Raw genomic sequence first — 72,089 nt, forward strand, 5'->3', positions numbered from 1 at the left:
GTGAACATTATTTTTATGAAACGTATATATTTCATCAGATTCTCATACATTCACAACTACTGGTCTAGAAGACAAAGTTCAGGCTTCTTATTACAGAAAAGAAGCTCTTACCACATTCCTCATAAATCCCTTTCTTGCTGATTCCAATTACACTGAATTTCTTTTAGTCTGACTCCGCCACACATCACATTTTCTGTCTTCTGTGATTCTGATCATACAATTTCCTCTATATGTGGTACTTTCCCTTTCAGTTATCTCCTTCAGAACTTTTCCCACCAATTAGGATTTATATAAAGAGTCACATTCTCCAGAAGCCTCCTTCAACCACCCACCCCCATTTTTTTTTTTTTAATTAGGAATCTTTACTGAGCTACCATATTGAAGATACAAGCAGGCCCAACCTAATGATATTCCTAAATGCACATCCTAAACACATTGCTTTACCAAATCTCATTCTCATTGCCTCCTTATGTATCTATTAATAGCACCTAATTCAACATCTTTAGATAAATGCTAGGTAATTTTATTGTCATAGCTCCATTACATAGTATAATACAAGTATACAGAAATCCCTCTATAAAGATTTGTTAAATGAATGAATGGCAATATATCATTGTGATTAAGAGCACTCAGTTTGAGTACACAAATATGTGATTACCCCTCCCAGTTGCACTACTTGACATATGGCTTTGCCAAAGTCTTTGAATTTCAATTTCTTCTTCAATAATAGTAATTATATATTGTTAGCAAGATTATAGGTGAAAATGTATGCAAAGTTTTTAAAGTCTTTAGCACATTTAGAAACAATAGAAGGAAGGTAGAAATGTAAGCATGTATGTACATACATTATAGATGTAATTTCATGTTTATCAAGAGATAAAAGAATAAAAATGCTGGAATTGGGAATTGACACTCTTTCTTGTTGTATCAGAGAATGGATTGCCATTTCCTAGGAGATAAATTTAAGAAGAAGTTCATATGGTCATATATCACATTCTGGAACCAGTATAGAAGAACAAGAAAAAACTGACATCAAATAGGCTTCAGTCCCAAATCTACTACTTTCTAGTCAAGAATCTGAACAAATCACTACACTTTTCTGAATGTTAGTTTCCTCACTTATTTAATAATAGCTCAAGTCTGTGGGTTAAGTGAGATACATACAGAGTGCCCACTATGGGGTTTTTACCCAGTAGGCAACAAGTGAGTTTGATCTATTCTACTTCCGCCTCTCCTTGAGCTCAGTTAAGGGCCAGATGGTAATCACACTGAGTTCACTCTTCATGGACACTACTTCCCTATTGGGGCAGGGAAAAGAGGAGGGTAGCCTAGGATTAAGTCCAAGGCTCTAAATACTGATTGCAGGAAAAATGCCCATCCATTCTGTCACCCTTGTTCTATTCAGGATTTTAGGTGGCACTAAGAGAGGGTTTAAAGGAAGCACAATGGAGCAGGACTTGACAAACTAGTGTAAAGAAACAAAGAATAGGGAAGTCTGTGATTCGTTTCCCATAATCTCATGATTTACTCTTATGCACCAGCTATAGTGAACAGAAAAGCCTTCAAATCCATCAGCCCCTCCAGGGCATAGGCCCAATGCTTTTTCCATGTTTCATGAGCCCTTGGTTTCTCAGTTCAAAACAGTTTGGCTTCAAAAGTTCTATGAAACATTTTTCCACCTCTGGTTTTAAAAGTGAATTTTAACCCTCAGCTTGTAAAATATCAGGAATACTCCCTTACCTGTTCATCATAATTTCTCTCTGCTTTTTTACTTAGTGTGACCAGGTAAAAAAAAAATGTCCCAGAAAAATATGTTTAGGAACCCTCTTGCCCTCTTCACTATCATATTGTCTGCTTGATGTTGCCAGTGAAACATAGGGACCCTACGCCAAATGCTTGTTCTTTGTGTCTTCCTCCGGTCTCTGCCCCTGTGTCTGTCTTCTAGCCTGGTAGAGTGAGCTAGACATGAGCAACTACTCCTTCTTTTATTCTTGAGGAATTTTAAGTTTTAGGCACTGGAAATGCAATAGCAAGCAAAAGCAGACACAAGATCTATTCTTACCTAGCTCATAGGCTAGTGGGGGAAGGTAGACATTAACCAAAGCATCATATTAAACGTGCAATAAATAGAAGTCACTTGAAGTAATTTGAAGTAAGTTGAAGTTTGACATTCTACAGCCAGTCATTGTTGAGAAGCATAAGAAAAAAGAGGAGTCAGTACTGCTACTATGTGACCTATGTTGTCAGTCTAGCTGGGATATTCCCAGTGCTCACTTAATCAAACACTAATCTAAGTGTTACTGTAAAGGTTCTATATTTTAAGCTACAAGCATTTACAATTGGTCACTTTAAGCAAACCAGATACGGCTCCATAATATAAGTAAGGCTTATCCAATCAGTTGAAGGACTTAAGAGAAAAGATTGAGCATGGAAGCACATCCACCACTTGCAGTGAGATTCTGTCTGAAATTTGTAAAATATAAGGAAGGAAGGGAAGAAGGGAGGGAGGGAGGAAGGATATTGAAGTAACCCAAAGAACAAGGAAATCTGTTTTCACACTGAAACAGAAATCCCGAGTTTCCAGCCTGCTGGAATGGCCTGTAAATTTTAGTCTCAAGACTTCAACATCAACTCACCTGACTTTTAGCCATCTGGCTTGCATGAAATATTTTGGAGCTATCAGTTCTAGCAATAACAAGAGCCAATTTCAGAACAGAAAACACTCCTGTTTCTCTGGAGATCCCTGACTAATATACTATACTTCCCGTAATGCACGCATATGCACATGTACACACCCACACACGTGCACCCAGGAAGCAATTAGTAAGTTTGATCTGCCCTCCTCACACCCCTCCTTGAGCTCAATTATGAGTTGGATGATAACCACAGTGAATTCACTCTCCATAGACACTGGTGGAGCAGGGAAGACATTAGAGTAGCCTGGCGTCAAGTTCAAGGCCCAGGGCTATAAATCAAAAGTCCAAAACCTAAACATCAAAGTGATTCTACCCTGATCCCAGAAATAAATTTTGACTTATTTCAATAGTGTTAGGTACTGAACAATCTGGGAAAGCCTCTTTGGCACACATAACAGTGTACTAAATGGAAGATTTCCTGTTGTCTCACAGATTTAGCTGAAGCCCTGGAGCTAAGGACAAAAGTTGTAAAAAACTCCAAAGATATGCCAAAACACATACATGCAACTTGATAAAAACTGGCCAAAAGCTAGTTACACAACCTTTTACTTATCCCCCATCTCCACCATGAGATGAATCAGCAAAGACAGTTAAGTCAAGAATACTTAATGGAGCTGGGCATGGTCACAGGTGCCTGCAATCTCGGTGGCTTGGGTGGCTGAGGCAGGCGGATCACAAGTTCAAGGCCAGCCTCAGCAATTTAGCGAAGCCCCAAACAACTCAATGAGACCATGTATCAAAATAAAAATAAATAAAAAGGGTTGGGGATATGGTTCAATGGTTAAGAACCCTTAGGTTTAATCTCTAGTAATCCCCCCCCAAAAAAAAGAACCTAAAAGGAGAGTTGTGGAAATGATGTATGCTGGGGACTTTCTCTCACCACCCACCCCCATGAGGTATCAAGCCAAATGAAAGGGCCTCCAAGAAAAACATTGACAGAATCTGTCTAGTAAGCTTGATATCTGAAAGATACAAAGGACTGAAAAGCCCAAAGGTGAGTGGGTAACCAGAGAAGAGGATAGAGAGGGGATTCTGTGGAGGTGCCCTGTATGTCCAGAATTTTGTGGGTCAGGGGCCAGATTTACCCCAGGGGTTAAATGAGTGCTGCAAAGAGAGATCAGTTATGAGCCATCTTACATGATTTTGACAACAAAATTTACAAGTTTACAATTTTATAACAGCAAAAGGCTTCCTATAGGGCTGGGGATATAGCTCAGTTGGTAGAGTGCTTACCTCACATGCACAAGGCCCTGGTCAAGCCCCCCAGCACCAAAACAAAAGAAGAAGAAGAAAAAAAAAGACTTCCTACTTTACAGCAAGCAGCATGTGATGAAAGTGAATCAGAGAATAATGTGGTATTACAAATTCCCCTAAGATATCAACTTAGAACTCAGAGAAGTGAACCAGAATAGAAAGAATTACCTTTAGAACATCATCTCACAGAGGGTACCAGATCACAGAGGGTACCAGTCAGATAAGCGATTGTCCTTTTCCTCTAATTTCTGTGCCCCCTTCTCTCTGATCTCAGAGGACCCAGAAATAGCAGAGTGAGTAGGGAGGGATTAGGACAAAGATGCTTGCCTCATCCTCATCCCCCTCTCTGCTGCAGGCTTCTGAGCCTGATAAGGAATTTTAAATTAGACAAATGGGAGTAGACTGATTCACACATTAAATTCACTGAAAAGATACAGATCTGCTACTACTCAAAAAAAAAAAAATTAGTTTAACAGGAACCTTACTCAAGAGTCTACCCCAAAAGAGCAGTTTGCCCTCTTAGTGTGAAACTTGACTCCACAAAGTGTAGCTTCCTCTGCTATTTCATTTTCTTTACTTAATAAATGCCCCAAATTTCCATTTTATTCAGACTTTCTATACTAACCAATTTCCAGTTAGAATTCTGTCTGACCCTAACATAATTTTTAAAGCACATTTAAATAAAATATACTACAATTTTGAAGTAGAGATACAAAATTATTTTTCTGCATGCTAATAATTATGTCTGAATACCTAAAACTGGTAAAAAAAAAGAAGATATTTTTCATATTTTTAAATGAGGAAACAGAAAACTATACAGAAATGACTATCTTAAAACACATTATTGTATATAGTACATAAAAATGTCTATTTACTAATAGAATCAGACTTAAGGAATCAGAAAAAGGAACATAGCTACACACTCACACTAATTAATAACTGGTTATTATTCTTACATAATTCATGTAACAACAGAATAGAGAAACAACCAGAGAGACAGGCAGACAGACAGGGCCTGCTCTCAGGACATTGTTTTACACTACGAGAGATTTAAAGTTCTGAAAACATGAAGACATTTAAAATAAGGGTAAAATGAGTACAATGGTGAATTTAGGGGTGAGCAGCAATTATTTTAATTAAAATATAATAATAATACTTTTTATAACCCTTTAAATGTTTGAAAAGCACTGCACAATGAATCAAATAATCTGATAATCCTGGCTCTTCCATTACTGGTTAGGAAATTTGGACAAACTACTTATAATCTCTCTGGGTCTCTATTCCACTCATGTAGAGTGAATTATACAGTGTTTAAAATTATGTCTAAATATATATTTCATAAGTCAATTTTATACTTTTTCCCTTCTTAAAGTTACATGCCATTTCTCTTTATCCTTACTCCTTCTTCCTATGGCAAAGAATGTTGTGCAATGGCAGACAGGAAGTGAGGAGGCTTGCAAAGAGTGCAAATAGAATCTCAGACACCACCTTTCTCCTCTCTCCCAGTGGTACTGGTTTGTGCCGATTTGTTCTTTTTCCCAGTCTTCTTTTTATCTCCTATGGAGTGGCCCTCAGAGAATAAACTTACTTGGTCTTTCTCCTTTGGGCTAGAAAGGAAGTGCTATAAAGTTCCCATTGGCCATTATTATTAAGCAGATCTCTCTTAATGCACTAAAGCCTTCTCTCTAGTGGGTCAATGTAGGGCTCTTAGGAGGCAAGGTATAAGTTGTTTCTAGAAGTGTGGGTAAAAAATGAAGTGCTATCAGATCCATTTTTTTCTTGCACTTGAAAAGGGAAATCTATGAACTCAATATAATTTTATACATAACCCCATGAGTTTTTCTTATTTGGAATCTTGATAGCAAATTCAAAATATTTTATAAAAGAGCAAAAAAAATTTTTTTGAAGTATAATATGGGAGTCATTCTACCATATGGCAAGTCTTCTTATAAGCCATATTATTTAAGACAGAAAGATATTGAAGCAGAGAATAGAGATAAATCAAAGAACTATCATTGCAGATAAGCCAGAAAAATGTGAACAATTCATAAATAGGGCTTGGACAATTGGTTAGAAAAATGGAATAAAACTAGATCCCTGCTTCACCCCATGAACAAAAATTCCAGATTGTTTAAAGACCTAAACATGAACACCAAAATATTAAAAATAGTTAGATGGAGAAAAAAGAAGATATTGTTTCTAAAAAGACCAAAACTACATCACAAAGGAAAAAACTAATAAGTTAGAACACACTGAATTTCTGCATATTAACTGGCAATATTAAAAGGGGGAAAAAAGATGGGCTGGGGTTGTGGCTCAGTGGTAGAGTGCTCCCTTAGCACGTGTGAGGCCCTGGGTTCGATCCACAGCACCACGTAATAAAATAAATTGATAAAATAAAGGTATTTTGTCCAACTACAACTAAAACATAAATATTTTTTAAAAGGGAAAAAGAAGAAGAGAATCCCTAAAAGATTAACCAATTTAACCTAGAAGACATCAATATCCAAGACAAACAAAGGAATAGAAAAACATGGGCATGCTATTTAAAAGATAATTCATGGAAGCAAAAACACAAATAATCAATAAAAATATGAAAAGATGTTCTCATTCACTAGAAATCAAGGCATTTAAAAATAGTAAGTCGGGGGAGGAGCCGGGCCGCCGCCAGCGCCCGGAGCAGGCCCAGCGGCTCGCCAGCATGGTGACCGAGTGACCCCAATTGGAGAGGGGGCGGAGCGGAACCACCACCCGTGCCCGCAGGGTGAGCAGACCTGTGACCAACCTGCAGATCAGGCCCAGGGGTCCGCAGGCGTGGTAGGAGGGGCAGGGCAGATCCACCGCCTACGCCTGCAAGGTAGGCAGACCTGCGACAGACCGGCGGATCAGGCCCAGGAGCCTGCCGGCGTAGTACACACACCACCCTAATTGGAGTAGGGGCAGAGCAGAGTCGCCGCCCGTGCCAGGAACAGGCCCAGCGACCTGCAGGCGGGGTAGTCACGACACCCCAATTGGAGTAGGGGCAGAGCAGAGACACCACCCGTGCCCGAAAGGTGGGCAGATCTGCGACCGACCAGCGGGAAAGGCCCAGTGGCCTGCCGGTACGACAGACACGTCATCCCATTTGGAGTAGGGGCAGAGTAGAGCCGCCGCCCGCACCTGCAGGGTAGGCAAACTTGCAACCGACCAGCGGATCAGGCCCGGTGGCCTGCCGGTGTGGTACACTCGTCACCCCAATTGGAGTAGGGGCAGAACAGAGCCGCCGCCAGTGCCCAGAACAGGCCCAGTGACCTGCCGGCATGGTAGTCACGACACCCCAATTGGAATAAGGAGAGAGCAGAGCCGCCGCCCGCGCCTGCAGGAAAGATAAGCAAGCAGTATGAAAAGACAAGGAAAGAAAGGACCACAAGCAATGCAGGTCAACGCAACTTTAGAAGAGGTAACAGCTGCAGCAGATGGAATGTCAGATAAAGAATTCAGGATATACATGCTTCAGATGATCTGGAGTATCAAGAAAGACATTAGACAGCAAAATCAGACAATGAAAGATCACTTCGACAATGAATTACGCAAACAAATCCAGGAAGCAAAGGATCAACTATACAGGGAGATAGAGGTTATAAAAAACAAACAAACAGAAATCCTAGAAATGCAGGAAGCAATAAACCAACTTAAAAACTCAATGGAGAATACTACCAGCAGAGTAGAACACTTAGAAGATAGAACATCAGACAATGAAGACAAAGTATTTCAACTGGAAAAGAACATAGACAGCTCAGCAAGACTGTTAAGAAACCATGAGCAGAACATCCAAGAAATATGGGATAACATTAAGAGACCAAACTTAAGAGTCACTGGGATATAGGAAGGTACAGAGCTCCAAACCAAAGGAATGAGCAGTCTATTCAATGAAATAATACGAGAAAACTTCCCAGACTTGAAGAATGAGACAGAATCCCAAATCCTAGAAGCCTAAAGGACGCCGAATGTGCAAAATCATAAGAGATCCACACCTAGACACATTATACTGAAGATGCCCAACATACAGAATAAGGAGAGAATTTTAAAAGCTACAAGAGAAAGGAAGCAGATTACATTTAGGGGTAAGCCAATCAGGATAACAGCTGATCTTTCAACACAGACTCTGAAAGCTAGAAGATCCTGGAATAACATATTTCAAACACTGAAAGAAAATGGGTTCCAACCAAGAATTGTGTATCCAGCGAAATTAAGCTTCAGGATGGAAGATGAAATTAAAACCTTCCACGATAAACAAAAGTTTAAAGAATTCGCAGCTAGAAAACCATCTGTTCAAAACATCCTCGCCAAAGCATTACAGGAAGAGGAAATGGAAAATAACAATGAAAACCAACAGTGGGAGGTAGGACAGTAAAGAGGGGGAAATAATCAAAGAGGAAAACAAACCATGTTTAGTAACATAAATAAACAAATATGGCTGGAAGAACAACCCATATCTCAATAATAACCCTAAATGTTAATGGCTTAAACTCACCAATTAAGAGACACAGGCTAGTAGAATGGATCACAAAACAAGACCCAACAATATGCTGCCTACAGGAGATGCATTTGATAGGAAAAGACATACATAGGCTGAAGGTGAAAGGTTGGGAAAAATCATATCACTCATATGGACTTCGGAAACAAGCAGGAGTGTCCATACTCATATCAAATAAAATAGATTTCAAGCCAAAGTTAATCAAAAGGGATAAAGAGGGACACTACATACTGCTTAATGGAACCATACACCAACAAGACATAACAATCATAAATATTTATGCCCCAAACAATGGTGCAGCTATGTTCGTCAAACAAACTCTTCTCAAGTTCAAGAGTCTAATAGACCACCATACAATAATCATGGGAGACTTCAACACACCTCTCTCGCCACTGGACAGATCTTCCAAACAAAAGTTGAATAAGGAAACTATAGAACTCAATAACACAATTAATAGCCTAGACTAAATTGACATATATAGAATATACCACCCAACATCAAGCAGTTACACTTTTTTCTCACCAGCACATGGATCCTTCTCAAAAATAGATCACATATTATGTCACAGGGCAACTCTTAGACAATATAAAGGAGTAGAGATAATACCATGCATCTTATCTGATCATAATGGAATGAAACTGAAAATCAACGATAAAAGAAGGAAGGAAAAAGCATACATCACTTGGAGAATGAACAATAGGTTACTGAATGATCAGCGGGTTAAAGAAGACATCAAGGAGGAAATTAAAAATTTCTTAGAGATAAATGAAAACACAGACACAACATATCGGAATCTATGGGACACATTGAAAGCAGTTCTAAGAGGAAAATTCATTGCTTGGAGTTCATTCCTTAAAAAAAGAAGAAACCAACAAATAAATGATCTCATACTTCATCTCAAAATCCTAGAAAAAGAAGAGCAAAACAACAGCAAAAGAAGTAGAAGGCAAGAAATAATTAAAATCAGAGCTGAAATTAATGAAATCGAAACAAAAGAAACAATTGAAAAAATTGACAAAACTAAAAGTTGGTTCTTTGAAAAAATAAACAAAATCGACAGACCTTAGCCATGCTAGCGAAGAGAAGAAGAGAGAGAACTCAAATTACTAGCATACGGGATGAAAAAGGCAATATCACAACAGACACTTCAGAAATACAGAAGATAATCAAAAACTATTTTGAATCCTTATACTCCAATAAATTAGAAGATAGTGAAGGCATAGATAAATTTCTTAAGTCATATGATCTGCCCAGATTGAGTCAGGAGGATATAGACAACCTAAACAGACCAATATCAATTGAGGAAATAGAAGAAACCATCAAAAGACTACCAACTAAGAAAAGCCCAGGACCGGATGTGTATACAGCAGAGTTTTACAAAACCTTTAAAGAAGAACTAATACCAATACTTTTCAAGCTACTTCAGGAAACAGAAAAAGAGGGAGAACTTCCAGATTCATTCTATGAGGCCAACATCACCCTGATACCTAAACCAGACAAAGACACTTCAAAGAAAGAAAACTACAGCCCAATATCTCTAATGAACCTAGATGCAAAAATCCTCAATAAAATTCTGGCGAATCGGATACAAAAACATATCAAAAAAATTGTGCACCATGATCAAGTAGGATTCATCCCTGGGATGCAAGGCTGGTTCAATATACGGAAATCAATAAATGTTATTCACCACATCAATAGACTTAAAAATAAGAACCACATGATCATCTGGATAGATGCGGAAAAAGCATTCGACAAAGTACAGCATCCCTTTATGTTCAAAACTCTAGAAAAACTAGGGATAACAGGAACATACCTCAATATTGTAAAAGCAATCTATGCTAAGCCTCAGGCTAGCATCATTTTGAATGGAGAAAAACTGAAGGCATTCCCTCTAAAATCTGGAACAAGACAGGGATGCCCTCTCTCTCCACTTCTGTTCAACATAGTTCTCGAAACACTGGCCAGAGCAATTAGACAGACGAAAGAAATTAAAGGCATAAAAATAGGAAAAGAAGAACTTAAATTATCACTATTTGCAGATGATATGATTCTATACCTAGCAGACCCAAAAGGCTCTACAAAGAAACTATTAGAGCTAATAAATGAATTCATCAAAGTGGCAGGATATAAAATCAACACGCATAAATCAAAGGCATTCCTGTATATCAGCGACAAATCCTCTGAAATGGAAATGAGGACAACCACTCCATTCACAATATCTTCAAAAAAAAATAAAATACTTGGGAATCAACCTAACAAAAGAGGTGAAAGACTTATACAATGAAAACTACAGAACCCTAAAGAGAGAAATAGAAGAAGATCTTAGAAGATGGAAAAATATACCCTGTTCATGGATAGGCAGAACTAACATCATCAAAATGGCGATATTACCAAAAGTTCTCTATAGGTTTAATGCAATGCCAATCAAAATCCCAATGGCATTTCTTGTAGAAATAGAGAAAGCAATCATGAAATTCATATGGAAAAATAAAAGACCCAGAATAGCAAAAACAATGCTAAGCAGGAAGTGTGAATCAGGCGGTATAGCGATACCAGACTTCAAACTATACTACAGAGCAATAGTAACAAAAACAGCATGGTACTGGTACCAAAACAGGCGGGTGGACCAATGGTACAGAATAGAGGACACAGAAACCAATCCACAAAACTACAACTATCTTATATTTGATAAAGGGGCTAAAAGCATGCAATGGAGGAAGGATAGCATCTTCAACAAATGGTGCTGGGAAAACTGGAAATCCATATGCAACAAAATGAAACTGAATCCCTTTCTCTCGCCATGCACAAAAGTGAATTCAAAATGGATCAAGGAGCTTGATATCAAATCAGAGACACGCCGTCTGATAGAAGAAAAAGTTGGCTAAGATCTCCAAATTCCTCAATAGGACACCCATAGCACAAAAGTTAATAACTAGAATCAACAAATGGGACTTACTCAAACTAAAAAGTTTTTTCTCAGCAAAAGAAACAGTAAGAGAGGTAAATAGGGAGCCTACACCCTGGGAACAAATCTTTACTCCTCACACTTCAGATAGAGCCCTAATATCCAGAGTATACAAAGAACTCAAAAAATTAGACAATAAGAGAACAAACAACCCAATCAACAAATGGGCCAAGGACCTGAACAGACACTTCTCAGAGGAGGACATACAGTCAATCAACAAGTACATGAAAAAATGCTCACCATCTCTAGCTGTCAGAGAAATGCAAATCAAAACCACCCTAAGATACCATCTCACTCCAGTAAGATTGGCAGCCATTATGAAGTCAAACAACAAGTGCTGGCGAGGATGTGGGGAAACGGGTACACTTGTACATTGCTGGTGCGACTGCAAATTGGTGCAGCCAATTTGGAAAGCAGTATGGAGATTTCTTGGAAAGCTGCGAATGGAGCCACCATTTGACCCAGCTATTCCCCTTCTTGGTCTATTCCCTAAAGACCTAAAAAGAGCATGCTACAGGGACACTGCTACATCGATGTTCATAGCAGCACAGTTCACAATAGCAAGACTGTGGAACCAACCTAGATGCCCTTCAATAGACGAATGGATAAAAAAAATGTGGCATTTATACACAATGGAGTATTACTCTGCATTAAAAAATGACAAAATCATAGAATTTGCAGGTGCAGGGAAATGGATGGCATTAGAGCAGATTATGCTAAGTGAAGCTAGCCAATCCCTAAAAAACAAATGCCAAATGTCTTCTTTGATATAAGGAGAGTAACTAAGATCAGAGTAGGGACGAAGAGCAGGAGAAGAAGATTAACATTTAACAGGGATGAGAGGTGGGAGGGAAAGGGAGAGAGAAGGGAAATTGCATGGAAATGGAAGGAGACCCTCAGGGTTATACAGTGGAGGGGGTAAAGAGAGAGGAGGGGAGGGGAGGGGAGGAGAGGGGAGAGGTGGGGAGGGGGGATGGTGGAGGATGGGAAAGGCAGCGGAGCACAACAGACACTAGTATGGCAATATGTAAATCAATGGATGTGTAACTGATGTGATTCGCAATCTGTGTATGGGGTGAAGGTGGGAGTTCATAACCCACTTGAATCAAAGTGTGGAATATGATATGTCAAGAAATTTGTAATGTTTTGAACAACCAACAATAAAAAATTAAAAAAAATAGTAAGTCAATGTCATTTTATATCCATCTAATATTACCAGTATTGAGAAAGATATAGAGTAATAGAAATTAACATACTATTACAGGGAATAAAAAACTGGCGATTCTGAACAACAATTTAATAATATCTAATGAATGTGAACATGCAGAGATCTTTTTGCAACCAGGTAATCCACTGGGACAGACTACCAGAAGCAACACCATGAAAGCAGGAAAGGTCTGAAATTTAAAGTAAACAAAAAGGAATTCACTTTGGGTGCTCACATGAAGACCTGCTGAATGAAATAAAATCTTTGGCTTGGCACTAGGAACTCTTTAATCTGGCCGAAAGATATATTTCCTACTCAAATGCTAATCCACAGCCAATAAGGATCACTTGAAGCTAATAAGCAAAAAGAGCAAAAGAGCAGAGCCTCAGGACTTCAAATTCAGGACAAAAAAAAAAAAACAACCCAGGATTGATCATGAACTGAAGAGTGACAATCTAACACATGTTTGGAAGGATCATGAGGACAGGAAATTATCATTCTGTCTCAATGTATTTGCTGCCAGAATTGATGCTTAATAATAGGCTGGAGAATGGGCAAACCACCAACAGAAAACAGTAGGTGAAAAGATCACACCAAAAAAGGGAAATGATGAGATTACTAATATGAAAAGTTTGCTCTACACAGTTCCTATCACCAGAGAAAAACTCACTGGTAAATCTTAAGAAAAGGAGGTACTATGGAATTTTAAGATGCTATTATAATTTGCCTGTTGCTGATGTTTATTTTGTTTCAATAAAGCTTTTTTCTTATGCTAAAACATCTCCTTTTTACCAACAGGCATTTTTGATACAAGAATTATGTAAGTAAAATGTTTACCTTCTTATTACTTATTTTTCACTGTCTAGATGTCTACACAGTTTCTAATAGAATAATGTACAGAAAAACAATACATCAATACTAGAGAAATGTAAAGGCAATAAAAAAAGTCATACACCACTCCCAGTCCCACTTTGTAAATAAATTAAATGCCTTTGCTATGATTTTTAACTTTCTTTATAGAGATCTGTAACTAAAAAATTCCATCATCTAATCCCCCAATGCTTATTGTAGATTGTTGCACATAACTTGATGTAGAAAAGAACACTATCACATTTTTATTTTCTCTTAGAAAACAAAAGGATTCCATTTATATAAATTACATGTTAAAAATCAATCCAAATATTTTAAAAATTTTTCTTAGAATAGTCCTATAATGAATATCAGGTAGAATGACCTAAGTTATTCAAACACACTGTACCTATTTCTTTTGCTTTTTTCTCACAATATTTGAAAATGAAAGAATTTCTGAAACTTCTTCTCAAAGTTTATCATGAAGAAGTATTTATCTCACTTGCTAAAATTCTGTTTGTTAATTTCTACATAATATTAAAAAATACAACTGGTGTTCTCAAGTGTACCATTGAGGAGTATATAAAAGCCACCAGACTTTAAAAGTTACATCCACTCTAATAGAAATAAAACCAGTTTCACTAAAATAGTGTTTTCGTCTAAAAGTCTGTTTTAGTATTTTGATGATATGTTATTTGGCATTTTTTTTTGTTTGTTTTATTTCCCTACAATAAGAACACCTGAACTTAGAAAATATCATCCAACTTAGAACCATGAATCAGAAGTTCTGACTCAAATGTGCTGTCTGTGTCCTTAATTCCCAATCATCCCCAAATGCACTGGTTAGCCTTCTTGGTAAACAAATACAGCTGCTAGGTTTCTGAACGGGCTCTCTTTTCAGATGATGTTCTTTTTCAATGACAAATAAAAGCTCTAGAACTAAAATAAAATCACTCCCTGCAAACACAGCAGGGGCTAGGATTTGATATTGCCAATATTTTGTCCAAATGCACCTCTCAAAATGAACAAGGTAGAAAAATGGAGCACACATGGGGAATCACTGGTTCAATTCCAGGTATAATTGCTGACATGACTACTGTTACCATCATAAAACACAAAGAATTCTAGCATCTCCAAGGAACACAAATAAAAGACTGGATTTTGGGTTCAATTTTGTACCATTTTTTGTCTGTTATTCTTCTTGACTTATCACCAACTTGCTTCTGCTATTATTATAAAAGGAAAAAAAAATCATGCCCCCACCTAAATGTAGTAGTACCTATTCTTCCTTTTTCCTCTGCATCTCCTGAATAGCCACTTAAGAAAAATCACAGAATGACTGTGCATACAAATATTTCCTATAAAACCAACCTCTAAGACCCCTAGTAAAAGGAGAATGTCAGCATTAAATGCACTTTAAGAGTTCATCAAAAAAACAAATTAGCAAGATCACAATTACCTTTGAAAATTGCTAAAGCAATTCTATGAAAGAATGAGCCTTTGTTTAAGCTATCTCATTTCTGACCATGAAATCTGACCCATCAGTATCACTTTGATTAGAAAATATTGTTACATAATAAGGAATCACATCTCTGAGAGTGAAAGTAACTATGTAAGTAAATTTTTACTATTCCTACAACTCTTTCTTTAGGGACAACCCAAACAAAACCACTGGCTTTTGTAGCCGACTCCAGCTGCTCATGGTTACCATCCACTTGAGATAACCACTAACCATTAATTCATTAATCACATGAATCCATTCAGGAGGGCAGAATCCTTCTCAACCTTGAAAGGTCTCACCTGGTACCACTTCTTTGTTTTGTCTTGTTTTTAAAACAGGGTCTTGTTATCACCCTGACTCAATCATCTGCTTCAGCCTCCGGAGTAGCTAAGACTATATGCATGAACCACCATGTATCACCTCTTAATCTTTCATTATAGGGATTAAATTTAAACATGCGTTTTGGAGGCAATTAACCATAATCATACCATACCAAGTACCTCTGGTGAGGACTTTTGCTTTTTGTAGAAAAATAATATTTAATTACTAGTGTAAAAGAAATGTGCCTTGACTGTGCCTTGCTTAACCTGGGAACCATGTCTCCATGAGCCCATCATGAACAGGATTCCATTAGCAACCTCCATTTCCTACAGTTGTGTTTTAACTCCTTTCCACTTGCAAGTCTGAAATCTCCTTTAGGATAGAAAAGCTATAATTTCTGCCTTTTTAAAAGTAATTCATGACCCTGATTTAATATATTTAAAATGAGGGCAAAACATTCAGATGATGCATCAGGTTTATAGAAGCCAGTCCTTCCTCTCAAGAGGATGTTTAAAGCAGCTTCATAATGCTATGAATTAATTCTAGCACACTGTCAAGAAGAAACAAATAATTAAGTACCCATTGAAGCAAAACAAATACTCCAATTTCAATACAGCACATAAAACACCACAACTTGTCAGGTAATTTAGCATGTTGGAATTCTTTCAATATAACTGACAGTAGCAGCCCCAATTCTCAGGGTAATCTGGAAATTTTATCATGTATTGAAATGCAATTCCTTCTAAATGTTGAATCCTGCACATTTTAACAGCAGTTATTTCACAGCCTCATACATATTCTCATTTATTCTGCTGTCAGAAGCAAGCCAGAGCTCGGCAAAAGGATCAGAGAAATCCCAGAACTGTATTCCCTTCCCCTTCAGAAAACACCCTAACTAAAATCACTTAACATTTATAAAGATCTAAAATCATCAGAGCAAACACTGGGATTTTACTGACTTATATGTGACAACAATTGCAACTAAAGATGTTATGAATAATTTTTCTCATTAACAAAAATTAAGAAAAAATTAATGAGTGGAACATGTAAGGGTGAGAAATAGCTTGAAATTTTTTTGTCTCTATTTTAGTGAGTTATACAAGTCCCTAGGACAATGTTTACACATAGTAGGCATTTGTTAAATGAAAGAGAATTAATAAATTCATAAATTTGAATTCTACATTGACCTCAACTCTACAACTACTTTGCAATAGCTTTTCTTAGCTTAGAAATTAAGTGAACCAAATGTACCCTCCCCCTTTCAATCATATGGCAGCAACTTAGGACCCAAAATAATCTCTTGCTCCCTCTCTGCCAATCTTCCCCCACCATTAATTCAGTTATTAGGTTTGGCCTATATATTCTTGGGTGAGTTTATGTGCCTCATTAGTTCAAGGAGCCCTAGCAACTGTAACTAATAAATCTAAAAATTCCCAAGACCCAACATAATTAAAATTTCTTTCTTACTCACCTAATAATACTCAGCAGGAGAACAGGAGGAATAGCCCTTCAAGGAAGCCACAGGAACGCAAGATTACATAAGTTTCACACCTTTACCACAAAACTTATAAACTCATCCTGACAGTCATCTCTATACAAATGAACTGGAGGAAAGAAAGCCTGATAGTAGGCTTTTATGGGTCCAACCTGAGAGTGATGAGCATCACTTCTAATCACAGGCCACTTGCTGAAACCCAGTCAGCACCTGCATTTAATTACAAGGAGGTCCTTCAACATGCAATCCACAGCTGAGTAACCACTTCCTACCAACGTTAAGGAGATGGGCACAAGGGAAAGCCAAATATTTTGCTTGACATGTCATGTCTCTGCTACATTTTCTCATCAGAGACATGAAATCCTGGACCACGATGGCTGCGCTTGATGCTGCCAACCTCAGACCACCTAAAAGTTAGCTTTGAGACATATGTTTAACAAAAAAACATGCAAAATATTATTGACTCTTTTTTTACTTTGCTAAGTAATTTCAAAAATACATATTATTTGTGACATCATCCAGTAGCCATCCAAGTGTCACAATTCACTTGACAATACGAGCTGCTTATTTTGTGTGACCACTTGTTCAGATACCTAGGAAATAGTAATAGGAATCAGCTTTTTTAATCTTCTGGAGTGGAATATGTAATTTTGATATCATGTCCAGTTTAGATTAGTGAGGAAGTAGGTCAAGAATGATCTTTAATGCAGTCATAAATCTTGGAGGTGTTGCACACCATCAACATGATCTTTTTCCTGTTTTCCCTCCAAACTCTGACCATAACCCTGGCTGAAATTCATAGTTTCAGAAGTAAAATTTAAAGAGTTCCACAAAGATATTTTTTAAATGTTTTAATGACATCAATCTCTGACTCTGGCCCTGGTCTTTTAACTGGCAATTCAAAGAGAATCGAATAGATCTAATAAAACTATTTGAACTCTTTCAAAGTGGTCAGTAATCTAGAGGAAATGCACTAGTTAGAAATAACTCGTGCCTAAGCTATTTCAAAAAGATTTGAGTAAAGGACCAGGTCATCACCTTCCAAGTGGAAGTTATAACTAATTCGTTCCATGTTTAATGAAAATCATCTGCCACAGGAACAAAGCAGGAGCTATGTGGCTGCTTCTGCTATTGAATAAAGCTGAAGAACAAAGTAATTTACATCAGAAGCAATTTGGAGTAAAATATCTGTGTCATAGTAAATGGTAAAAATAACTAAGATCTAACCCTCTCTAGGAACAGATTAAATCTTATAATCATTAAGACCTCTTTATAAGTCATACCACAACCTTTCCCATTTCAAACAGAATGAAAAGATAAGGGAGCCTCTCTCTTCTCCATGTAAACGCACACTACTTCAGTGTCTTCTACACACCAGCCTGAATTTTATGCATATCCTTGCAAAGAAGTTGTCTCTCAGAAATTCACAATGCAAGAAGTCTATAAATGAACTCTAACATTATATTAAATTAATAGTGATTTGGTGAAGTATAATCAAGGGCATCAAGACTGGAGAGAAAAGAACATGTTAACAGAGCTGACAATATGTTGTGCATAGCTACTTGGTCCAATTTTACTTTTGATGAATCAGAGTGGTTGGAAATAAAGAGACTGGGCATATCTACTAAAAATTGGTCTCAAATAACAGGAGCCACTTTAAGATGAACTTTAATTCCATTGAAAACGTGACTTTCTAAAAGGCCCAAACTGCTCCTGGCTATCATATACAGACTCCACCTTGACTTCAGAGTTAGGAAACTGGAGGCCCGGTGCTAGTCTGCAGAAAATATAGCACTTGCAGGTTCCATCTTGTGATTTGAAAGAGAAATATGCTGGTTCTCCACTCAGGAACTATGTAGTGAATAGCAAGTATTCCCAGACAGATAGCCACATGCTGTGGATTGATTTTCACTTGTGAGCCTGCTCCAACATGCACTGCCCCTAAGCTTCCTGGGTATTCTCTGGGGACTCCCCACTAGACACTCAGCAAACCCTGTCTGCCTCTTTCAACATAACACATTATAGTAAGGACAGAAGCTGATCCCCCAAAGATAGCAGCAATATAAACTCGGAAACCCGTCTTTCCTCTCCATATTTACAATTTTGTTCCCTGGGTTAGCATGGCATGACACTCATTCTTGCTAGCCTCCCCAGAGGGAAAAAATCCTCCTGTAATCTTGCTCTGGTCTGTTTTTCATTTTATATATAAACATTACGCCCAGTCAGCCCTGAGTAGCAAGCAGAATATAAACAAAAACAGATTCTTGCTCCAAATTACTCAATGTTATTTAGATTGGAGGGACTTTTAATTTTCCAATGTGCAGTATTATTAAATAGTCTCTATAAACTAATTATTGAAACCAACAATCTTAGTAAGGTAATTCAGTATCCTCATTACTTTGAAAAACTTCCGCACAATAGATATATGATACTTCACACATAAACTCTAATTACGCTAATTACAATGCAAGATGAAAACAAGCCTTGTTTTGTAAATGCCTAATAAAATTGTGGAGCATTCCAAATGAACGCATTAGGCATTGGTTAACCAACAAGTCTTTTTGTCAGGTTATTTACAGGAGCCAAGAGAAATAACCTTTCTCACATATTTCCTTTGCCTATAATTATCCTACCTGGCAACAAACATTTAAAACTAAACTTAAAATTTAAACTGGGGGAGAAAACAGAATAAACTGATGTCTGTATTTATAGAACAAACTAATTTTGTTTAATTATCTTTGACAAGGCTAATCAAATAAAGTCACTATTTTCTATCAAGAGGCATCTTACCCCTTATAAAATTAGGCTTCCATCAAGTTAGGGAAAGGCACAAGAAAGACATTGGTTGCTGTTTATGAGTTGACTGCAAGGAGGCTGAGAAGCATTGAAAGAAGTAGCTAGAACCCTGAATGTAATGGGGCTCTACAAAGAGACAGGCCCCAAAATGGCTGTAGTTAGACTCCTGGCCCAAGACTTCTGGAGGGCAATTATATTTTCAGTGTGTAGCCAGGGCTGGGTAATAGCTATGTTATAATTAGTCAAGGCCAGAAACATTCTGACTCAGCATATAGAGTCAAGGTCATAAACATTAACTTTTGAGCATGCACCACCACCACCCTTATGGAACCTGTTGGCAGGTGCCTTCTTTGTTTGAGCTGTATATAAAAAGGGCCTCATGAAAATGGTCATGGGAGCTGGCTAATGGCTATGGCCAACTCCAAATAAAGGATGACCAATATTCCCACCCTGCCTTACATCTTCTTTCAATTGATGGATCCTAGAACCTTGTATCCTAAGTCAGAGCCCCCACATGACAATATTAAAAAAGGACAAAGAAAAACAAAGGATAACTGATAATGATCCTGTAATTTAAAAAATATATACATTCTTATTTTTAAGTGAAAGCATTATCATTCATGCTATGATTACACATCAAGTAAACATGAGACATGCAACTAGTGACAAAATATCTAAAATGCCTAAAAGTAAAGAAGCAAACTTGCTGGGGCCATTTCTCTTCCTACTCTTACTCCATTGGGAAGAGGCAGGGATTCTGGGAAAATAGTGACCACATCATTTATTTTTTTTAATCTCCCTGAATCTTACATAAAGTAACTAGATAGCCAAGAAAAATTCATGGGTAGCATTTGTAGTACACTAAGTGACAGGGCACCTCCACAAGTCAAAAACCACAATGCAACAGGGATAACGCACCAACAATCTACATGGCATCAGTGTTTGGGCAGAAGCAAGCAAAAGAAAACAGTGCAATCTCTGATGGGAATGGGCACAAGAGACATCAACAACGGCCAATATATGCTCTCAGGGAGGCTGTTCATAGATGACTAGTGCTGTGAAAACAGCACCTGACATGAGAGGGGATGTTGAGCGGCCTAATGGTGGGAGAATACAAGGACACTATACTGAGAACTGAAGTCGCTAAATCAGTCTAGACCTTGTGGAATGGGCCAGACAGGCTTTGTTGTAGCACAGAGACTCGTGCAGAGAAGAAACCAGTAGGAATTGCATCAAAAGTCGACGGGACAATGAACAGAGATGAAGGAGCCAACACCAGATGAAAGTTAAGAAATGGCAGGAATCTCAGAATGTAGGCCACCAGTTTCTGAACACTACTTGTCTTCACCCATTCAGGCTACTCTAACAAAATACCATAAATTAGGTGGCTTATAAACAAAGACATTTATTTCCTATATTCTGGGGGATGGTAAGGTCAGAGTCAAGGCAAATTGAGTTTCTAATGAGCACCTGCTTCCTGGTTCAGAGAAAGCCATCTTAACTGTGCCCTCACATGGTGGAAGGGGCAAAGCAGCTTTGTGGGGTCTCTTCTTTAAGGTCGTTAATCCCCTTCATGACCTGATCACACCCCTAAAGCCTCATCTTTTGGTATCATCTCCTTGATGGTGGGGGACGGATTTCAACATATGAATTTGGGGTGAAACAAATATCCAGTCCATAGCACAACTCAAATACAACTAAAGGAGCACTGTGATGTGAGAAAAGCATTATTAGCAATAAGACTGTGGTTCTTAATTACTTTTGCCCCATAAGAGAAGCAGGGCCTCTTGGCCAATTGGCTGATTCCATCTGAGAGAATGTGTACAAGATGAGCCTGAAATAATACCCTGTTAAAGAAGAAGCTAGGACGTGTAAACAGGACCAGCAAACCTTGTGAGGTTTCCACTTAATGAAGAGGAGACAGTTTTGCAGCAAAAAGGAAAACAATTGCCCTTGGATGAAAATCAACATATATGTATTAATCTTCTAATCTATACTATTTAATTAATGAATAATTAAAAATGAACTGACCACCTTCTAGGATGGCAAATGAAGAGAATCAAGCACTTAATCTGTCTTTCCTATAAGAGTATCCCACTGGGTAAACAAATAATAGATAAGGGAAAGTATCTGCTTATAAAGATATCCCAAATAGTAATTCTTTTCGACAATAGACTATCACTACTTACAACTGCTCCCTGTTCAATAAATTAATGGACCTGCATGTTGAATCTTAATGTCTACTAACAAAAACAGAGACCATCATACATTATGTGCCTCTGATTGTCTTGACAAAATGTCACACGTAAGTCTAATCAACCCTCTGGATGCTCCTCTGTTTTTCAGGAAACAGAAAGAAAAGAGGAACATGAGAACTTCTCCAAGAATACACAATTAGCAAAATCCAGACAATAGGAAACTTTATAGAGAATCTGGACCACATAAACTATACCAAAAAAAAAAAAAGAAAGAAAGGAATGAGATGTTGGGCAAGGGGAGTTACCTATAGATTAAACAACAACCTAAACATATCCATATTCTTAATTTACAAGGATATACTGTTGGGTAGAAAATTTGCAAAATACAAGGATGGTATTACTCTAAAAGTGAGGATGGTGGTTACTCTGAGGGATGTGTTGGATGTGTTTGTAATTGGAACAGCCCTTACCAAGGAATTTCTGGAGTGGCTGACAAAGTTCTATGCCTTTGTCTAGGTGGTAGTTCCAGAGATGTTTTCTTTATAATAATTCACTAGCTATAAACAATATCACAAAAAAAAAGATGAAAGAAAATCAAAGTGGCAGCAGGCCCATAGCAGTGCAAAGCCATTAGGAGCTGTGTGTTGTGTAGCGGGTTCTAAACATCAGAAGGGGGTTGAAGTAAGACTCTCAAATGCTCACCTTCCACCTCCAATGAAGCCTGAAACGATTCTGAAGTGAAGCCAAACAGCAGGTGGTTAGTAGAGAGTGCTGTTTCCCTGTCTGTTTGTTCAGATTTCTGTTCACAGCATTTTTTACTGGACTAGGTTACAGTATTTATTATATGTCCCAGGATAATGGAAAATAAAAACTGTCCTGGGAAAATTATACTTTAAATCGAAATGAAGAAAAAAAAATTAGCCAAAACATTCCATCACCTCATGTAAAAAACAAGAAGCTAGAATTGAATTATTTCAGAGGATTTTATTTTTTATTGGTCTTTACTCTTTACATATTCCTAACTTTTATAACAATAAAATAGCTTTTTTGGCATGAGAATATATCATAATATATTCTATAACAATATATGAAAGTATGATTTGATGAAATGACAATTTTAAAGCCTGAAGCAACTACAAAAGCATAACACAAGACAGAAGACGATAAAAGAGGAGGCTAAATTTCTTGAGTTGAATCAAAAACCCTGACATGGCTGTCACTCTTGTGTCGGTTTCCAATACATTACATAGACCCTAAACCTCATATTATAGAAGGGACAACCAAAACAGCGCTGAAGAGGGGATTAGAAAGGGTAAGGAAGGGTCTGCTATGAGATAAGGCACATTGGGTTTCCAAAACCCAACTGAGCTTTAAGAGACCTAATTTTCCTCAACACTGAGTTGACACAGGCCCAAAACCTACCCCAGAGAAAACCTCCTATTTATGAGGCATAATGCCAGTTTTAGATATTAGGTATCCCCCAAAAGCTCATGTGTGAGAAAATGCAAGAAAGCTTAAAAGTGAAATGATTGGTTGAGGGGAACCTTAACCTAATCAGTGCATTAATTCACTCAGAGGGATTCAGTGAGTGGTAACTATAGGCAGATAGGGTATGACAAATGAGGTGGGTCTTTGAAGTATATATTTTGTTTGTGGTAAACGAAGTATATGCCTGTCTTCCTGTCTCTCCCCTACACCTGCCCTGCTTCTTGGTGCCATGTCCCCTGTAGGTTACTTCTACCATGATGTTCTGCCTCATTCAGGCCTGAAGGAATGGAGTTGGCCATCCATGCACTAAGACTTCTGAAACGATGAGATCCCAAATCAATTTTTCTTCCTTTAGTTGTTTTTGTCGGGTCTTTTTGGTCACAGAAGCAACAAATATGACTACAACAGGTACCCAGGATATGAATATGTGGTCACAGTCCTCAGGGTACTGACTGTCCCAGGACAAGGTAGGGACAAGATGGGTACTATGAGTGCTGTAAAAGGACACACACAGCTGGGGTGTGATTGGAGAGCCACAGAGAAGCACGTGAACAATTAAGGGTCAGAAAGAAAGAGAGTCAGTTTGCTGCAGAAAATGAATTTGAGCCAAGTAAAATGAGGAGAAAGGAAAAGGAAGTATGGCAGCAAAGGGGTCAAATTCACAAAGATGGAAAGGCACTTTGTATGCTCAGAGAAACTTGAAGCATTTGGTATTGCTAGAGCTTTCTAGCAAGTTTTCAGGCTGCAGAAGTAAGACGAGGCCTTGAGATGACCCTAATCTGCTCTGACTCCTGCCAAAGGGAAAATGTGATCAGATTCGCAATATACTTACTACTCTGCTGGTAGAATGGAGAATGGTAAAGAAGAATAAGACCAGAGTCTAAGAGACTATTTTATAGGCTGTTGTAGAAACTCAGGTCAGAATTATCAAAGTAGCAATGGGGAAAGACAGAGAAGAGATGGAAAAGAAGAAAAGTAAAGGGAGAAAATCAGCTGGACTATCTTTGCTTTTTTTTAAAACTGGAGTTAAGACATTCTCATACACTAAACTTAAGTGTAAAGTGAATTTTATTTTATTTTAAAGCATGTTGCGGAAAAACAATTAGCCAATGAATGTGAAAGAATACGTTCAAAAAGCAGGAATTTTCAAATAAATCCCCAAAGTTTTTCTCTTACTATATTAATATGTTTAAATCTTGATGTTTGGCATAGGTTAGGAGACCCTGAATTTAAATACTGACTTAAGATGCTTTATGAGTAGTAGATTTTCTACATTTTAGAAATTTGTTTAATTTTTCTTCTATTAAAGGAGACTTGGAGGATCAAACGAGTTGATGAATGAGAAAACAATTTCCCCCCAAGAAACAAAATGAGGGTTTTTCATGTTTACTTTTATTTTGTTTTTAGTTAGCACATCATTGTACATATTTATGGGATTCATTGTGATTTTTATGTACATATTGTATAAATAATCAAATCATAGTATTCAATATATCTATCATCTCAAGCATTCATCATTCAGAATCTTCTAGTTTCTTGAAATATCTACTACAGTACTGTCAACCGCAATTGCCCTACTGTGCCACAGTACACCAGACTTATTCTTCCCAACTAATTGTACCCACTGACCATTCTCTATTCATCACCCCTTCTTTTACCCTCCCCAGGTCTGCTGACCACTTTCCACTCTGTGTTTCTGTAACAGGAACTTTTTTTAGATCCCACATATTAGTGAGATCATGTGGTATTTGCCTTTCAACTCCTGGTTTATTTCATTTATATTCAACTTTATATTAACAAAAATAGAAGGTTCTGTTTAAACTTTTCCTAAATATAGAAATAGTAAGGCACCGATTCTTTTTCTGAAGCAAATGAAACTTCTATATTACTTTCCAATTAAGAATAACGGTTAACTTGATTAAACACTATTCTAAGCATATACATAATTTTTCATAAATTATGTATAATCTTCACAATAACAACCAGTATGTGGCAAGGCTGGGATTCAAAGCCAATTTGTCTGGTGCTGGTCTGTGAGATCTTGCACCTTTTTATTAACAATCATCATAATGTGACTAGAGGAAAAGAAATTATATATGAAGATGAATAGCCTTTTATATAAAAGTATTAAGCAATTAGAGACTATGAATAAAACAAGAAAAAAACAATAAAAAGATAAAATGCCTTATAAGCATAAAGAAAAATTTAGATGAAGAAAACTTTTTAATGCAATTATAAAGCATAACCAATTATTGGGTGAAAAGAGGTCAATTCTCATTGTTAATTTGTTAATTTATAAAGGTACATAATTTCCAGAAAAATAACAATGTTTCTTTACTGGCAACTTCTGATGATTTTTAAAAGACAGACATAAAAATTAAAGGAATATGAAAGCCAAGAAAATTCTAAATAATGGAGTGTTTAACAATAAGATATTAAATCATATTTGAACCTGATAATAAAAATATGTGACAATAAATTTTAAATAATTATTGAGCTATCAGGAAATAAATCCAACTGCATAAAGCAACTTAGCATGTCAAAAAGATAACATTTTATATAACTAGAGAAAATGCATTATTAAATTATATTGGGACAATTGGATATTCATAAGGAAAACTATAATTGAGATATGCTGTCCTTTCCAACATAATGGATCCAAGTAAGACAAGGATTTAAGTGTAAAAAGGAAACAAAAAGAGTAGAAGAAATATTTCATAATCTCACAGTGGGAAAAAAAACCTAGCCTAACCAAAGAAAAAGAAATACAAATACATTTTTAAAGAATGATAAATTCAACTACAATTTTTAATTTAATACAGGAGAAAAGATTTCACAAATAATTAAAATCAAAAGACAACTGAAAAAACTGACCCAAAGTATCATAAGTACTTAATTTGCTTAATATTATGATCTTTCTGAATCAAGAAAATATCTAATAGCATTCCCAGAGAACAGTAAACAAAAGATAAGAACCATCAATAAAAAGAAAGAAAAATAGCACTTAAATATATGTAGTCTTTAACACTGTCAGAAGACCAACTGAGCTACCAGAGTAGGTATATTGGCTTCCCATCACTATAACAAAATTCCTGAGACAAGCTATTTATGAAGGAAAAAGAAGATTAAACTCTAAGTTTGACTCGAAGTTCTGGAGGTTTTGAAGATGGAGCAGCTCAACTCTTTGGGCTTCTGATGAACACATCATGGCAGGTGGGTACAGCAGAGCAAACGACTCACATTGTGAGTCAGGAAGAAGAGAGATGAAGAGACTGAAGTCTCAAATTTCTCTCAAGGGCATGCCCCCAGTGACCCAAGAACCACTTGGCCCCAACCTCCTAAAGCACCACCACACCTCCCTATTCTGTCATCCAAAGAACCAATCCTTTGATCCTAACCCTAACACTTATACAAACCACAAGTCAAGATGAAAGTTAGAATCAAGCCTTTAAAACACATACTGCAATAGTACCAGCAAGATGCTAACCTGGAGAAAGTGTTGATTCCTGAGCCATTCTCCCCAGTGGAACAATGTCGGGGAGGCTGATGGATCTGCACAGAGGAAGCCCCCCAAGCCAGAGGACCCAAGGCTAGAAGATGGCAATGGAAAAGAACTGGGAACTGGGGTGCTGAGTCAGAGTTATATCTTCAAATACCCCTTCACACCCAAAAGGAACCCTTAGAAAGGATACGTGAAGGAGGTCTCAGGCAAAAGGCCCCAGATAAAGAGAATTCTAAATGAAAAAGCCTGGTCTAGGAACAGATATGCATATGAGCATGGTTTGCCTAGACTTTCGTCCCTGACTGCAACTCACCTGAGCCCTCTCACCCTCACTGACTGTGTACCAAGTCGCTGCTGGGGAGGGCAGCTTCCTCCCTCAGGCCTGCCAGACTGAGCCTCTTGAGGCACCTATGGCCAGGCCTGAAAAATCATACAAGGGTTTTTAACCAAGAGTCAGATTCCTCAAACATCTATCATATTAATAGAATGGAAAAAAAGTCAAAGCTTTAAAGCTATTAAATACTATTTTTATTTGCAATTTAGTAAAGTTCAAAACAGTTGAAAACTTGTGTGTGATATAAGTAGGTGCAATGCTCACTTATATACTTTGTTCATGGGATTATAAATTGTGCTACTTTGTTGTAAAAAACAATCATGCAGTAGAGAATTGGAAATCTTTATCAAAAGTAAATATACAGGGCTGGGGTATAGCTCAGTTCGTAGAGTGCTTGCCTCACATGCATAGGCCCTGGGTGCAATCCCCAGCACCACCACCACCACCACGACAACAAAAAGTAAATATACATATATCATTCCACCAAGCAATTTTACTTCTAAGAACCTTTCTTCTCTATCTACTTGCACATGTATGAATATACAAGTTTTTGAGAATATTCACTGTATCATTGTTTGTAATTGAGAAAAGGTGGAAACAAAATAATTCTTATAATGAAAAGAGTTAAATTCATACCCACCGGTAATATGTAACTGTTAAAAAAAAAACATTTTATACATACTTGGGTTTTATAATCTTCAGTAAACATTCTTAAAATAAAAAAAGAAAAAAAAAACTAGCAAGGTGAAACACAATATGTATAATGCTGCATTTGTATAAGGAAAGCAGATTAGTTAAGCCCTGCTCAAGTTTACTTCCAGGTCTGACACTTCAAAATTGGTTCATTACTTGGTTTTCTCATTTTAAAAAAAGTATAATGGTAATCCCTAGGTCACAGAGCTGGAAGGATTAAATTAATTCATGGGTGGGTAAGGCAGAGAATGCCAGCACATATTGGGCCATACTCGCCAGCCTCCCTTGCACCACAACGTGGGCATGCAGTTAAATTCTAACCAAGGCCTGGAAGGTCTTGCGCACAATGTCCATCCTCTGTGATAAGTCTTTTTCCTTCTAGATGCCACATATGGAGGGTGACAAGGCCTCTGTTGGTGGGCATCCCTGTGATCAACTATGGACTCCAATCTCCTGACTACCCACACATATTGCTGACTTCAATCACCTTTTTTGGGTTTGAAGAATAATACCCTTTAGAGTAAAATGTTAGAACAGTTAGTGTTACCTTAACTAATTAGATGAGCTCTTTTTGCTGCCATTATTATAATTATTGTTTTTATTATTAACACTTAATATATCTCTGAGAGGAATTTAAGAAATTAATGATCATGTTTGCATCTGGCAAAGGTATTGTGAAGATTGCACGTTTACATGCATATATCATGTCTATATTCAGCAGGCCACGCTGTACTATGCAATCAATGAACCCTGAATCCCCGGGCCTTCACACAATAGAGATTTGCTTCTCACTGACATCAGTCTAATGCAGGCCAAGAGGCTCTGATGCCTGCAGCTCCTCCACAAAGTGACTCAGGGATCCAGATAGCTCCTATTTGCCACCTCCTTTATTTACTGCAATACTCATGGGATAAACAGAGTTGGCAAGGACTCATCCTCCTATCAGCCATCACTGCTCATTTCAGTGACATGATCCTACTGAGCTGCTGAGAATTCAGAAAGGTAGTTAGTTCAGCCATGTGCTCTGGGAAATTAAATGGCTTGATGAACCTCCTTGTGCTTCCCCCTGTGACCTGGAAATTGGTGATCTTGATGAGACAGGCTAAGGACACTTGCTTGGCCCTTTACCATGTTTCCATGTTATGTTGATTCCTTTGCAAACATACAGATTAGTAATCTGTCCCTAGAAATGCATGATTAGTAAGGCTTAAGCCATTTCAGGTGCATCAGATAGTTGACATAACTACCAACAAATAAAAAGAATTAGGGTGTAGTTCTCTAGTCTTATTACTTTACACGCATAAGAACTTTTATGTGCTATTTTAATTTCTCTTTGTTTATTAATTTGTAACCTATCAATAAAAGTGAATGGGTATTTCCTGATCTTCAGGTCAAATATTCCTTGGGAATAATGTTATTAACTAACTCTTTTAAAAAATTAATTTCATTTCTAATTTTTAAATGAACACACCAGACTGAAAACTAAATGTAAATACCAATCACTGGATCTTATTTTGCTGTCTCTGCCTTCATGTTGGAGACATTTACTGCTGTCCCTCCCTCCACCTCCACATTTCCCAGCCCACTTTCAATTGGCAGGGCCAAGTGACTTATTCTTGCCAAAGGGCTATGAGCAGAAGTAAAGTGTGTCATTTCCAGACTGAAGCATTTGGAAGTCAATAGACAGTTCTGTCTTCTGCCACAGTGAGCTGGAAACTTCCTGTTTTAGATGGCAGAGCTACAAGGTACTGGATCTCAGAGTCACCATTTGGAAAGGAGATGCTCTGAGAGTTACCAGATCTGGGCTGCATTTTGCATGCCTGAGAAGTAAATCTGCACATATTAAACCACTTGCACCCAGAAGTTTGTTTGTTACCACAACAGCCTTATCTGACTAAATGACTTCTAACTTCCAAACATCTAAAGAACCTTTTCCAGTGTAATTCAATAACCCCAGCATGTTAAATATCTACTATATATAAATAGGACAGGTAGGTACATAAGCAATATTGCTTGTATACTGTGTACACAGAAAAGTATTAAAGGCTAGGCATGGGTAGAATAAGAAGATAAATACAGCATTATCTCTCCATGAGTTTCCAAGCTAGTTTCAACACTTCTTCAATAAATATTTGCTAAATGTTTATTAAAGCATCTGCTAGACAAAAGAATACAAAGGTGAATAAGGCAATAACCCTGCTCTCGAAGGTCTGTCAGACCAATGCAGACAACAGACTCTCTCACTGATGATCACAAACTCTCATGAAGGGTGGAGGCAGAAGAGAGTGTGAACTGCTGGTGAGCACAGAGGAGTATGAAGGGCTCTAGTTCATAGTGGGGTTTCCCTAAGGAAGTGATGCCTACACAGCAGAAGTTAGGCACATTCTGGCTCATTATTTTTTATAAAGGAGGACAGCAATCAAATCTACATGTCATTTCTCTACTCAGTTGGAATTTGATGTGTGTAACATAGTTGGCCCTTGAAGGATACAGGAGCAAAATACTCACTTCACAGTCCTCAGAATTTCTATTTGCTTTAGATCATCAAGGATAGATATAAAATTCTTATCAGTTCTCACTGTGGAACTCAGACATTGTGAAGTCCACCATTTACATGCATTTTCTCAAAATATACTTTCCATCTGCTACAATTATATAATATGGTTCTAAAGTACCCCGATATCCTGCATTCCTATTGTTTCCTATAGGTTGTATGCACATAGCAACATGGCTTAAGATGTTGGTGGTGTGTAGAATACATGGCCCAACAGTTCACTGTAGTGGTCAAGAACTTGGTTTTGGAGTCAGCTTTTCCTAGCTCTTGACACAACCAGCTGAGTGACCATAGACAGGTTATTAAGTTTAGTGAGCTTCTGTTTCCCCACCAGTGGGAAGGAAATCTTAAATTAACCCATCTCAAAGAACCATTATGAGAATTAAATGTGCTTATATAATCCAGGTACATCAGTAAGTGTTTGGTGAACTAATTAATTGTGAGTATTGTTGTTTTGTTGTTAACTCTATAGAGATGTTTTCCACTGGAATTAATAGTTCTACCCTAAAATGATACTTTTATGATAATAAAGCAATAAATGTAACAAAGCTCCATGTTTGAAAAATTATAAGGCCTTAAAGAGAGTGGTTATTTAATAATTAATAAACTAAAAACTAATAATTCCTCAGCATTTTCATGGAGGGCATTAAGTATGGTGTTGAGTAGCAATGGTACTGAAAAAGCCAATCCATTCAGCAGCCAGTGTCTCCTTTGTAAAAGGAATTCACTTCTTGCCTGTTAAAATAAGAAGGTCTGTTGAGAAGACTATAAATATCAACATCCTATCCATTTCATGTCTCTTAGAAGGGCCACCTCTGGAACATGTTCTTTTATACCTGAATAAGAAACATCGATTGAACAACCTTAAGGTCAGGAAGTCATCTGGAGAAGTTTCCTAACTCTAGTCCAATTAATTTTAATAGTTTCATTTTATAGATAATTCAACTAAGTTCCAGAAATGTTAGTATTAATCAAAGCTAAGAGCAATAGTAGGGATTGGAAATTAAAATGCCTGTCTCTTGGTAAAATAGCCTTACTGAATTTGACCATCAACCCTGCAGTAGTTGTTATTACAAAGTGTGATACCCAGAAAACTGAAGAAGAAAATAGATCAGTTAAGAGACTATAATCCTGAAAATTAACAATCTGAATTTTAAACACCATTCTGGCCTGATTTTCTCAATGTTATCCTCCAAGTCATGTATTATTTTAGGTTTTCTCATACTTTACACAGAAAACCAAAGCACTTTATAAGGATATTAATCCTACTTGCTTCTTGGGGATGCAATAATAATCGTAAAGGTCTTTGAAACAGCAAGTACTAGAAGAAAAAATGTATGATTCAATGTTCTATTCCTATTTCAATATCAAAGCCCAATGCTGTGCGTTAAGGACAGAATAAAATCACTTGAAATCAAATGGTTGATGAAATTTCCCAAAGCTCAGCTGTATCTCATTATATCAGATCCTTTAGTTACTAGGGTATGCAACCATTACAAAAAAAAGATTACACTGTCTATTCAGAAGGCAGGCTGACATTCTTCCCTTCACTCTGCATTATCTCAAACATTTGGCTCTTAACATTATTCCAAACCATCTTAGGTTTAATAATGTGTGTGTGCCTGCATAGGTGTGTGTGTGTGCTCGGTGCTCAAAGCAAGGTGGGAGCTCTCAGAATGTGAAAAGCCCATTCTTCTTTTCATAGCAGGAATTCTTTTTTTATCAGTCCCTTTAAATTTTTTTTTCAAAAAGTTTCATTCTGCTTCACTTAAACAAAAATAAAAATCCAAGATTGGGATAGTAGGTATTATAATAAGGGAAGGTGAGCGATAACAACATTTTAATGCGAAGTCTTTCATTTGAAGGACCCATCAATCTCATTTTTGGTGTTCATTGCTACTCTACTGCAGAATCTAGAGGCTTTCTGCAGTATTCCAATAGGCACCAGCCACAAAGCTTCCAGGATTTATATGAATTGTTCCCTCTAGTCTGTGACCTAATGAAATAGTACCCAACTACTATATGTAGATATGTAGAAACCAACACCATCAAACTCAGGTGTCAAGAGCTCCATATTTTTCCCTGTGACTCATGTCAAATTCATCTCCTAAATACAGATTCAATAAGGGAATTAATTCATTATTTCAAACATAGCCATAATAAGGTAGGGGAAGGTAACAGTAGGTAAGAGAGCAATTTAGGATTCACATAAATACTCTTGAACTTGACAACAGCCACATCTTGCTTTGAGTATCTCAAATAATCCAGAGCTCTTGGAACAAACAGAGTAGGAGGTAAGACTTTATGAAAAAAGAGACTGAACATGAAGTTATGCACATTGTAAGAGAAAGATCTTGAAAAATATGAATGCATGTAAATAGGCTTAAACTTCAATCTACTGAATATTTTGAGCAAGAGATCAACATAAGATGTGTATTTCAGGAGCATAGATTATGTGTTGGAGTCTTAAAGATTAGTCAGGAGGCTAATATATTAACTTGGAGAAGTTAATGAAGCTTAGCCAGATCAATGGCAAAGGGGATAAACAAGAAAGGATGAATTCAGTACACAGTAAAGAGGTTGTATTGAGAGAATGAGAAGAAAATTAGGAAATTTTCAACTTCCTGAGTTTGGTTTCAGTTTACTAAATAGAATGACTTATTGCAGAGTAATGTGATTTAGAGGTAGTGAATGCATGATATGTGTAGAAAGATGTATGTATTAAACATCTGTGGTGTGCCAAGCAGTTTTAGGAGCTAGTATTACAACACTGGAAAAAAAAAAAAAACTGCACCTTCAATTGGGTAAATGAATGAAGAAACTGTGATATATCCAGATAATGGAACATTTGTCAAGAAACGAGCTATCAAGTCATGAAAAGATACATAGGAACTTTACATTCATAGTATAAAGTGAGAAAAGCCAATCTGAAAGGGTTACAAACTACTTGATTCCAACTATGGGAAGTTCTCGAAAAGGCAAAACTATGGAAATAGTAAACTAAGATCAGTGGGGGAGGGGTGGTAGATGGGAAATCTCCCTTCCTTCTCTTGACTTTGCTGTGAACCTAAAACTGCTCTCAAAGATAAAGTCAATTTTAAAATGCACTTTGAACTTAAAAATGTAAATTTAAAGAAATGATCAGTGGTTGGGGAGAGGGATGAATAGGTGGAACACAGAGGATTACGAGGGCAGTGAAACTATTCTGTAATGATACTACAATGTTGGATACGCGTCATTGTACCTTGGTCAAATCCCATAAAATGTACTACCAAGCAGTAATCCTAAGGTAAACTAAGGTCTTCAGATGATAATGATGTGTCAATGTAGGTTCATCAATTGTAATAAATACACCATTCCTGTACAACATGTTGATAGTGGGGGACACTGTGCAAGTATAGGGACAGGGTACACATGGGAACTCTGTAATTTCTGCTCAATATTTCTGTGAAGCTCAAACTGATCTAAGAAATAAAGACTATCAAAAAATTGTCCTGAGGCTTGGGAGGCTGAGACAGAAGGATCGTAAGTTCAAAGCCAGCCTCAGTGAAAGTGAGGCACTAAGCCATTCAGTGAGACCCTGTCTGTAGACAAAATACAAAATAGGGCTGGGGATATGGATCAGTGGTTGAGTGGCCCTGAGTTCAATCCCCAGTACCCCCACTCCTCCCAAAAAAATTGTCATGCCTTTAGGAAAGAGAGGAGAACTCCATACATTCAAGGAGGGGGGAGCCTATTTTTAGAAGAGAAAGACAAATTATAAACAAAGGTAAATCATCAGCTGAATGTCAATACAAGGGTCAGGGGGAGAAGCGACTACTATACTGGAGTGATTAACTCTGACTATAAAGAAAAAAAACTATTTCATAATTAAACCTAAGAAGATCATGTGCAGAAGATCATCATGGGATCAACAGTCACCATCAATCCATTTCAGTATCTGTCATGTTCTACAATTTTTAAATAATGGATATGATATATATAAAATATAATATTGGATATATATTTTATTTACAACATATAATGAATTTTACATACATATATTACGTATATACATTCTATGACTGTTACCCTGAGAAGACATTAGGAGAAAAGAAAGAGCAGAACCAGGAAGAATAGTTAGCACTAGATGGCAATTATCCGAGCAAGATATGGTGGCAGTTTAGACCAGCATCTCTGCAGTGGATTCTGCATTGTATTCTGAAGTAGAGTCAACAGTATTTGCTAATGCCTTGGAAATGGGATATTAAGGAGAGGTATCATAGATGACTCTGAGTTTGGGATTTAAGCATTTGCAAGTCTGAAATAGTCATTTACTGATGAGAAAAAGGCTGTGGGAGGAACAGGTTTGAGGATGAAAAAGGAGATCAGGAATCTGGTTTGGGTATGTTAAGGTTCTTGTTAGACATCCAAACGAAGATGTCTAACATGGGTTCCTAGAAATATGGGTTCCTAGAGAATTGATTCTGGAGACCACAGTTGAGGCCCAAGCCAGAAAATTAAATGTTGGCATCACTAGCACACAGAAAGCAGATAAGAACATGACTAGATATACTTTCCTAAGAAGCAAGAATTAAAAAAAAAAAACAACAACTGAAGCCTGCTGTACTCCACCAATACAGTATGAATGGAAAGATAGGGAATAAACAGAAAAAGGAGATTGAGGATAAATAGTCAATAAGTTACAGAGAAAGAGAGAGAAAGAGAAGCATGCATGTACCAGCCCTTGAACAAGGAAAGATTTGAAAGAAAGAATAAATGATCAACCAGTGAATTAAGTAAAAAATGAGGAATTAGAATTACCTATGAAAATTAACAATGTGGAAGATGCTGAGGAACCTGAAAAGAGCAGTTTTTGTAGAAGATAATGGGGAAAATCCTGATTGATTCAAAGGGAAAGGGGAAGGATAAACAATGGATGCCTTGTCGATATACAATTGTCTTATTAAATTTTATTATAGCTGAAAACAAATAAATGTGATTGTAGTTGGAAAAGAATAGGGGTTAGAAGAGAGTTTTTCTGCTTAAACTGAAGAAAAATGTCCTTGTTTACCTTGTGGGAGTGATAGCTGCTCAGAGGAGATAATTTATGAAGCAGAAAAGAGAGGGATCAACTGCAATATGAACATCCTCGAGTAAGATCATGGTTCAGGATTCAGTCAGTGAAGCAGAGACTCAATAACTAATATGGAAATAAGGAATTTATTACAGAAATTAGAACTTGCAATTATGTGGGAGAGGCTGAGAAAGTGAAGGTCTTCAAGAGGAACTTGCAGGGCCAGAATAAAAGAATTACTAATCAGCTGCTTAGCCAGTCCAGGTGGGTAATTTGGAGCTTGCAATGAAATTCAAGAAACAGAATTTCTAGCCAGCAAAGTAGGACCACAAAGGAGGGCTCATAGAGAGATTTATGGGAAGTTGTTTCTATGCAGCTACCACCTGTGTAGGATCACAGCCAGCATCTGGTGGTAGGCCCGGGCCACTTTTGGTCAGCCTAGCCAGCAGTTAGGAAGCTAAGTTAGATATAAAGCAGAGGAAAGTAAGGCCCAGCTGAGCCCCACCAGATACTTCCACATTACTAACTGTCACAGTGTATGAGCACTACAATCTTCCAAAACTAGGTTGGCCACTGATTCACTCCGCCTCCTAAATTCTGTGCAAGTTCCTCTTTCAGCCACTTCTAACACAATCATGCAAGGGATTCCAGACAATGGAGTTCCTTGACTGACAACAGCACAATTGAGGACTTTCACCTCTTTCAAATAAGCATCAACAACATACATTTCTTTTAATCATACTTAACTTTCAAATGAAGATAATGGCCAAAGAAGACTTCTAATTTATATGATGCAACTATCACACAATCAGAAACTGCTCACCCCCAAAAGACCATAGATAGACTTAACCCAATTTGGGGTAATATCCACTCCTCTTCTACCAAGTCACATTCTCACTTTGATATTTATGACTTAAATTATGACAAGTAAAATTAAACATTGTTCATCTTATCTTAGTAAAAGAAGGGAAGAGGGAACAAGAAATTTAAAACTGAATAATACATACACAAATGAATTAATATAATAAAAGAAAAATATAAAACTACTACAAATTTCACTACTAGTCCCATAGTTGTAGTAGTATGTATAGTCTTTCTTCCACCTAGTCTCTATATACCACTTCAGGTGGCCATGGTTCCTTGCCTTGTGAGGAGACACAGATCTTCATTCCTGACAACCCTTCTGATTTGGGGTGGTTTTCTATTACTAATGTCACAGAATAAATGAGTAGTAAAAGGGCTTCATCATTAACATGTTTTCTCTGCTGGCCCAGTTACATAATTGCTATTGTCCAGATAGTCAGGATTAATCACTTTCTTTTAACCTTTGTTTCACTGGCATGGAGAAACACTTTAGTAGCAAGTGGACTGGCATTAAGAAAACTCTCAGTTTAATGGGAGAAGCAATATTATATATAGGCTGTATATTATATATAGGAAATTATTCAGAGCTTATTTCACATGGAAGACATTGCTCCAGCCCCACAAGATGTTGCTCTCATTGATTCTTCAAAGGGACATTCCATTCTCCTGGCAGATCAGCTCTTGAAGGTGAGGAAGATAGTGGTAAGACCAAAAGTATGGTATTGCATGAGCATGAGCCCATTTTCTGTAATACTTGTTTTGAAAAAAGCAATGCTATGTGAAATACCATGACAGCAAATACAGAGTTATGTAAATCTGCAGAATTTTTAATGTAAATCTGCAGGTGTATTTTTCAGAAAAATATAAGCAGAAAAAGGCAAATACATGTGCACAGTATATATTTCAATAATAATGAAGTTAAATTCTTTCAAGATAGAGAAGGTGCTGTATCATCAATCTGCCACCAAGTGACTGGCTAATTCCTCAAGAAACTGCGTCCAAATCAGGAGCACAGAGTTGATCTCTTCCATTGACATATTGGGCATTGAAGAGTGTCTGTAGACAACTGACCATGGTGACGAGAACTCCATAGTACTGAATCAATGCACATTTTCCACCCTTGGCACAGTGGTCACTTGTTCCTGAGTTCACTGGCTGGCTGACATCCACAAAATGGGTCATTTCCTATGCCTACTAATTGAAACCTTTCTTTTCAATGGTTTTCCTTTGGTGAACATTCACATGGAACACAATATATTCACATCCTGTATTGCTTTTGTAAAGATCTGTCCACCTAATTCCACCCACATACCTCTTCCCAGATCTCTTGGTTGCCGATTTTCCAATTATGTTCCTCCCAAATCCACTTACCATGAAATAATGTAGATCCTCCTACCTCTATCTTTCTATAAAAGGAAAATGGCAGGGGGCAGGGAATCAAGGTAGTGCTCAAAATTTTACCAATTGGGAAAATTGTTTTGCACCATTATTCCTGAAGAATACTCCAGAATAGGGTTCTGGGGCTCTGTCTACTTTCCAGAGATATCAGCATATTAAGTAAAACTATATGTAAAATAGATCTGAATTTTTAATTCTTTAGTCATTAAGTAATGAGACAACTTCGCATGAGACTGAGAAGGAGGAAGCAAAGTGACAGGAGTCGTGACCATGAGCATCTGAACTACTTGCCCATGCAACTTACTTGAGACTTTGATATCTGCTCAACACTGATCTCAAATACACACACACACAACCCTATGCTAGATGAAGGAATACTACAAAACACACTCAATATTGTTTTATTAAATCAATAAAATCAAATCAAGATTATGATGGTTTTCTTGGTGGCCCATAGTCAAGTAAAGAGCCACAGAGCAAGCCAAAAGTTGTTTCTCAAAAGGAAAATAGTTACCTGCAGGAAATGTCATACTTTTATTCTAAAATTCTAAATGTCTGTGACATGATTCACTTATAGTTATCTGCCAAAGGTCCCACAGAGCATCCCTATCACTTCAAGCCTCAGAAAATGCACATGTTGAGTCACACAGCTCAGTGGTAGATTAGTTTTCATGTCAGATCTAATCAGCCATAGAGGTTCTTTTGCCCTGATGTGCCGCAAAATTGACATATTTTCAAGTTATTTGATCAATAGGTTTGAGTAGCTTTCCAAATTAAAATTAAATGCTATCTCTCAAATTGAAAGAGGTTTGTTAGGTGTTATACCACTATCATTGTTGTCAAAGGGTTTACAGGCAGAGATTTTATTCTTCAATTTGGGGGATATGTCAACATACCACAAGATGCCTAGAAATATCACAGAGTAGAAGACCTCTAAATTTGGAGGGGTAGGGAGTGGTTCTTTCCATTCCTCTGTTTTGCATGTGTTTTACCAAATTGTCCAGAGTGGTTACTACTTTCCACTCACTAATCCAATTAGCATAATAGCATCAAATTAGTGGAGCAGCATGATACCTTAAGGAATGAAGAGGTAATCAAGGCCCCTATGAACAGAGAATTGGAGAGGAATTTTAACCCTGAGTAGGACAATAAAGGCGTGTTGCTAGCTGTGCCTCTTGAAAGCAAACTGCTTCTGATGATGTTCATTAACAAATATAGAGAAAAAGCACTCACATTAATCTCTGTGTCAGTCAAGTTAGAACCAAGAAACAGAGCCGGTGGGAGATATATATTAGAAGGGACTGGCAAGAAATTGGCTTGTATGATTGTCGGGGTTGGCTAGGCAAGTCTGAAATCTGTAGGGCAGCCTGTCAGGAAGGGTAGTCTGGAACGTCCAGGCATGGACTGACCCTGCTGTCCATAGGTGGAATTTCTTCTTCATGAGGGAAACTCCAGCTCTGCTCTTAAGGTGTTTTAACTGGCTGAATCAAGTGAATCTAGATTATCCAGAATAGTCTGCCTTACTTAAAGTGAACTGGTCATTAACAACATCTACAAAATACCGTCAGAGCAAAACCTAAAGATAATATTTCTGTGAATGACCAGGGAACATAGTCCATCTACATTGTATAACAAGTGATCACGAGATTAAATTTTTTCAGTAAAGGAACCACATGTGGAAGAGCAGATGGAATTGAACTCTTCACATGATTAAATTTACAAAAATTCCACTGTCATACTCTTGGCAAAGACCAAATAGGTCAATTGAAACACTATATCCCTACATCCCTTTAAGTTCTTGATAGCGGCATAAATCTCTATAATCCCTTCAGGAATGCAAAATTTCAGTTTGATTTTTGAAGGTAAAGCCATTCTAATGCCTTCCACACAGCTTTTCCTACTACAAAAACCCTCTCTCTATGGATGTGGGAACCAGTATGCAGATTCTCCCAATGGCAAAGTGTGTCTCCATCAACTATAAATTCCAGATCTGACAAAGTAACCATTGGATTGATTTGGGACACTCCAAGATGGACACAAGACAAAATTCCATTGATTATCTTATATCCTTAAACTTTTAACCTTACAGTGGAGCACTGAGGTATTTTGAGTCTCCAAAAATTAATATCAATTCAGAACCAAATATTAAAATGAATTTTCATTTCCTAATACACAGTCACTGCAGTCAGTAACCAGCAGGTTTCTTTAAATGAGAGAGAAAAATTTACAGTATAATTTTTGGCAGTGTAGCAGAATTCTTCATTAAAGGAATCCAGTCTTGCCTTTCCTTAAAGATCTGTACTACTTTGAACTGGCTCAACCTGGAAAGTGATTGAAAGGCTATGTATTTGTCCATTTTCTGTTGCTATCAAAAATACCTGAGGTTGGGTCATTTGTAAAGAAAAGGGATATACTTAGTTCACAATTGTGGAGGTTCAAGGGCATGCTGCTGACAGCATCTTGGCTCTAGTGAGGACCTGTGGCAGATACCATCACAGTGATGGAAGTGCCTACAAGAGGGAGAAGTCTCATACCTAGACAGGAAGCCCAAGAGCACCGTGTCCTCCACAAGCTCCCATGTTGATGCAGAAACATTCACAGGTGAAATGATCAGATTTTGAGAGCTGTAACCTAACCAGCTAATTCTGGTTTGAGTGGGCTGACTGGGTGGTAATTAGGTACATGGGGCATAGCTAGAGGAGGTGGGTCATTGAAGGTGTACCCTGGAAGGGTACATCTTCCTAGTGGCCCCTTCCTTCCTCTCTCTCAGCTTTCTGGTTTCCATGAGGTGAGCAGCTTTCCTCCACTGTGCCACTTTTCCTCCACTGTGCCCTTCGGCTGTGATGTTCTTCCTCATCTTGGTCCCAAAGCAATGGATTCAGCCAACCATGGACTAAACCTCTGAAACTGTGAGCCAAAATAAAATTTTCCTCCTCTAAGTTGTTCTTGTCAGGAGTTTTGGTCACAGTAATAAAAGCTAACCAACACACATGCTGAGGATTCAGTCTTTTGAGTTCCCATCCCTTAAAGGTTCCACACTTCTCAACGTTACAACACTGAGGACCAAGGTTCCAATGCATTAAACCTTGAGGGACAAACTCAAGCCATATCTTAACCATAGTATGTTGCAAATTTCTTTTATAGTGACTAAAGTCAGACAACTGCTCATGAGACCTAGATCTTTTCCCTTTTAGTAGATGCCCATCTATTTAAGTCCTAAGGATGCCATAATAATTTGCCCAAAAAAATCAGTGGGTCAAACCATTCTGATTACTATTTTAGTTCTGCTCTTTACTACAGTCATACTACTTTGTCTCATCTGACCATCTGAACATCTTCCTAATGACCCTTGCCCATTATCCTCATTCAGTTCTCATTATTCACATTGACTTCTGAATAGGCACCCTGAATTTCTATTATCTCTACTGAATCAGAGAGTTCATTTCAATGAGAGCATTTCCCACTCTCTTTTCTGATCTACAGAGAATAACCTCCACATATTCTTCTCACATATTCTTACATTCCTATTTCTCTTTTTTCCACCTGTGAGAATGCCCACAGTTCTTGACTACCTCAAGTGACATATCTCCTTTTAGTTGGTCCTACTGGACTCTCCTAAGTGAGAATGACTGCTCTTTCCTCTAGGCTATGCATTGTCAATGGAAGTAATGTCACACGTGTATAAGTTTGCAGTGCTGTTCCACAAAATGGGTACCTTATAAACATGAAGCTGGATGTCCAAGATCAAGGAAGCAGTTGATCCAGTCTGGTGAGGATCCTCTTTCCGGTCTACAAACAGCTATTTTATCATTGCCTCTTCAAAAGTCAGAGAGCAAAAAGAATAAGAACAAGCTCTCATGTCTCTTCTTATATGAGTACTATCCCTATTGTAGAGGTTCCAACCTCATGACCTCACTATCCCCTGAATGCCCCAGCCCTCAATACCATCCCATTGACGGTTAGGATATAAGCAGATGAATTCTGGGAGAGCCACAACATTAGTTCCTAACAGGCCCCAAGGGGCAAACATTGATTGGGGAGACAAAGAACTATTTGCTCTTTTAGTATAAAATAGCTAATGTATAAACAGACATATAGTATACATATGGTACTAAAGTTTGAACAAAGAGGGATTGTTAGAAAAAAATATACATATCTAAAAGGTCTCCTTGAGAGGACAATAGTGGGGGTAGGGGGCATCTTACCAAAGATAAGCTGATACTGTGTGTGTAACTGACTTTCAGTTCTCCTAATGATTTGCATTTGTGCACTTACAGGTGTCTATCTCCCGCTAGACCATAAGACCTGGAGCACATGATCCAGGTCTTATTATTTATAGCCCTGACTTCAGCAAAGCAGATGCTCAGAAACATGCTGAACAAATTAATGGACAACTCATGCAAATACCTATTTGCAAATATAGGAAGAGATCTCTGTCTGGGAAAAGAATCCCCTCCTAACACTTTTGTCCAGTTTAGAGAGTAGTAATCTCAGAGCCTCAAAGCCTCCCACTCTCAGCCCCTAAATCCTTCTTTCTCTTTCTCACAGGATGCTTTTGGGGGGAGCACTTAAAGGAGAAGTGTTCTCATGAAATTACCATCCCTAAGTAAATTATGTGCCCAGAAAGTCCCAAGGAAAGCATCTGGACTAATTGTTCTCATGCTTTCTCTTCCCCGCCCCTTGTAGGCATTAATTTGAGCCATTTTAGGACGGTACTGCTTATAAATACAGTTATTCAAGTCATCACTAACAACAGCACAAGGCCCTGCCCCAAATTACTTCCAAGTGAAAAATAGCCGAGGTCCAGAGACTGTGCCCTAACTGATAGAATGTGTCGAAGAGAAAAAAGCAGAAACATTGCTATCAAATTGGATTTTCTATGTCCCAAAGGCAGTGTTATTTTTGACAGGGTTCAATACAAAATACTTCCACAAATGAAAATGTATGATTCCTAGCACTGCCTTTACCCACAGTCTGTGGTAGGGCAACATCAAAGAGCCACTGGGTGCTCATTAAAGGCTGCCCTTGAAAATAAGGAATCGTTCTCCACCAGCCCACAGTAAATAGAAAGACGGAGCAATGTCTTCAAGGGTTTCAGAACAAGCAGTTATCCAGCCAGCCACTACTTGCTGCCAGCAGCAACTGTCTCTCAAATGGGAATGTGCATTTGGCCTCTAATAAAGAGATTCTGTGTACTTGATGCAGCAGATGATATTACAGTACAAACGCAACTCTAGTTGCAGCTGCTTTTCTTCCTCAGAGAAGCCAGGCTGGGGATGTGTAGGTGTAAAGCAATTAACCTTTTAATACAAACATGGAGATTGGAGCTAGAATTGACCCAGGGAAGAGCTGATTCTGTTCTGTTGCAAAGAGGACAGAAGCCACTGAAGCATCCCTAGCTACTCTGTCTCCAGGAAGTGAAGGGCATCTCAAGACACCAGGGTGTCAGGAAGCAGCATGAAGCACACAGCCTGGAGGCTTAGGTCCCACAGGCTGTCTTCCACAGCAGCTCAGAGTAGGCATGCCACATTCACAGGTTGAAACAGAACCCACAGTGAGAAGAGATTAATCAGTGCTCTGGCAGGGCTGGGGGAAATGTGACTGGGACCCTGCTCCACAGGGAGCTCAGATCCTCTGGATTGAAAAGGGAAGTGACAATACCAAACATGACACCCAAATGAGGCATGGAAATAGAAAAGATTTGCTCCTCTGTTCAGCAGTTTATACATATCAGCAACTATCTTTGGCATTAGGAATAAAATAGCATGAGAATTTTTAAAAATGCCACTTATGCTCATGGGGCTTAGAGTCTAGGTTGAAGGAGAGTTAAAAAATAAATAATCAATGTTGTTTAGAATTAAGGAAAAAACCATGGGAGAAAAAAACAGTTGCTTAAATTGAGAATAAGGCCCTGAGCTCATAGAGGGCCTTGCTCCAAACCTTGAGTTTCAGACACCTGGCAGACAGGGGGCCTAAGGGTATCTCTTCTTGGGCTGGGGTTGTGGTTCAGAAGTAGAGACTTGCCTAGCATGTGTGGGGCACTGGGTTCGATCCTCAGCACCACATAAAAATGAAATAAAGGTATTGTATCCACCTACAACTAAAAAATAAGTTTTTAAAAAACAAAAAAGAGTATCTGTTCTTCTGACCTGATTTCCTTTGGGAAGGAGTCTGTGAGGATAAGGTTTCCCTCAGGTACCTGGAGGTAGGGGTATGAATGTGTGGAGATGAGAGCGTATCTAGAGAGCCCAGAGACTCACTGCTTCACCCTGAAGAGAGGAGGCCACAGGCAGAAGCTAAGAATCTTAGTAGCCTAGCAATATCAGTGGCTTGCATAGGCACCAAGTTATAAAAGAGAAATTGAGAGTGAAGGGGAAGCATGGATCCCTTTCACAAGGAGTAGCCAGGGCATACAAAATTGAGGACACCCGCAGCAGTAGCCTAGGTTGGTGCCATCACTGCTGGGATCACTCTGGGATTCCACTGGCAACTGCATCCAGAGGACATTACCTAGGGAGCTTGAGCAACAGGACATGGGAGAGACTCCAGAAGTTTCTGTAAGACACCTCTTGTTCTCCCAGCTCTGTCCTTATCCAGTGCGACTGTGACAGGAACATGCTTAGAATATCAGGAAACTACCAGTATTATGTACCTGGCCTATGCCAGACACTGTGGAAGAATTTTTAAATGCATATTAATCTTCAAAATACTCTATGACAGATATCAATAGCTCCATGCTTTCAATAAAAAATCTGAGGTTCAAAAACTTGTCCAATATCACAGTTATTAAGCAGTAGGGCAAATGTTCAACTTTGAGCTTTCTGCCTACGACTCTGGAGTATGGAATAGTATTTGAGAAAGCAGTATTACAGAGTCACTAAAGTTCTTCTCTATTAAGACCTATACTTCTATCCTCTCTCAGCTCCCAAGCTACATCAATATCAAAAAATTAAATAACAGTGATTTGTTTATATTTTTCTCTCTCACTTCCTAGTCTGAATTCTCTCCTCTGCATTCAGTGAGAATCAAGGCCTTGCTCTGAGTTCTTAACTACCTTTCACAGAATGGACAGTTATGAAAAGTATCAAATATTCAGGCATTTTGGTCTGGCTCTGTTAAACAGTCCCCAAAACTACTTTGTGATCCATCTCAAGGTGCATAGAATTGCTCTGATCTTCCAGGTAGTAAAAAGTTTCCTATAAGAATAAAATAGAAATCAAAATTTCTCAATTCTCCTTGTTTCTTCACCCTTTTATTATGATATTTTACTTCTGTGCTTGCTTGGACAGTATCCAGAGAGGCCTTTATCACTTATGTGTTAACATATTTAGGGTCTGTATTTGAGCTTCAGGATGCCACTAAGAACACACTACTTGCTACAACCATATTTAATACTCTTCCAACAAGTTTGAGGCCTATAATACTTAGGATTATAGATTACCAAATTTTTGGAAGACTGCATTTATATTATTCACAATGTTTTTACCAGGAATTCACTTTACTATGCAGATCCAAGGATTATATAGAGATACTTATTACTAAAAGGTTGAACATTGCATAAAATGAAAATGCCAATTTGCAATTAATCTTTAGGAACAGTTTCATGTTTCTACACCTGATGCCTATTATATAAAATGTATTCCTTTGTTACTATGTAATAGACTTGTGGATGATGATGATGATGATAAAAGAGATAAACATCAGACAAATTATTACAGGATACCATAAAAATAAAAGATTCCTATACCAGAATGTAGATAAAGACTATTCTGTCCTCAGGAGAATATGCTGAACCAATATAAAAGCTCACCACCAAATTAGTGTGACCAATTTGTCACACAAGAACCTCAGTATGAAATTAGTAATCTTTGCTTCTCTTTAAAAATTTAAAAACAAATTTAGAGGTCAGAGTGAAATGATCTAGGATCAGCTGGTATGTGTGCAGGAAGCCCTAAGAAAGCTTGGAAAGATAATATAAGCAGAAATCAATTCAGGAAAAAAAACAATAGCAGTCTTATAAAGCCCATCAACCCAAAAGCTCTCTGGCTTCTCTGCACTTTCATGGGCCATCTCCAGTAAATGTTTCACACTCCTCAACATGAGAGACAGAAAACATGCAAACAAACCATAAGGTTTATATACTGGGACAATGAATTCCTATATTAGGCACCCAATAACCCCAAATCAGAACCTGACTCCTGGAGGCATTCAAGGGAAATCACGTAGCCCACCCCAGTCTTCATATCTCATTTGCAGCCCCAAGGAACCTCAGACCTTTCCTAGTCTGTTTACTTCTTCACATATTGCTTTCCTACCTGTGAATGCAGAGTTACATTCAAGCCATGGCAGGACATACAGAGATGCAAATGGAAACCACATAAAATACGTTGTATAAACAATACTTATATTTCAAAAATTATACCTATAAATATCTAAGTGTATGTTCATCTGAAGGTATGTTTTGTATTCAAGTAACAAACACATGATTATCCATAATAGATTGAGTTGAAAAAGCAGTAAATACCAATCACATTCCTTTCAGTATGCCAGGTATGAGTGAATCCAGCAGGCCTGCCAACAAGCTGTGTCTGCTTAGCCTTTTGGCCACCTTAACCTACGGAATAGTGCCTGGCACAAAGGAAGAAAATCAACAAACATTGAATCAAAAGGAATGACAGGAGGCACCTTGGGACTGGCAGATAGAATGCCTACATTCATTTCAAAACTTTCTTAGCTACAAAATGGGAATGATATTCTCTGCTTGGCTCTGCTTTGTACTTAGACATCTTAGTAACCATTTCAGTGGCGATAATGACATCAGTAGAATTGGCTTCAGCAGCAGAAACAGTGGGAATAAAGTGGAAATTACATTTACTATAAACAGTACACTGGAATGGATTCATTAATTCATTCATTCAATTGTTCCAGGAACCATATAATTGGCTAGATACACAGAAAGAAGACAGAGTTCCTACCCCAGGGACTAACAGTGAGAAAAATAATGCAAGACACTAGAATAAATGTTTATAGATTTACATTTGTCTGCATTTCTTGTCCACTCTAATTCTCAGAGAAGGATAACTATCCTCTTCAATGTATTTCCTTTTCTTTCCATCTAAATCAGAACAAGTTTTCTTGTCTTAGATGACTTTTCACTTCCTCTCTCATTAACCTCGGTCTCCTTTAACATACGATTCATTGATTTACCTGCTACATAACCAGTAATTTGCTAAACCTTGGAGTTCAGAGATAAAAGAGTCCCCCTCCTCTCAAGCAAAGAATTTTCCCATTTCTGGGAGAGCACTAAAATCTCCAAAGGGACCCACTTGAAGAGAGCTATAAACTCGTTTTGTGACTGAAGTCTCAGTATTGAGGGGTAAAGTGTCATATCTAAAATTTACCGTTAAATCTTACAGCAAGGCTAGGCACATCTGTATCCCATCAACTTGGGAGGCTGGGGCAGGAGGAATACAAATTTGAGGCCAGCTGTAGCAACTTTGGGAGACCCTCAGCAACTTAAAGAGACCCTATCTCAAAATAAAACATTAAAAGTACTGGGGATGTAGCTCAGTGGAAAAGTATCCCTAGATTCAATCCCCAATACAAAATAATAATAATAATAATAATAATATTTTAAATTAAACATTTTAGCAAAAAAGAAAATTAACATACACACAGAGAGAGGGAAAAAACTGTGCCAAAATGTTTACAAAACTTGAATGCTAAAGGTATAAATTTCTTATATTAACACTTCAACTTTTATTCTATGTTTGAATTATTTCATTATAAAAAGTGAAGGAAAATAACAAAACTTTCAATGGAATCAGATCACTCTTGCTCCAAAACAGTCTAGCAGTATGAACTGGGGTAAGTTACTAACCTTTCTAAATCAGTTTTCTCATATCTAAAATGCAGCTAACCATTTTACATATCAGCATGGATTATTGTGCACATCAAATTGGATAGAACATATAAAGCATGAAGCAGATTCTGGCTACTTAAGAAAAATAAAGAAAATGTTAGTATTATTTTATTTTAAAAGTACTTATGTGAAGTGATGTGGTATTTAAAATATACAACTCATTTCCATGACTATGCCAAACTAGATGTCTAGATAGTTCTTTTGATACAGACCACCTAAAAATAATTTTTAAAACCCTTATTTTTTTTTTTTAGCATTTTAACCTCATTGGTGAACTGACTTGGCAAACTAAAGGAAACGTGTTTAGACCAGAAAAATTTAAAAAGTAAAAAGTGTGTTTGCAGAGAAGTAGGAAAACTGGAAATTCAGCATTGCTCTAAGGATATATCCCAATCTCAGGTGGTTTCAAACTTGAGGTTTAATGGGTCCTGTCACCGAGGAGAACAGGATACAAAGCCTGGGGTTTCGAGAGTACAGAATTTTAGAAGAGACAATTGAATGAGCTTGGGCTTTCATAAGGCAGCCACATCAGTAAGTGATCTAAAGAAAAGCTCTGCTAAATAAAGAAAAGTTCTGCTGAATAAAGTGAGGTGGGGAAGACACTGTTCATCTCTGCCTCCTCTCTGAGTTCAGCTCAGAGTCAAGCCCACATTCACAAGTATTTAGAACCAGAAGTTATATCCCCATGGGGTCCATAACCCCAAACTAAAATTTATTTCTAAATAGACTTAAGTTGGTAGTATCCTATAGCACCTGGCAGAAGCAAACATAATCCTACATTTCCAATATGCTTTGATAAGTATAATATTTGGGAAAACTGGATATCCATATACAAAAGAATAAAATTGGACTCTTGTCTTACACCATGTACAAAAATAAACTCAAAATGGATTAAAAACCTAAACATAAAATCTACAACTAAGGAAACTCCTAGAAGAAAATATAGGGGGAAATCAGCATGAGGGTGTGTCTAGGCAAACATTTTTTTTTAGATTTAGCCCCCAAAATCACAGGCAACAAAAGCCAATTGAGACAGATGGGATAACATCAGAATTAAAAGCTTCTATACAGCAAAGAAAATAATTACAGAGTGAAGAGACAACCTAAGACTAAGAGAAAATATTTTTATTCAGTATATCTGATAAAAGATTAGTATCCAAAATATAACATGAAACTTAAACAATTCAATAGGACTGGGGTTGTAGCTCAGTGGTACAGCACTTGCCTCGCAGGCACAAAGTTCCATGTTCAATCCACAGCACCACAAAGAGAGAAAGGGGTGGGTGGTGAGGGGAAAGGGAAGAGGGGAAAAATCTATTCTATAGGAAAAAAAATGAATAATCCTACTTAAAAATGAGTAAAGGACCCAAATAGACTTTTCTCAAAAGAAGATATTTGAACATCTAACTGATGAAAAATCCTTGATATCACTAATCATTAGGGAAATGCAAATGAAAACCACAAAGAAATATCACTTCACACCTGTTAGAATGGCCATTATCAAAAAGTACTAGTGTGGATAAGGAATAAAAGGGCATCCTTGTGCCCTGTTGGTGGGAATGTAAATGAGTACAGCCCATTACAGAAAACAGCTTGAGAGTCCAAACACTGGTTGGGTAGTGTTTGGGGACCGAGATAGGAGCTTGCTCCGCATGAGCACCTTGGCGCCCTCAGGAAGCAGCCATTGCAGAACCTCCCCACCCCAGTGGTTGAGCTGAGCCTGCCTAGAAGAGGCTGCAGGGGTCCAGGTGTCCAAGGCCTTGGTCAGGAACACTCACTATACCCAGTCCATTACTTGGACAAGCAGGTACTGGATACCAGTGTGCAGGAGACAGGATCCTGGTGAAGGGCTGTGATGTGGCCTTGAGTCCCCTCAGACAGATTCCCAGGAACCTCTGCATCATGTTCATAGCAGGAAATGCCATCTCCACCTTCCCTACTCGGGTGGTGTGTATGATGGCCTGGTGACCCATCCAAGCACATAGGACCTTTTCATTCACTTTCAAGATGCTAGAGAGTTCAAGCCAGAAGTTTCTTCAGGGTTTGGTTTTTCTTGTTGGGAACCTAAGGTGTTTGGCATGGGCTGTTTCCAAGTGACAATCTATGGGGCAGGTTAGCCTTCACTGAGCCCCCTGAGAGAATGGGGTTCAATGGTGGAGGACGGCTTTTGTGAACCTGAGAAAGAAGCACTTAGTGCCTAAATATTTGGGCCTCATTTAAATCCTTCTTTAAGCCCAGTGGCTCCTAAGTATCACTCTTAATTGCTCACATTGAAAAGATCCAAAAAGCTCTTTTTCCATGGTGGGGAGACAAATCCTAGGAGGAAAAGTGTACATATTATTACAAACAAAAAAGAAACTATTCCATAATCCCTGACTGAAATTAATGTAGAAAACGTTTCCAGTACAGAGCAAAACAAAATCAGAACTCTGTGTAAACAAAAGAATTGTTGCTGCTAAATCAAGAGCCATAGTAGCATCTCCATTCAATAAATGAAATGATGGAGAACAAGTTCCTCTTAAATCTATTTGCCTTAATATTTCACTTCTATGTAACACAAGTTGGGACATAAAAAGATCTGTTGGAGACACTTGTGTAAGACGTGAGAAACTAACACTGGATTCAAGTTAAACATGATGGAAAGAAAAATAAACCAGAAAAAAATGTTAAGAAAAAAAGAACAAACAGTTCGTAGGTGCCTCAAAACACTAGAAGTAGAGAATTGCCATATAATGCAGCAATTACACTTCTGGGTATTTAATCAAAAGAATGTCTGCCCATCCACATTTACTACAGTTCTGTTCCCAACAGTCAGATTATACGATCAGTCTTAATCAGCCCATCAGCAGATGAGTGGAGAAAGAAAACATGGCATATATACACAATGGAATACTATTCAGCCTTAAAAATAAAGAAATTGTCATTTTCCAAAACATAAATGGAATTGGAGAATATTATACTAAGTAAAATAAGCCAAACAGAGAAATATCTTTATGTGGGGAATCCAGAAAAAAAAATGAACTCAGAGAGCAGATAGTGGATTGTAGATTATCAGATGCCAGAGGCTAGAAGGATGGGGAGATGATTATCAAGAGCTACAAAGTTTTAGACCTATTATCATCATCAGGCATGGTGCCACATACCTGTAATTCTAGCAACTCTGAAGTCTGAGACAGGAAGATTTCAAGTTCAAAACCAGCCTCAGCAACTTAGCAAAGCCCTGTCTCAAAATAAATATAAAAAGAGCTAGGGATATATCTCAGTAGTACAATGCACCCTGGATTGAATCTTGAGTACAAAAAGAAATTTTAAAAATTTAAAAAAAAAACACTGTTGCACAGTATGGTAAATAAATGACATGAAATACTGTACATGTCAATGTTGCTTAGAGGATAGATCTTGAATAGTCTCAATACAAAATTATCAAATATTTGAGGTGATGGATGACTTTGTTGGTTTAATTTGGTCATTCCACATTATATTAAAATCATGACATTACTTTGAACATAAATATGCACATCTATAATTGTTAATATACAGTTGTTAAAAACTATGTGGGCTGGGTCTGTAGTTCAGTGGTAAAGCAATCCCTCTTCTGAGAAGACACCCAAAGGAGATAAATTCACCACCTTTTAAAAACATCTACACTCCTAGGTTCATTGCAGCATTTTTCACAATATTCAAGATATAGAAACAACCTAAATGCTTATCAGTGGACAAACGGATAAAGAAAATAGGGTATCTATATGAAAGTGAGTGAAAAATTATTCAGTCTTTAAGAATGAGTTCTTGCCAATTATCACAACATGGATGGACCTGGAGAAAATTGTGCTAAGTGAAATAAACCAGATGTTATAGATATATATTGCATGATCTCACCTTGTTTCTGGAATTTTTTAAGCCCAAATATACAGAGAAAGAGAATGAAATGTGATTACCATAGATGGAAGTGTGAAGATAAAACAGATGTAAGTTAAAAGATACAAAGTAGCAGGTACAAAGGATGAATAAGTCTAGAGATGTAATACACAACATGAGGATTAAAGTGAAATTATATTAGAGATATTTGTTAAATAAGTAGATTTTTGTAACTATATGGGCTGGGCTATAGCTCAGTGGCCAGCCTCATTAATTTAGTGCTTGCCTTGCATGTGTGAGGCACTAGGTTTGATCTGCAGCAACACATAAAAATAAATAAAGATCTTGTGTGTCTATCTACAAATTAAAAAAACTAAAAAAGCAACTCTGTGATAGATATGTTAATCCATGTCACTATAGTAATCATTTTACTATTTATACATATTTCATGATATCATGTAAATTTCAGATATACTTAACAAAATTTATTTTGTTTTTTTAAGAAGACATGTGACTTATTAAGGAAAAAAACTGACACAGAGTCACACCAAAAGTTCTTTTCAGCAAAAGGACTGTCACAAAACCTTTTTATGGGAGTGTATGGTAATTGTGCTTAAAGACCTGAATATCCTGAAATTCTTACCATTAACCTTGTGATTCTTCCATTTATGTATTTTACAAACAAGGCTTTTTGAACTAATTTCTATTCTACATTTGTGAAGTAAGCATAGGGATCCTGTAGAAAGGACTTCATGCAGAAGGGTATGTTGGCAAATGTAAACACAGATTTTGTTGAACAAATAAATCCATAAATTCCTGGAAGCAGAATCTTGTCTTACCACCATTAAAATGTTTCATTAAAACAAGATTAATAAAGGTAATTTTTACATCCTTAAAAAATTATTATGAATTATTGCTGAATTTTATCAAGTATTTTTCTTGCATCTACAAGTATGCTTTTATACTTTTGTCCCCTTTTCATTTAGTAAATTTCAAATATTTATTTCCAAATGATAAAACAATCTCCATTACTGAAATGAGCTCAAATTGATTATTACATATTATTCTCCTTTATATCTTGCTTAATTCACTTACTAATACTTTAAGAAATTTTCATCTATGTTCATGAAAGAAATTGACCTAACAGTGGCCCATGCCTGTAATCTCAGCAACACAGGAGACTGAGGCAGGAAGATTTCAAGTTCAAGGCCAGCCTCATTAATTTAGTAAGTCCTTCAGCAACCCGTCTCAAAATAAAAAATTAAAAGCTCAGTGGTAAAGTGCCCCTGGGTTCAACTTCAGCAAAAAAAAAAAGCAAAATCCAGCAAAAAAAGAGATTGACCTAAGTTCACCTTTTACATTGGAAATTTTTACATGTTTTTTCTTCTACTTAAACTCGAATTATCATTACTCTTTATCCATGAAATTTTATTTTGGTCTAACAGATGAATATGCTTAAATATATTTAGTGACTACTCTCATATCTCTCTGTAATATCTAAGCCATTGAAATAGAAATATATGTCTACTTCCTGCAAGGCTCCAGGTATTTACAAATTCTTGTAAGTTAGATATCATCATATTTACTAGTGGCACAGAATCAAATAATAAAATGTGCTGATATCTTGATAGATAATCATATGTAAACGTAAAATTTTAGTAGAAACCTATTTAATGAAATGATAAAAAAATAAAAACAGTAATATCCAAAAAATTTAGATAGTTCTCATTCTCTAAAGATGTTTCAGTTATTCCAACTGATTTCTCTGTTGTCTTCATAAAGTTCTACGAAGTTGAAAAGGTAAAGGTAAAAACTTCTTGATTCTTCAGAACACAGGCAGTACTGGTCCAGCCACTGCCAGGCTCACCCCTTCTGTCAGGGAAAAAACATGGAACTACCAAAAACGTGTTAGAACTGCCACAAACCCTTGTAATCATCTATATGAACTATAAAATATGCTATTATTTTATTCTCAAATTTTCATAAAAAAAGATTAAGATCTTTTACTACCATAGCCATCTGGTCTGTGCCCTGACTTCAGTCACATTGTTTACACTCTGACTCTGCTTTCTGGAATAAAAGATTAATACTCACTCATTTGAATGCCTGCAAGACCCCAGGCATACTTGTAAGAAGTAGCTGGTTTAATCTTCACTTCATTCCATGATGGAAGGTACTGTCAACATCCTCAATCACTATACATGAATTCAAACATGTTTATTGCCTCCCAAACTTTATATTTTAGAAGAAGCTGAAGCCTATATTAACTTTTTCACTGCTATGACCAAAAAAAAAAAAAAAAGAACAATTTTAGATGTGAAAAATTTATTTGGCTTACCGTTACAGAGATCTCATTTTACACAGGGCCCACTCCACAGCTCTGGGCCCACAGTAAAACAGAACATGATGGCAGAACACTGTAGTGGAGGAAACCAGCTCAGGACATGGCAACAAGGAAACAGAGAGCGACAAAATACAAAGGCACGCCCCCAGTGACCTACCTGCTCTAGGTACACCCTACCTGCTTAGAGTTACCACCCAGTTAGTCCATATCAATGGATTAATCCACTGATTAGCTCACACCTTATGCTCCAATCAATTCATTTCTGAAAATTCTTCCATTGTCTCATACATAAGCTTTTGGGGGACATTTCATATCTAAACCATAACAGAGCCCCACATACAAATAGTGTGTTTTAGCCAACTCAAGTTGTGCCTGGTGGATCCTGTCTTTACTAATTAATTTTGGTGAACATACTAAAATTCACAAAAACTAAAAAAATAAATATTGGAAAAAATGAGTTAATCCCTCCCCCAACAAAGACTGAGCACATAAATGATCTCTCACAAAAAGATAAAGAAAAATGAGAAATGCAAGCCAACTTCTAAGAAAATAAACTCTATATTGCAAAGCATTCCAAATGTTATATAGAGTATATGGAATAAAATCAGAAAGATTCCAGAAAGCTTGCTATATGCTAGGAAAAAAAATTAAAAAGGATACAACATCTGGATACATAAAACTAAGTTTATATTTCCTTCTTTTTCATTTTTCTCTCTTTTTTTCTCTCTCTTTTTCCCCAAACAGTCACACCTAAAACAGATTGAACTTAAAGCTTTCACAGAAGGTACAAGAACCACAACAGTTTGTTGACAGAAGAGCCATAGCCTCTGGGGCAGAAGACTCTCTCTCACTTGCACTTAACCTCTAAGCCTGGCTTCTAGTAGTACCAAGTCCATAACTCACAGTTTATAGTGGTTCTTAAACTTAGGTAATGTTTAAAATCACCTGAGATACCTTCTTAACTATCCTTCCAATGCCAAAGAGTCTATTTAGCTAGTCTGTGGTGGATTCTGGGAACCAACAGTTTTATACAAATCCCCAGAAGATTTTAATGTGCACCTGGAACTTGAGAATGGCTACATTAGACCTAAGCCTGTGGTGGGTCTCAGCACTGCAGCAGAGTCATGCTTGGAGGCTTATCACTACCTTGAATGGCTGAAATCAAGAAGCTGAAGCAATTCCCTGCATTCTTGCAGACCACCTTTCCTGCCCAGAGTGCAGCACCTGCTGGGAAATGTAGCTGTGGGTCAAACCGGCTGACAACTTATTTCAGACTTACCTGCTTTAGTATAACCTTCTTTGGGGGTCCATAAAACAGTACGGATTTCCTGGCTGTAACTTTGAATTAAACAAGGGGAAGGCAACAAAAGGGAAAACTGAGTGCCTAATATGTGTTAGGCATTACATTTATTTTAATTTTAATCCTTATAGCAATCCTATGAGTTTTCTGTTTGTCAAAAAAACAGAGGCTCAGGGGCATTTTTTTTTCCCCCAAGGTCACAGGCTACTAAGAGGAACACTGGGGTGTTGATGCAATCTGTCTTTTACTGTACCATACTGCCCCCTAGGGCTTCAGGAGCCTATCGCAGGTATGGAAGTTAAGAGAATTTGAAATAACAAGGCAACTGGCTTGACATCTCCCCTGGTGGACTTAATTGGCTGTGATTTGCTCTTTCCTCCCAACACTTACAACCTTTTTGTGGGTACCACTGGCTTGGCAAGGAAATCTTGCTGCCTTTGTTAATTGTCAGTTCATGTGCTTTCAGCTAATTGCCATTACAAGCAAGCTTAGGCAAGGCCAAGACATTCCCAATATTTTTTAATCCACTGCAGAGCCCCAAATTGCCTTACAGCAGTATTTCTCAAACTGTAATGTATGTATGAATCACCTGTGAACCCCGTCAAAATGCAGAGTCTAATTCAGAGGATCTGGGTGGAACCTGAGATCCTGCACTTTCTAACAAGCAACCAGAGGATGCCACTGCCGCTGGAGAGAGGATCAGACAGTGAATTGCAAGGAGCTCATTATTCTACAAAATGGCTTGTTAAGCTGTACTTGAAGAACAAGCAGCTGTGGGTATGGCTTGATAAATCACATTTTGCCATAGATTTCATTTTTAAAATTTAAAATAAAGTGTCTCCATGTTACATACAACCAAGCTAACAAGACTATCTAGTCATTCCTTTCCTGCTCAATGAATCTTTGTAAACTAATCAGTTGATAGGACATCTTTATCTTTTTTTTTTGGAGGGGGGGGCGGTGTAGGGAGGTACCAGGGATTGAACTCACATTGGCACTCAACCACTAAGCCACATCCCCAGCCCTCTTTTGTATTTTACTTATAGACAGGGTCTCACTGAGTTTCTTAATGCCTCACTTTTGCAGAGCCTGGCTTTGAACTTGCAATCCTCCTGCTTCAGATTTCCACTGGGATTATAGGCGTGTGCCACCATGCCTAGCTAGTTGATAGGGTATCTTAACGTGAAAATAAAGCACCTAAAAATACAGTTGGATTTCTTATTTAATAACACAAAAGGACATTAACAGGTTATTCTATGGTTTTTCAAATTAAGCATGGCAATCTATTCCTCCCACTACTGCTCCTGTTAGCACTAAGGCCCCCCTTATCTGTGACCACAATGTCCTTGGGGCTGCCAGCTGGATGCTTCCAATAAGAAACCGATGGATCATTCTATTGATGTTCTCTGGACTGAGCACAACCATTAAAAACACCAGCCTCAGGGGAAGCAGACCTGAGTTCAAGCTCCTGCTGACATTTTATTTCTGAAGGTTAATTTCTTGCCTAGTACTACCCTAAAGCCAGGCTTGAAACTTTGATACAATCCAAAAACAGTCCAAACTGCAATATACTAACAAGAAATATATTCACATACCATAGAGTAGGTTTTCTCATTCATAACAATAACCAATGATTTTGTGTTGAAACTCAAAAGAATACTTGACACAATAAAACTTCATAAATACTCCTTAAACACTGTGGTTTGAAGAAGATATCTCTGTCCAGTGTTCACTTTTGGGTCTCCTCACACTTGGCACACACACAACCTGCCATTGGGCTTTATACAGATGTAACTTTATCCTGTTGGTGGCCTCAACTTCCTCAGTTATCAAAAGGGATGGACGATACCTTCCCTGGATGTCTTCATGAAGATTAAACACACGTCTCCCTCCAAGAGTCCTGACAGCCCCCAGTCACCCTTCTTTTTTATAGACTGTTTCCCTCCAGGAAGCCCCCAAACTCTATCTTACCACTCTTGTTCAAACCCCCATCTTCCCTTATCTCTTTCCTTTCTAGAGAACTTTACTTATCTCCTGGTTTTTCTTTTTTTTTATTTTAGTCAGTTTTATTTTCTCTGTGATCAAAAGGCTTTACAATAACAATTTTATAGGGTGAAAAATTTATTTGGTACTCAGAGATTTAGAGATCTCAGTCCATATATGGTTAACTTCATTGTCGTGCCCAAGGTCATGGCAAAAGTGTGTGGAGGAGGAAAGCAGCTCAGGATCTGGCAATCAGGAAGGAGAGAGAGAGAGAGAGAGAGAGAATATGAGAGGGAGCACAATCTGCAGATCAGGAAAAAAATATAAGCCCCAAGGAATGCTCCCAGTGACCAGTTACATCTTACCTGCCTACAGTTACTGCCCAGTTAATCCAGATCAGTGGATTACTGATCAGGTTAAGGCTCTCATAACACGATCATTTTATCTCTAAACTTTTTTGCATTGTCTCACACAAGAGTTTTGTGGAACACTTCATATATAAATCGTAACAGTAATAAAGAAGGGAAAATTATTCAACCTTCACCTGAGAAAGGATAGCAAAATATTCAACATTTACAATGAGAAATTAAAAAACTAATATGTCAGAAAATAAACCCAACCTTAAATGGAATTTTTGACAGTGGAGTTATAAATAATTAATAAGTAAGTTTACACTTGCCCAATTTTCTAAATGTTTTTGTGACGTGAATAAACAGTTGGTCCTTCTGTCAACAAGTCAAGCCCAGTTTAGTTCTCTGTAAATGGCAAAATTAGGTGGGCAGATATTAACAAATCCTCTTAACTGGACTTTTTTCCCAGACTCCCTTCACAGACAGAAAAAAAAAATCAAAGGTGTTACCAACATTTAGATGACATTTGAGAAATAATACAGTGACCAGTACTTCAAATTGTCAGAAATACTGTTTGAGTTGGCCTGAAACTTATATCTCCCTATATTCATTTAAAAAAAATGTATATAAAAACACACAAGAAAGTGCTCTGCCCCATCAAATGCAGGTGATCCACTTGAAACACACTTAAGACCCCTCCTAAATGAATTTGTATTATTACCTCACATAGTGGTTTCTTTAAAGAGTGAAAGAAATGTCACACACACACACACACACACACAGACACATTTTAATTTCAAATGTTAACACTTTGTAGATATTCAATAAATATCCCATTCAATTCATCTGAGTGGCTATTTCCATCCAGGAGGCACAGGGAAAAGAGTGAGAGGGGTTTAGTTCACATATTCATTGACTTTATTAAAAAAAAAAAAAAAAAAAAAAAACTCTGACCACAGCAAACATTTTATATGTCAGACAACTTTCTTAGCTCTTATAGTCTTTCAAAATCTTAGGAGAGGAGGTGTCAAATTCTAAAACAGTTGTCCATGTACGTCGAAATTGCATTCACTGGAAGAGAAAGAAAACAATGATAAGAATAGAAATATTCTTATAGAAAGCCCCATCACTGAAAAATAAAGGAAAAAATAATCATACAAAAAAGATCAAGTCATACCACCAAACAACAGACACTAAGATAGCAATGTTTAAAAAAGCTACAAAAGATACCTGAAACCAAACCTTACTGAAGGAAAAGGAGGGGAGAGGGGAAACGATGATTTTTAATTCAGCAAAATTTATCTTATAAATTTATATTTTAGATAGGCAAAGTAGAGATCTTTATCAAAGGGGAAATTTTACTAAAATGAAATTCATATGTAATCTATCCAACTAAGTAAAGTTATAGTGATTACTAGTAGACAAAATCCACAGCAAGATGTCAGTGCTAATTAAGTCTGTGGCAATCTGAAAACAAAAGAGAAAGCCAAGAGGACCAGCGACCAGCACAGGAGTCTGAGCACCGCTAGCTGCCCACCCTGCTGTGGGCCCTCTGCCGCAGGATTTTATGCACCAGCCTGCTGGCAACCACTGGCCAGTCTGGGGAGTCTGATCTCAGCAACCACCACCCAAGCGGTACAGTCTCCCAACCAGTCGCCCAAGGTCTTCAACAACCAGATCTTCATAAACAATGAGTGGCAGGACTAACGCCATCAGCAAGAAAACATTCCCCATTGTCAATCCATCCACTAGAGAGGTCATCTGTCAGGTAGTAGAAAGGGACAAAAAAGATGTGGACAGTAAAAGCTTTCCGGGCCACCTTCCAGCCGGGCTTGCCTTGGTGCAGCAAGGAGGTCTCTGACAGGGGCCAGCTGATCTATGCCTGGCTGAAGGTTAGCCACCTAATCCAAGTTGCTAGGTGGAACAGCAACCTCAAGACAGTGACCATGGAGCTGGAGGGAAAGAGCCCCAACATCAGCATGTCGGACGCTGATGTGTACTAAACAGTGGAACAGGCCCACTTTGCCCTGTTCTTCAACCAGGACCAGTGCTGTTGCACCTGCTCCCAAACCTTCACGCAGGAGGACACAGAGTTTGTGAAGAGCAGGATCATCCAGGCCAAGTCTTGGGTGGTGGGGAAACTTTTTGACAGACAAACAGAGAAGGGGCCACAGGTAGATGAAATTCAGTTCAAGAAGATCCTTGGCTACATCCAGTCAGGGAAGCAAGAGGGGGTGAAGCTGCTGTGTGGTGGTGGGGCCCCTGCAGAGCTCAGCTATTTCATTCAGCCCACTGTGTGTGGAGATGTGCAAGATGACATGACCATGGCAAAAGTAAGAGATCTCTGGGCCTGTGGTGCAAATCCTGAAGTTCAAGACCATAGAAGAAGTCTTCAGGACAGCTAACAATTCCAAGTATGGGCTGGCTGCAGCTGTGTTCACAAAAAATCTGGACAAGCCCTTCAGTTGACCATGCAGGTCAACTGCTGTGATGTGTTCAGTGCCCAGTCCCCGTTAGGGCTATAAGATGTCAGGCAGTAATCAGGAACTGGGTGAGTTCGGGCTGCAAGCCTCCACAGAAGTGAGGACAGTCACAAAGTTCCTCAGAAGAATTCATAAAGAACCATTCATCTTCCTTCCTCATCCAGAGCCGGAGAGTCCCCCGAGATCATCAAGATTTCCAAGAACAATCTTTGCACATGAGAGGCTCAAAGGAGAAATCCCTCCCACAAAATCTCTCCAATCAAGCAAGTCCTAGAATTCTAACTGATAAAGAAGGTGGGCTGGTGGGGTGAAACACAGTGTGGAAAGCCTGTTTTAAACTGCAACAATACTGCTGGCTTTCAGGGAGATTGCTTAAAAAAAGAGATTCATGTTTTATCTTCTGTCTCTGGTACACTTCTTAACTTGCCTTTATTGGAGAAGAAAATCCAACTGTTAACACCCTGCTTCTTTGTATCCAGAACTAACACACATTTAAAAAGTGAGTAACTCTCTAAAAAAGAGAGAGAGAGAGAGTAAGCAAGAAAAGATGAAAGACAGTTTATATTACCTAGTTGCTAATCGATAAAATCTCCTTTTCTATTTTCCCTAAAACTTAAGAATTCAACTAGCAATTGCCCTTAATATACTCACTGAAAATTTATTCAATATTCCTTTAATTAGGTTACACACAATAAAACCTACGGGCTACAGTGAACATATTCAAAATGAAGATGCTTATTACAAAAGCCTATTATATGTAATTACATTGCTCAGGCCAGTAAGAATGGGAATCAAGGTGATTTCCACATTCTATATATACATGGGAAATGCCACATGTCCAGGAGGCTTCTGAGGAATGTGTTTTATACCATGTGCAGCCTAAGGCCCATGAGAACTCCTTGGCCAGTGTGCTCAGTACAGCTTTGTTTGCCCTCCACATTGAGGCACAGGAAGGTCTCACAAATTTCATGACAAAGCTCAGGAATGTCTTCTTTTTGTTTTGTTTTTTCCACCCAAATTTACATGCACACCACCCCATTAATTACTTCCTTAGAGTTGTAACTTTGACATGCCACTTCCTGTTGGAGACCTTTGAAATCTATTGGAAAACTTTATCAAATCTCAAGCCAAGAAAGCATTGGTTAAGTATCATTAAGAAATGTTTTGGTTTTTTTGTTCATTCGTATTTGCTATTGAAAAACAAAACAAAAGCAAATGCTACTACTAGTAATGTAAGTGCATGATCAATGTGAATTGAAAGCAAAAACTAAAAATATCATTCTGTCTCAATCTAGTCCTAAGTAAGGAGAAGGAATCATACCTTTGACCTCAGAAAGGCTCTCTTGACCCCAGATTACATTAAATTTTAAAGATTCCAGAAAACCATTCCTATTACAACCACATCACATTCCACATTCTCTACATCTTGACTGATGCTTGAAATTCCACAATTAGAGTTCCTGGCCTTGACTTTAAGTTGTCCTCCACAGAAATGCAGATAGAAAGGCAATGCCATTAGCCTTAGCAGTTAGTTGTATACTCACATGTTCTAAGCTTTCCTGGGAGCTGTTTTTTTGCAGCTGGCAACACAGGAAGATTTGAGGAGAGCAGGAAGACCATTGCCTGGGAAAAAAGCGAGAAGGACATTACTAAGGACACTGGAAGCAAACTGACCACTTCACAAGTTTACTTAAGGTTTTAGTAGGGGAAATTTTGTGCAAATGAAATTGTAAATGAACAAAAACAATTGAAGTAGATAAGCCCAGACAAGTGAATTAAGGTAAGTGAATTAAACATATTTCTCAAAAGTATGAATGCCAACAAGTATATGAAAAAAATGTTCAACATCTTTAGCTGTCAGGGAAGTGAAAATAAAAACTACACTGAGAGTTTCTCTCTCTCAAGTTAGAATGGCAGTCCTCAAGAATGTAAATAATAATAAATGCTGCTGAGGATGTAGAAAAGGAACACTTGTATGTATTTATGGAGTTATACATTAGTACAACCACTTTGGAAAGCAGTAGGGAGGTTCCTCAAAAGACTAGGAATGGAAAGACCATATGACCCAGTTCTACCACTTCTCAGTATTTACCCCCCAAAAAAGCCAGCATACTGTAGCAATGCATGCACACCTATTTATAGTAGCACAATTCACAATAGCCACATTATAGAATCAACCTAGGTGTCCACCAGTAGATTAACTGGTAAAGCAAATGTGTTGTATATATACAATATGGTTTTCTTCAACCATAAAGAAAAATGAAATTATCTCATTTGCAGAAAAATTAAATTGGAGAGCAAAATAAGCCAGATTCAGAAAGTCAAGATATATATATATATATATATATATATATATATATATATATATATATGGAAGATAGAAGGAAAAAGAAAAACAGGAATCTCAAGAAAAAAAGAAGTGAGACCAGTTGGGTAGAGGAAGAGGATCAGGGTAGAGTAAAGGGGAGGGCAACAGGAGATAGTGAGAAATGAAATTGATCAAATTATGTTATGTGCATGTTTAACATCCCATAATTAAACCTGCTATTCTGTAAAACCATTATGCACCAGTAAAATTTTTTAGAAAAAAAAATATTCTGGGGGAAAAATTGTACCTGAAGTGAGCATAGTTTTTTTCTTGTCATTATTCCTTAACCAATACTGTATAACAACTACCTACATAGTATTTACATTACATTAAATATTATAAAAATAAAAAATAGGTAAACCGAGACCTGCTCTCTTGATTTTACAGATGGAGTCAGGCTCTGCCTACTGTACTTGTCCTCAATCTCAGAGACATGGCAGAGGGAGGTTAAGTTCCAGGAATGATGATCTGAAATGATGCTCTTGCCCAATGGAAGTTGCTATTGTAAAAGAGATCTTCTCAGAACCATTCTGTCTCTTAAATCTATGTGGAAGAGTTAATTTCTGAGGTTAATTTCTGGATAGGTGATTGGGAGCATGAATATAGGAAATAAAGGTCAGATAGTTTGTGTTTTTCAACCAGATCCTTTGTGCTATCTTGGCTTTCAAACAACTAACTTAAGCCAAATGGGTCAGGGAGCCTCACCGACCCTCTTGGTTTAAGCATGAATAGTGACACTGCTTGAAAGCTGTAGAAACCTGATATTTTCTCCTCTTCATCTCTGACTGCCGCTTCTATCTTGCTGCAGGTGGGTTTTTCTAAGTGCATGTGAGGCAATGAACACTGTATCAACTGCTAGTTTATGTCTCATTTGTTCGTGAAACAAGTCAAACCAATTTCAAATCCAGGTTTTCTAGGAAGTACCTTGCTTGGTCCACCTTGAATTAAGGACCCCTTCCCCTATCAGAATAATCCAGCTGACAACTCTGCAGTAGCCAGGGCAAATTTCAGCAAAGGAGATCAAGATGGTGGGCAAACTAACAATAGTAGTCCAGAATCCTTTCTTGGAAACCTCTGCCCCGATATAGTGAGGAAGTACTCGAGCCAGTTTGTAACAAAGCACTAGAGCCAGCTCTGCTCATCACATCCTAGTTCTGTATTCAGCAATATCATAGTTTTATTCAGCTTCTTTTGCTGCTATGATTAAAAGGACCTGACCAGAACAATTGTAGAAGAGGAAAAGTTTATTTGGGGACCCACAGTTTCAGAGGTCTTAGTCCATGGAAGGCCGGCTCCATTCCTTGGGGCCTGAGGTGAGACTGAACATCATGGCAGAAAAGTGTGGCAGAAGGAACCAGGTCACATGATGATAGGAAGCAGAGAGAAACTCCACTGACCAGATACCCCAGAGCCACACTCCCAGTGAACCACTTCCTCCAGCCACACTCCTCCTGCCTCCAGTTACCACTCAGTTAATCTCATCAGGGTTTAATACACTGATTAGGTTGAGGCTATAATTCAATCATTTCTCCTCCAAACCTTCTTACATTGTCTCACACATGAGCTTTTGGGGACACCTCACATCCAAACCATTAAGAGCTTGAACTCAACCATGATAGAAGTATTTATATACTATGAAAACTGGCATATGCTATTTATCAGGGCTTTTTTTTTTTTTTTCAGACAGCCAATTTACTAGCACACCACTGTAACATAAGTCTCTATGATTTGTGTTTGGAGATCACCACAGCATCTAGCCATGCACTGTGAAGTACTGCAGAAACCTTGGTATTCTCTTCCTCATAAATATAATCTTCTAAAAGGAAGTCAGTGGACATTTGTCCAGGTAGTTTAAGAAAGACGTGCATTATTATGGATCAAGTACACCATATTTCTGATTCCACACAAAGATTCTGCTCACTATATTTGTTGTAAAGCTAGACATAGATCAGAAAATTAGCCACATCTATGGCAAAATTTTAGAAAGACAATAGTAGATGGAGAAATCTAACCAAAGGTGAAAGAAATAGGAGGAAGCAAAATGCTGCTATTCCATGGGATTTCAAATGCTTGAAAAAGAATGAAGAGAAGAAAGGAAGTAAGAGGGGAGGAGATACAGGGACAAGAGGGAATGAGAACAGAAAATATAAGACAAGTAATGAGATATCAACCAAAGGAGACAACCCTCCATTAGAAATTTTTTTAAAAAGACATTAAATACTAAATACAGAAACATTTGTTCATTCAGCAAATTGTACCAAGTGTTAAACATCTTGCAGAGGCTGGGCATAAAATAGTTAATAAGGCATGGACCCTGCCTCAAGCTCTATGCAGTTTAATAGGAGAAAGACTCCAGTAAACTGACATTTAGTATTGGTAAATCCCATGATTAACCACCAAGTACTGAGGGAGACCATAGAAAATTTTCTGCCTTGGTAAAGGTGACATTCACAAAGAAAACATCTAAATCAAGAGCAGAAGAACAAACAAAAACTCCTCAAGCTTATTGGGGGGTGGGGCAAAGAGCGTTTCAGATGGAGAGGGGGAAATTGATAAGAAGGACCCGGTAGTAATTGGAAATGGGCAATCATGCATTGAAAGAAGGTCAGACCAGCTCAATGATCTCTAAGACAGGAAACTGGGGATGTAAGTCAAGTGAAGTCATGCAGGCTCTGCACAGCTTTCTTGGAATTGGAACTTTGAAGACAAATGGGGCTGTATTAAGGGGATTAAAGAAGATACTGCTTGAGAAAAACACCAAGTCCTGTTCATTTTACCTCCTGAATGGCTCTCAAACTGGTTTACCTCCTTTCTTCACCATCACATTTCTTCCCTTTTGATGGGATTAACACTGTAACCTCCATCTGGCCTCTTGGCCTCCACTCTGTTCCATCTCTAGACTATTTTCCACTGGGAACAAAGGGAGACAACTGACTAGAGGTTGTAGCAACAATATTTTTGAGGAGATAGTTGTGGTGAAGAAAAGAGATGAACCACTTTGAGAGCTATTCAGGGGGTAAAATAAGCAGCATTAGTGGGTTGAAGGAGGTAGGCGTTATGAGGTCCCAGATTCCTGGCTTGGGCAGTGATTAAGTGGATGGTGGTGCTGTTAACTATGAGAAGAACATGAAAGAAAACAGGGTTAGTAGGGTAAGTTAGGAGTCTAATTTTGAGCTTGAGGTACTGTAGGATTTCTAGGAAGAGATATATAGTCAGCAGTTCATTAGAAAATACAAGAGAATAATTACCATGATTTACAATTTTTTACATGTTGGATTTAAAAGGGCCCACAGGTGACTTTTTGCTCCTCTTCATCCACTGGCAATCAAATGAGACATGTGCATAAACAGATGGACTTCAAATATTACCTTTGATTACCACTACATATCATGTTTGGGAAACATAGATTGCCAGTTATCCTTGATTTAGTAGAATATGATAGTCTACAAAATTGTCCTTAATGATCCCAATCACTTGGTATTCATGTCCTGTGTAGCCCTTGCCTACATTGGGTAGGAATGATTTACATGATTGTATTAGTAAGGGTTCTCTAGAAGAACAGAACCAACAGGATATGTGTTATACATTATTATAAAAGGGAATGGATTAAATTTGCTCATAGGATCAGTAGCTGGATCATCCCACAATGACCCTTTGCATACTAGAAAGCCAGAGGAACCAGTAACTGTTCAGTCCAAGAAGCTGGAGCCTAGAACAAGAGGGATCAATGATGCAGTCCCAATCTAAGACTGAAGGCCTGGGGACCACCTGGAGAATTGCTGGTGAGAGACCAAATTGGAAGAATGAAGGTCTTGGAGTCCAGTGTCCTTGGGTGGTGACAGCAGCAATCACTGCACCCACTCAAGAAAAACTGAACTTTCATCCACATGGCTTCTTCCTTTTGTGCTGTTGGCTCCATCCAAGCCCCTCGCCTATTAGACAGTGCCACCCACATTCAGGGAACAACTCTCCCCTCAGTTTTCTGTTCCACATGCCACTCATCTCTGGAAATACCCTCATTAGCACACTCTTAATCCCAGGCATTTTTAATCCAATCAAGTTGGCAATCCATATTAACCATCATAATGACAAATTTAATATTGAAAAAATGACAAATGTGACTTCTGAGACTAGTTCAAAAAAGACTTCATAACTTCTGTCTTGTCTTCTCACAGATCCCTCCTTCGGGGGAAAGCTGGCTGTTGTGCCCTCCAGAGACCTCCTATGGTCCAGAGCTGAGGCCTCTTGCCAACAGCCATTCAAGTAAATCATCTAGGAGGCCCAGTCAGACCCTCAAATGACTGAAATCCTAACCAATATCTTGACTATAACCACATGAGAAACCCTGAGCACAGCCACTCATTCATGGCTGCTACTAAATTCTCACAGACACTGAGGAGTAGTAAACATGAACTGTTTTAAACCATTAAATTTGAAATTTGTTACACAGCAACAGATAAATGTAGAAACCTATCTACCAGGTCATAGCACATATGCTAGAGAATTATAGGCATCCCTAGTGGCATCCTGCCCCTATAAAACTTAAGGTGGTTGTTCAGCATGCAACAGAATCATCTGAAAATACGGATTATGGACTCTACCCAGGAGTTTCTGATTCAGTAGGTCTGGAGGGGAACTTAAAAAAATTGTAGTTCTCTAGTGGCTTCCAAGGGTTCGGGGGCTGACAAATGAAGATGTGACCATGAGATGGCAGTAACATCTAGCAGGCTTTACTGGTGCTACACTTAGACAAGTTTGCACATGGGGCTGTCTCAGCATGAGACCATCCAGAGGCCACTATCTGAAAGGGGAGGAGGACAAAAGACCTCTTGAGGGGAAGGGGGGAGTCAGAAAGGGGGATTATATTTCTCAGCAGCTCAACAGGAAATCTCCAGGTCAATGAGCTCCCCACAGCAGCAGCAGCTTGGAGTCTAATTTATTATGACAGGATTTCTCTTATCTATTGCTAACAGATGTTGGGTGCAATTTCACAGGGTATGCAAAGCAAGCAGCCTCTAAATGACTAAGAATCTATTTATTTGGGCTTTGTTGAAAACAACTGGGTGTTTAAAAATTGAGTTTGGCACTACTGGACTTCTGAGCTCACTGGTCCTAGCCTGTTGTGAGGAAACAGCAACACAGGGCCAATATACATTAGCCATCTTTGTTGTATTTACATAGCAAAGTCTCCAGGTGCTGCAGGTACTGCTGATCCAAGAACACACTTACCCAACCACTGACACATAGAGACAGGTAAAACAGACTTCACTGGATGTCACGGGAAAAGTTGGGGGACTCCATGCCTTCTTCCAAACTGACATAGTAAATGACATCTCCTCTCCTGGAGAGAAGTAAAAAGAGAAGAAGAAGCTAAAAGAAGTTCTGCCCACATGGAAGGAAACATTAACAGTGAGGAATGACTGTTCTTTCCCCTAAACCTGTTCCCAAGATGAAGACTGCATCCTAAGCAAACATTTTTCACGCAGACTTTCTTTTTCATTGCTGAGAAAAAGGAACTCCAATGAGGAATCTCTGGTTTTCTATAAACAGAAACCAGTTTCATTATCCTAACAAACAACACACTTTGCCTGTGGGTGGTTAAAGCTGTTTATATATCCTAAGTTTAATTAAGTAATCTCTGACTAAAAATGATTATTTCACAAGTGTTCTCAACAGATTTCCCTTATAGAATTTCAAGAAATACATCTATTTTTGATGTTGTAAAAGGTATGTAAATTGAGTTCTAATATTGAAGCTGTTTCCCTTAATCCAGTTTTTAGTTGCTTTTATTTCTCCTTTACAACATTCATGTCTCCATAATCATCCTGTCTTTCAACCATTAATTCATTCATTTGGTCTTAATGACCATGTTCTATGCATTAAGAACAGCCCTGGGTGCTTTGAGATGATAGAGAAGTTGAAGCCATAACTGGGAATAAAAAACAAATGAAAACAGTCTTTTATTTATTTTTTTTAATAGTGAAAACTTACATAAAAAAAAAACCTTAGTTATCAGGAACATTTGATATATTAGTCTCAGCTATTTTATTTTTCTTTCCCCTCCATTCACATTTAGAGAAATTAACATTAAATTAGCACAAAAATATTCAAAGAGGAAAGGACCATAGCTCCACCTTCCCAACAGACTAAAACACTAGCTTGAGATTTAGTGACTAGAAATGTGTCACATTACAAGGTGTCACATTTGAAAGAGAGATACTGAACTTTTAGTGAGTCTTCAACTTTTCCCTGCTGGCTGAAGTCTCTAAACTCTCCCAGAGACGCTCCAACCTCTTCATTCTGTCAGTGTTGATAGCATTTGCATAAGTACCTGTCATTATCCCCTACCAAGTGCTTCCTTTCCAACCTTGAACGTTTCTTCTGGATTCATTATAATTAAAGAACTAATGTAGCCATTCAAGTTCACATTGTCAATGACCATGTAATCATCTTCCCTAGTGGCCAGAATTCCTTTCTCTTTATGAGGTTACAATTAAATTCCCTCCAGCCATAAGGTCAAAAGAACTTGGAACAGTTAGCCTTCCCAGTGACTAATTTCACACCTGCGACTCTGACACATATAAAATAAGACCTCTTAAATGGAAAGTGTCAAATTAAGAAATAATATACATTTGACTACACCTCAACTGAAGTCAATTAGACGTAAAAATTAAAGACTGTGGATTCTTTTCCTGTTACTGGAAGTGATCCTTGACACTCCACTTATCAATTTAAGACACATCTGTGTCCCTTAGAAATGTTAAAGTAATTTGTAATTTAGAAGAGAATTAAAATGACCCAAAGCCTGGGAGAGTACTATCCAGGAGATTAAGATAACATGCTCATGTCTGTTCCTTATAATAATTTGTCTCTTATTTTTTTTCCTTCCCAAGATTTAAGTTCTTCTAAAGTGAATTTTATTATTTTTCTGCTACTGAGGCATTTCATATTTTGTAAAGGATTCTAATGATTCGCTCACTATCCATGGCTAAATGCCATGAACAGATTTGGCTTCTGGCTTCCAAGATGTATCACTGACCAATAAAGACTTCCTGTTTTCTTTCATCCTGAAATCAATATGGACATTCCTCTCCACATGCAGTTTTCAATGATTCTCAATTGCACTCTATACACACCACTTCCAATGCCAGCTCCCTGTGCCTTTAACCCTCTCCTCCAAGACAAGAAGTTGCTTTCTGCAGTGAGCCTACATGCTAGAAGCTTTGCAAGTCTGACTTGTATGGAATCACTGTCAAGTCCCTGTCAATGCATCTCAAGGACATCCCCAATGATAAGACTGCCTCTGGCAGCCACTGTGCTCCTGTCTTCCCAACTCAAAAGGTTCCTGGAAGAGTGCAGAGTGAACTCACAGCCAGCAGTTGCAAATCCTGTTGTTCAGACACCCTGAGATTCCAGGAAGTCAAAGTGAGCTGCTCACCAGGAGCAGGTGATCTTTTTTCAAAAACATACAAATGAGGACTCCAACCTCCAAAAGAACAAGCAAGACAGACCAATTCCTGCCTTTTTGGGTAGTCGTTGTTGATAACTCTTGGTCTCATAAGAGAAATAACTGACATGAAACTAACTTTTTTGGTGGATATCTGTTACCTAGTGTCCCTTAATAATTACACTTGATTTCTCTTTAGGTAACCATGCTTTTCCCACTCTCGGTTCATGTGCTTTTAAGCATATTTTGCACCTTTACGGGTGCACACACTCCATAATGAAGACAATGGACTGAGTAATATGCATTCTGGTTCCATTTGTACAGTTCAAAAAGAAACTAAGAACAGGGCCTAACCAAAAAAGAAGAGGCTGGAAACAGAAAGGAAAGAAGCAGCTTTCTTCATCAAGCCACACCTGAAACTATGATTACATGAAATAGCTGAATTCATTCATTTGTTGAATAAGTACCATTATGGAACATCAACCTAACTCAAAGGAGGTATCTGAGATATTTGGTTGAAGTTTTCCTGCACACTTTCTAATTATTCTAAGTACCATATGTATAATGTGGATGAGCCATCCCAGTTCTTTGAACTATATCAGGATATAGTTCATCCAGTTCATCCTTTTCTACATTACACCATGAGGGAGATTTTAGTGGACCTTCTGTACATTACAGATAAATAACCAAATACGCCCACTGAAACTAAAGTTTGAGAGGAAACTCAAATCTCTGCTTCTGATGGAGTGGGGCTTGGGTAAGCTGCAGGCCTCTGCAGCTGAGAAAACCCATTTTAGTGTTAATAGCTAATCACAGATGGGGATGCCTACCAGTGTCAGCTCTCAGGGTCACAACCAGCAATGCTGGATTCTTCTCCACTATGGTTGGGTGGCTGTTGCAGCTCTCACTATGGCAGCTATAAATGGCAGATTGTGCCTTTCAGTGTTGCATCAGACGCCAGCAGCTCACCACCAACTTCTCTCTGGGTTCTTGTCTCCCAGATTCAAAGAATGGAATTCATGGGACAACAGAAGGCAAGAGTGAAAGAAGTAGGATTTATTAAAGTGTGAAAAATAGAAACAAAACTCTGGAAGGGGCAAGAAGGGACCTGATAGGGGTTTTTTGCCTGAATATGCTAGTCTAGGGGTTGATATAGCACTAAAGTCACACTATTGGTCCAAATATATGCTAATCAGGGTTTAGAAAAGTACTGGTGCTCTCACTTCACCCTGCAATCCCATTTAGGTCTTGCCCACTTCCATCAAGATTGAAGTCCTTGGATTGTAGATGCCTGGGGGTTTGGGGCTGTAGTGCTGTTCAGAGCAATGTCTCTACCCTACCTGTGCTTACTACCTGTGCTCCTACACACCTGGACTGCCACTTCACAACTCTGGGACAGGACTTGGCTTCACCACTTTCTGACAATATCATTTTTCCTAATCCTTTCATTCAATATTTCTCTCAGGTCATACATCTCTCTAACTCCATTGCTCCAACCTGGCATATCACTTAACATATTTTATTCTAATCTGTATTAATAGTTTATCTTCTCTACAAAACTATAGCCTATAAGAAGGCATGGGTTTCTTTTTTTAACTAACACATAATTATTATAAATATTTATGGGGTGAAGAATGATTATTTGATACATGTTTAAATAGTTGTGATCAGTTCAGGGTAATTCATATTTTAATCACCTTGGACATCTAATCTTTATCTTTAGAACCCAAAAATTCCTGCTGTCTTCCAGTTCCTTATAAAAATATAATAAATTGTAAACTATTATCACACTATTGTGCTGGAGAACAGAATTTATTTCTTCTCTAACTGTACTTTGGTACCTGTTACCCAACCTCCTCTATCCCCATTCCTCCCTACCCTTACTAGCCTCTACTGACCTCTATTCTACTCTCTTATTGTATGAGATCAAATTTTTTAGCTTCCACATATTTGAAACATGGAAATCTTGCTAACTATTGAATCCCAAGAGCTCGATATTATTGTGCTTGACAAATAGCAAACAATTAAATTCATTCACCAAAATCATATCTTTTATGAATCTACTATGGACATACACTGTGCTGAGTGCCTGGAATCTGATGATCATAAAATAAGAACTCAGCCTCACTCTCCTGGAGCTGACAATCTGTTGGTTGTGATTGTGACAGAAAGGTGGTAGCAGCATGCACCGAGCAGAACATGAACAGAATTTCAGTCTTCAATTGACAGCAGAGAGCAGAAGAACTGGCAATTCTGAAAATCAGCTGGCAAATGAACAAGCCACAGACAAATATATGATAAAGGATTTGCTTTCCAAATATTTTTAGGAACCAGGCCCTTAATGTCA

The 72,089-nt window shown here is 38.0% G+C and overlaps 2 pseudogenes; both read left to right on the forward strand.

The window, feature by feature from the left end:
* Positions 1 to 17,177: 17,177 nt before the first annotated feature.
* LOC124108129 (ER membrane protein complex subunit 4-like) lies at positions 17,178 to 49,782 on the forward strand (annotated as a pseudogene).
* Positions 49,783 to 59,234: 9,452 nt separating this feature from the next.
* On the forward strand, positions 59,235 to 60,201 carry LOC124108130 (aldehyde dehydrogenase, mitochondrial-like; annotated as a pseudogene).
* Positions 60,202 to 72,089: the final 11,888 nt, after the last annotated feature.

Source organism: Marmota monax, unplaced genomic scaffold (assembly GCF_021218885.2).
Source record: "Marmota monax isolate L192 unplaced genomic scaffold, Marmota_monax_Labrador192_F-V1.1 WCK01_AAM20220418_F8-fsc00049, whole genome shotgun sequence".
Taxonomy (NCBI): Eukaryota; Metazoa; Chordata; class Mammalia; order Rodentia; family Sciuridae; genus Marmota; species Marmota monax.